The sequence below is a fragment of the Lissotriton vulgaris genome, chromosome 3_1 (genome assembly GCF_964263255.1).
Source record: "Lissotriton vulgaris chromosome 3_1, aLisVul1.2, whole genome shotgun sequence".
Lineage (NCBI taxonomy): Eukaryota > Metazoa > Chordata > Amphibia > Caudata > Salamandridae > Lissotriton > Lissotriton vulgaris.
In genome coordinates, this window is record NC_141689.1 from 1822435991 (window position 1) to 1822508079 (window position 72089).

At 44.8% G+C, this 72089-nt stretch overlaps 1 long non-coding RNA gene across 1 annotated transcript; it reads right to left on the bottom strand.

Annotated features, from left to right (window-relative positions):
• Window positions 1-2056: 2056 nt before the first annotated feature.
• On the bottom strand, window positions 2057-60015 carry LOC147728498 (uncharacterized). Its single transcript, XR_015309562.1, has 3 exons — window positions 59917-60015; window positions 59694-59760; window positions 2057-2786 (listed from the first exon to the last, which is right to left on the bottom strand). It is a non-coding gene; the product is annotated as an uncharacterized LOC147728498 (long non-coding RNA).
• Between the last annotated feature and the right edge of the window lie 12074 nt (window positions 60016-72089).

The following is a 72089-nucleotide window of genomic DNA, read 5'->3' on the forward strand; positions in this document are numbered from 1 at the left end:
AATGAGAATTACCGATTCTGTAAATACCGAATCGGTAATAGGGGGAAGACTTACAAGGGTGGCAGGGTGTCATATTGACACCCTGTTGCACCCCTGAATAGTGCACGGGTGCACATGTGGCACGCATACATGTCCGAAGGGCATGTATGTCTGCCACATGGCACTTTTGGAAAAGCACAAATTTGCTTTTTTAAAGGTTTTCGATATTTACCACCAACTTGTAGTTGGTGGTACCATCCCCTGACGCAGTCTGCGGACATTAGCTAGTACCACTGTATAAGGGGTTGCTGCTGGTGGTAAATCTATGTATGTTTCAAACTCAGGATCATTCATAGATCTTGGCTCTTTCATCACCTTAGGCCCCTCCACTTGATTAGTTATAATCCTGCTCTGAGTAATTGGCTTATAACGTGTCCCCATAACACTATTACTTGTTTCGCGGATGTTCACTAGTAGTATGGACATTTGACTGGATACTGGGATTGGTACTCACACTACAGGCACTCTGGGCATCATTAGAATCAGATAAAATAAGCTCAGACTTATTATGTCATTTAGACAGAACATCTTCCATTGCCCCCAATCTTCCACTCAAATTATTTAAAGTTTCCCTAAGGTAACCATCGAGGACATCCAGTTTATTTTTTAATTTCAATACTTCATTCTGTGTCCGGGAATCAGAACTGGCTAACGCCTTCTCCCACCAGCTTATTTTATTTGTTGCAAGTGTCCTACCCTTGTTTGGGGATCTTTTTTGTCTTACACAAGGAGCTACCATACCCATTGTACTGGTTTCTCTGTCCAGCTTGAATGAAATATCTGGATTTTTTTTCTAGGGCGCTTAGAGGGTGGTTGAGGTTCACTCTCAAGATCACTATTTATAACGTGATCTGAAACATTCACAACCCAACCATTTCTTTCATCTATTCCACTGTGCCTTTCAATCAGTGGATCAGTTGACCCTTTATCGTTATCAGAGAAAATAGGACCACCAGCAATATTATTTCTATCTGGATTCATGGCCTCCTCTACAGTTAAAGTTTGCTTTTCTATCGCACCCATAGCGCCTGTCAAATAATTTAATAGTGACAAGCAAGGTCCTTCCCCTGCTTTACTCTGTTTTTTTTATGTGGTATGGTAGATGATTTTCTCTTCCCCATATTATCTCAGTTTTCTGTTCTTTTGGTGTATGTATGAATATAATTTGATATGATCCTCTTACTTGCAAATGCTATGATCAGTCTCAATCTTAATATCCCACAAAAGTAACCAGCCAATACTTCAGGGATGCCCACGTAGCTGTCAATAAACAATGATCCAGCAATGATCTGTGGTTCCAATAGGTCTGATGCCGGTACGGGCAGTACCCGTGCCCTTTATGTTAATTGAATCAGGAACACAGTACCTTCATATACGCATGTTAGAGCAGACAGCCAAGAGCCGTGGCCCAGCCCTGCCTCTTCCAGTCGATGATAAGCAAGGATGAGCCCGCAAATTGGACCGGGCTTTGCCCGGGCAAAGCCCGCGCGCATCCTGCACTGCGGCAAGCCCTCTCTCCCTCCTGACCCACCACAGCTTCTTTGGGCTTCTTTGGGGCACAAAAGGTAACGGGCTTCCCGTGCTGCAGGAGCCTGCTTTGATCTTTATCCACGCGCCTCCTGGCGCTGCTGTTGACGCTGAGTGTGCGTTCTCTCTAGCTGAGGCGCGATGCACACTGGGGCGGCAAGTCCTCTCCTCCTCCGAACCCACCACCGCTTCTTTGGGCTTCTTTGGGCAGAAGAGGAAACAGAACCACAGCTTTTTTTAGGCACACAAGGTAGCAGGCTACCCGCGCTGTGGGAGCCTGCTTTGATCTTTATCCAAAAGATAATAGGGCAACCCAATATTCCCAAGGAACTGGGTATAGTCAATAACACAATAGAAAATTGTTCCTGAAGGAATCGTTCAACGTTATTTTTGACTTTTAAATTTGTCACAATAATGAACATTAATTTCACAGTACTCAAGAGACTATTTTTAGAGAAATATATATCATGTATTTATTTTCAGTGTAGTTTTTTGCATATGATATATATAATCATATCCTATTTAATTTGCATAAGTATAAATCATATGTCCATCCATGCACGGCAACCTGGATATATACTGCTACTCAGTTTTTTGACATGTGCAGTAAATTCTGACACTTTTGTACAAAATATATGGACAATATTTTACAAATCTGCCATATATACACTATTCAGCATTTCTATATGCAATTCAGATACAATGATTGATGATATTATTTACAAAGAAGTGTCATATCGTCGACATTTCGGTCTCACATAGTGCGATTCATCGAGACCATCATCAGGACAAGCGTTGCACCATGAATAACAACTACTACTTCCAATCGTCTGATCCTTCTGCCTCTTTGAAATGAAAGTCAGATTATGAGGTAATCATTGATTTTGATCAGGATTAAGTCACTTTTCCTCAAACTTCATTCGTCGGAAAAAAGTTTTTTCCAACGAATGAAGTTTGAGGAAAAGTGACTTATTCCTGAACAAAATCGATGAGGGTGAATTAATGCGCTTTCGTGATCTTTATCCATGCGCCTCCTGGCGCTGATGCTGGGTGTGCGCTCTGGCTGAGGCATGATGCACCCTGGGCCGGCAAGTCCTCTCCCCCTCCAGACCCACCACAGCTTCTTTGGGCTTCTTTGGGCACAAGAGGTAACGGAACCACAGCTTCTTTTGGGCACACAAGGTAACGGATATACTCAAACACTGATGTACAGCATCTCCCTGTGTAAATAAACATGTAATTTGATTATATATCTATATCTAGATATGTGCATTTCTTTGTATAAACATGTATAATAATTATGTTTCAAATATATAGATTTTCTTTAGGTCAGCTTAACAAATGTACACATTACTTGTGGTTAAATATATAGACTATTCTGTACTTAACATGCATGTAGGTCACTGCATAGTTTTCATATAAGTTACTTTATTAGATACTTATGATTCTCTGTTTCTCTATTTATTACAAAATGTGAATATTATCATAACTATTCATCTACATTGCTTCACTATTGAAAAAAAATGTTTGAAAAAACCCACAAATTAATTAGCTTAAAGTATAACACTTGAAAGTCTGGGTTTATTAAATACAACTTAAATCTTCAAATATTACCTTCCTTATACATATAGACCTTCTATGCACCTATGTATCTATATATTCATTACTTTACTCCTACTGTAAAAAACAAAAAAACGTTGAGTCTCTCCAATGCTCTACCCTGTACTTCACCCTATACCTTTCTCAATATATCCTCTACCTCCACTCTATGACTCCTCCGACCTCATTCTACTACTACGATCTCCAAAATAACCATTTCTAGACTCTTCCCTCCTCTATCTCTCCTTGGACCACCCCAAACTTCATATTAGTACTATCATCTCCCAAACAACCCTTTCTAAATTCTTCCCTCATTTATCCATCATTAGACTCATCCCAAAACTCAAGTTACTTCTATGATCTCTAATCCATTTCTAGAGACTTTCCCTACTCCATCTCTCCTTTACCCATCTCAAACTTCCTCTTACTACTATGATTTCCCAATAAACTCTTTCGAGACTCTTCCCTCTTCTATCCCTCCATTATCCTCCAACTAACAGACTCACATGTCCACCTCTCATATTTCCCTATACTAATTCACCACTAACCCTTTTTGGGTTCTGGAGCATTGTGCTACTCGCTGAAAAAAGCGTTGACGCCTCATCAGGGGTAGTAAGCCCTATAGAAATACAGTTACAGTTACAATTAATGGAAGCATCCCTACTCTGAAAATTGTTCCAGCTCAACTGGATTGGGGGTATAGTGCCAGCAAAAGCAGGCAGAGAATCAACCAGAATTATATGGAGACCTATCAATACACACGGTGTCCCCACGTGTCACACATTCACCTGGCGAGGAGCCAACATCACACAGTGAATCAAAACCTGGGCTGGAAACACCTGCATAAAGTGAATTTCCAGCTCATGTTTAGAGCTTCTGCACTGCCAGAGCCCATTACAGGGTATGAAAAGACCCCAGGACATTGGCGGCAAACTGAGAACTTTTATATTCTTTTTTTTAGAGGTGTAGAAGTGCCTGACAGTCAGTGCTTGGCACAAACCCTGGCACGGCTTGGCCGCACCCCTCTCACATGGTGATAAATGTTTAGAATTTGGCAGGTCTGTATATCAGTCTTTTCTGGTCTAATTCTGAGATTTATTATAAACTGGCCCTAAATATTTTATTCATATTTTTAGGGAGTCACCAGACAGACCCCTTGTGCCTTTTCACCAACTACTAGATTGAAGCTCTCTAGACTGCAATTAGTCCAGAGAAAGATATTCAGTCCTTTCTTATGGTGTGCCATTTAACATCCAGCAGCCAGTATATTATTGGAAGTTCATTCCATAGGTACTATGCACATCGTGAGCTGGACTATCTCTGGTATCAATCAAACAAATAGAGCAGGGGACAATGCTTGAGAACTTGTTAAGTATCTATAGACACAGTCTGAACATTCGTAACCCCGAGCACAAAGATCATCATAATCAATCAATCAATCAATCACAGCATTTATATAGCGCACTACTCACCCAGAGGGTCTCAAGGCACTAGGGGAGGGGGGTCCGCTACTGCTCGAACAGCCAGGTCTTGAGTTGCTTCCTGAAGGTGAGGTGGTCCTGGGTCAGGCGGAGGTGGGTCGGGAGGGAGTTCCAAGTCTTGGCGGCGAGGTAGGAGAAGGACCGTCCCCCTGTGGTGGCTCTTCGGATGCGGGGGACAGCGGCAAGGGCGTGACCGGTCGATCGAAGCTGGGGTTTGGGAGCGTAGAAGTTGAGGCGGCTGTTGAGGTATCCTGGGCCTAGGTTGTGTAGGGCTTTGTGTGCGTGGGTGAGGAGACGGAAGGTGATTCTCTTGTTGACCGGGAGCCAGTGCAGGTCTCTCAGGTGTCCAGAGATGTGGCTGCAACGGGGGATGTCCAGGATGAGTCGTGCTGAGGCGTTCTGGATCTGCTGGAGTCTCTTCTGGAGTTTGGCAGTGGTTCCGGCATAGAGGGAGTTGCCGTAGTCCAGACGGCTGGAGACGAGGGCCTGGGTGACCGTCTTCCTGGTCTCGGTGGGGATCCACCGGAAGATCTTACTTAGCATGCGCAAGATGTTGAAGCACGAGGAGGAGACGGCGTTGACCGGTCTGGTCATGGAGAGGGAGGAGTCCAGGATGAAGCCCAGGTTGCGTGCGTGGTCTGTTGGTTTGGGTGCGTTGCCTAGGGCGGGGGTCCACCAGAAGTCGTCCCAGGCGGAGGGGGAAGATCCTAGGATGAGGACTTCTGTCTTGTCCGAGTTCAGTTTCAGGCGGCTGTTCTTCATCCATTCGGCCACCTCTTTCATCCCTTCGTGAAGGTTGGCTCTGGCGGTGGCGGGGTTGTTGGTGAGGGAGAGGATCAGCTGGGTGTCGTCGGCGTAGGAGATGATGTTGAGGTTGTGCTGGCGTGCGATGTCTGCGAGGGGGCTCATGTAGACGTTGAAGAGGGTTGGACTGAGCGAGGAGCCTTGAGGAACGCCGCAGATGACTTCGGTGGCTTCTGATCTGAACGGGGGGAGGCGGACTCTCTGTGTCCTTCCGGCGAGGAAGGAGATGATCCACTCCAGTGCCTTCTCCTGGATTCCGACGTTGCTGAGGCGCTGCACTAGTGTACGGTGGCAGACAGTGTCGAAGGACGCGGAGAGGTCTGGGAGGATGAGGGCTGCTGTTTCTCCGTTGTCAAGCAGGGTTCGGATGTCATCGGTGGCTGCGATCAGGGCAGTCTTGTTGCTGTGGTTGGCCCGAAAGCCAGACTGCGAGAAGTCGAGGGATCCGTTCGTCTCGAGGAAGGCGGCCAGCTGCTTGTTGACGGTCTTCTCTATGACTTTTACAGGGAACGGGAGCAGCGAGATGGGGCGGTAAATCTTGAGGTCAGTGGGGTCGGCTGATGGATTCTTTAGTAGAGCGTTGAGTTCCGGGAAGGTGGTGGTGTTGAAGGAGGTGTTGATGATGTCCCGCAGGTGGGGTGCGATGACAGCGTCGGCCTTGTTGAAGACGTGGTGAGGGCAGGGGTCGGTCGGAGATCCAGAGTGGATGGAGTTCATCGTGCGGACGGTGTCTTCAGTGCTGATCGGGGTCCAGGCGCGGAGGGTGGTGGTGGGGGCGGTGGTTCGGTCGTGGCGTGCGTCGGTTGAGTGCTGAAGCTGTTGTGTATGTCCGCGATCTTGTTGTGGAAGTAGGAGGCGAGGGAGTTGCAGAGGTCTTGCGACGGGGTGATGTTGTTGTTTCCGGCGTTGGGGTTGGAGAGCTCTTTAACGATGTTGAAGAGTTCCTTGCTGTTGTGTGCGTTGTTGTCCAGTCGTTCCTTGAATGCAGTTTTCTTGGTGGCGTGGATCAGTTGGTGTTGTTTTCGGGTGGCGAGCTTGAGGGCAGTCATGTTGTCCGGTGTTGGGTCTCTGCGCCAGGCTCTCTCGAGGGCTCGGCAGTTCTTCTTGGAGCTCTTGAGTTCGTCGGTGAACCATGGGGCTTTCTTGCTGCCGGGTCTGCTAGGCGGGGTCCTCAGAGGGGCGAGGTCGTCTGCGCAGTCGCTGATCCACTTCGTGAGGTTGGTGGCCGCTTAGCTGGGGTTCGCTGCGCTGGTGGGTGGGTTCTTGGTCAGGTAGGTCGCGAGCTGGTCGGCTGTGATCTTGTTCCAGCTTCGGCGTGCAACCTGTTGCTGGTGGTGGTGGATCGTGGTCCTTTTGAAGCTGAAGTGGATGCAGCTGTGGTCCGTCCAGTGGATTCCGGTGGCGTGGATGAAGGTGATGTCCTTGCTGGATGAGAAGACGGGGTCGAGTGTGTGTCCGGCGTAGTGGGTGGGGGTGGTCACCAGCTGCTTGAGTCCGAGGTTTGCGAGGTTGTCCAGCAGGGTGGTGGTGTTGCGGTCGTAGTTGTTCTCCAGGTGGAAGTTGAGGTCCCCGAAGGAGGATGTAGTCAGCGGAGGGGAGGGCGTGCGGGCTGACAAAGTCGGCAATGTCCTCGCTTAATTGTGTGCGTGGTCCCGGGGGTCTGTAGATGAGGGTGCCTCTGAGGGTGGTCTTGGGGTTGATGTGGACCTGGAAGTGCAGGTGCTCGGCGGGTGCGAGGGTGTCGTCGGTGTTGGTCGTGATGCGGATGGTGTTCTTGTGGATGATGGCGATGCCTCCTCCAGTCTGGTTGACGCGGTCCCTCCGGATGATCTTGTAGCTGTCTGGGATGGCGATGGCAATGTTGGGCGCTGGAGAGGCGTTCATCCAGGTTTCCGTGAGGAAGGCGACGTCTGGGGTTGTGGTGTCGAGCAGGTTCCAGAGCTCGACAGCGTGTCTGTGGACGGAGCGGGTGTTGAGCAGGATGCACTTCAGGTGGCTGCTGCTGTTGCTCGTCTTGGTCTTGGTCGGTGCAAGAGTAGTGCAGGTCCGGATGCAGGTGAACTTGCAGGAGTGGCAGCAGAAGGGCCCGTGGGTGCGTCTCGGGGTGGCTAGGTAGCAGCCCGGGATTCGGCCGGCGTTGAGAGCGTTGAGTTCAGTGGCGTCGTACGTCCGGCGGGTGGGCTGGGGTCTGCGGGGACCAGGGGTCCTGGCACTGGGCGTGGTCCAGGCACGGACGGGCGCAGACGGGCTTACCTTTGGCGTGCCTTCGGCTGTCAGTCGGCGCGCCCACTGCGCGTCAACGCTGCGCTTGCGCACGGTCGCCATTTATGGCGAAGTGCAGGGAAGGAGGGGCAGCTGGGAGGTGGGAGCGGGGAGGAAGGGGGCGTGTCTACACTCCCGGCGGTGGGAAGCGGCAGCGGGGAGCAGGGCGGGTGGGTGCAGGGGACAGCAGCCCAGGGGGGGGGATACTAGCACAGGGGACAAAGTAAACAGCACGGATACAGTAACAAAAAAGTCACAGAGATACAGTTAAAACGAGCAAAGCTACACAGTCGCACAAAATGCGGCAAAACAACGAGCGGGGGGCGTGGTCTGAGGGCGGGCCCGAGGGCGGGAAGGCTCAGCGAGGCTGAGAGTAGCGGCAGGCGGGGGCACACGCGGCAGCTGGTGGCCGTGCGGCGCGGGGGTGTCCTACTTATTTAAGTATTTTAAAAGTGTAAATAAATGTACATTCATTCGACAGAGAAGGGGATAAGGAGTAGTGCTGCATTCCCACTAGAATGTTTGAAAGCCTGCATTGTAACTAGTAAGAAAACATCCCTGTGTGCATGGACGTCAAGTCACCAATATGCCAGGGGTAGCGGAAGTGACTTCACATGCCCTATGACCTTCACTTTCACTCACACATACACATGCTTAAACATACACCCGCTTACACATACACAAGTATTCACACATACACACACACTGCCTACACATACACACACACGTTCACGCATACTCTTACATCAACACACTCAAAACTAAAAGCACGCATTCAAGATACATACATTTAAAAGCATTTTTTTTACTTACCTCAGCTGCTAGGGAAAGAAATATTCCAGATATTTGTACTCCCTTTTTTAATAACTAATAGCGAATAATGTAATATTATTCACTATTAGTATAATAAAACAATTTGCAAAAGACAAGGAGAGTGAAGCCTCCACCGACGTGCATAAGGACAAGCTGCTTCTGTTCCTGGCACCGACTTTGCCACTGCTGACGCTAGGGGTCGCAAAGGCAGTGCCAGGGGGGGTTTCTACATAAAAAGAAAACGTCTTGTTCATTCATTCAAAAAAAGAAAAAGGATCAAAATCTGATCTAAAACAATAAACATTATTGACTAATAAAGGTGTAGATTGACTTGCAGCTTCTGCTCCGTGCTAAGTAGGTTTCAATTGTTCATCAGTATTGGCATTAGTGGATGTTTTGTTGTATAAGGGCTCAGCCTTACTGATAAGAGCCATACCCATTGTTGTTCTCTCATCAGGGGTCACAAGGGGTAGGCCAGGGGTCGCAGCCGCGACCCCTGGAAACCCCCATCAATCCCTGTGTGGTGGCCCAATACCCCCAGGCATCTCACTCCCAGAGAAGGTTGAAAGGGAGACAGCAGTGCTGTCGAAAACATCGAAATGTTTACTCAAAGAAAACGACGTTTCCTGATAAACTTCAAACTAGATCTAACCTGCAAATAGATTTGGCTGTGATATTTAATTACTTCGGTAATGGAATGTGCCTCAAAATTAAAGGTATGGACTTAGAGAAAAACAAAAGCATTTTAAATGAGAGATGACTGTTTGTTCCCGATTGTGTAAAGTGAAGTCCAACACATTTGAACCCGCACAATTGTTACCTCTGCTCAAGTTAAACTTTGCAAGTCACATGAAAACTAAAGTGTTCCAGGAATTCTAACCTATGAAGAGTCTCTTCGCCACTGCCTGAAGGACACGGTTCTTAAGCTAACAAGCACTTTGAGTTGATATATTATACAGACTTAATGATACCCAGATACTGGCTGTACTCTGCTTTTTGAATAATTATGTTTATTAATTATTTAGACAGGTGTAGCTCTCGGCTAAGAGGCTGCTTTGCTGCGTTGCTGCTTTGAGAAAGACTCACTGATAGAAAATTGATTTTTTTCGTAGTGCAAGCAAGGTTACCATTGGAAAATTAAGCTCTAATTCATCTATTTATGTGTGCTGTTTTGTGCAAGCCGCCACCTCTACAGGAATGAGCGTCCAGTGTGAATAAAGCTCACTATGCATCCAGTCCATCTTGTTAAAATGGTGCAAATTGATTTTGCAGTATTAATTTAAAATGTTATGCAAGGGGTGTGCCTTTCAGAGGGTGCCCAGGAGTGTGTTCTTATCCACGTCAATATCTGTTGCCTTGTCTAGCCCTCTGGGCCAGGTTCACAAAGATATTCTGTGAGTAATTTTCACGTTCTCCTTAGTATAGTGTGGCATACTAATATGTCTCCAGCTCAAATCCTTAGGAAAACTTTAGGTCCTTCGAAATAAATTAAAGTGGTGGGAAATCAACGCTCCTTTTGTCGCGTAGAGTCTTATTTGCAGAGATTGAAGAATGTACGTCCCCAAGGAAAAAGCCCGAAAATTGGGCATTTCTCCCCAAAATGGAAGAAAGGTCTTCACAAATGAGTTGCCTTCAATGCCACCTCCACGAGCAGCTGAGAGAGTGAGAGTGAGAGAAAGAGTGAGAGTGAGAGTTAGAGTGAGTGAGTGAGTGTCTGTGTTTGGTGTTTTATGGACTGGTGAGTCAGTGAAAACATGGGTTGATGATTGAATGGTGGATTTTAAGTAGTGGGCCAATGTGAATTGGAAAGAGACTGTGAGTGCTAATGCATAGCCTGTGGGTGAGTATGAGTAGCAAGACGAGAGAAGGTTGAAATTGAGTGAGTGTGTGGTTGAAAAGGGAGTATTGCAGCAAGTCCATATGACAAAGATCATACATGATTCATGTGAATCTCATACATAGCAGCACTGCCACCCGCAAACACAGAAATGTCACATATGCATAAATTAAACTCTTGACTCCTTTGCAGTGTGCATTCCCCACATTGCCATTCAACATCTCATATCCAGGCCCTTTAGGGGTCCATTCGCGCAAGATAATCCCTGTCACCCTATATCCTGACGCCGATATTGCACATCTGGCCTCCTGCCAGCTAGAACCCATGCCCAGCTCTGTTGGAGCCTCACCCCCATTCCCAGAGCTCTTCTATGCATCTGAAGAAGGTACCAGAACAGAGGTGGTAGCAATGACTCTCTGAACATGTTTCAAAATAGTACTGCCAGCATGATCCTGTGTGCCAGGATTCAATTTGATGCTTTCTCCTTGCCCCCCCCCCCAAAAAAAAAACACATAATTCATTAACTTGTTGAAGAAGAAGATGTTTCTGCACACCTACAGAGACGTTTTGGAAGTCAGCTTCTTGCACACTGGTCACTACTCGTGCCTGCCTCCCTCCCCCACTTATCTGCCAGTGTTTCAAACAGCGCTGCCCCTTCTGCCACGGCCATCCTATCACTGTGCTATTTCTGACCATAGGAGGGTAGCTGTAGATCCTCCATCTCTCTCCCAAGCTTCAGCCCTTGTTTACAATATGCCCAGTACAGAGAGTGAGACCTACTACTCTTTATGAAGATGTTGAGCATCAGTTGTAGAAGCACTACATGATGACCCCCCCCCCCCCCCCGACCACGGAAAACGTGAAACGGAAACAACACTCTGCTTTAAACCAATGCAGTGGTCTTCATGATGTTGTGAATTTAGGCTACTGCAAAAGGGAAATAATCAAAAGCTGTCATCAAATTAAGGATGCATTGTCAAAGCCAATAGGCCTGGCTTTCAAGCAGCAAACAAGAAACACAGATATGCAGAAACGATGTTTCAATATGTTTTGTAAGTTAAGCATAGACCTATTAACTTTGCCAATGCATGCTTTATTGCAGATAGCTCAGCACAATATCTCTCACACACGTCTACATCACACTCTTACACACATAGAGACACACACAACACTGTCAGACAATTCTATGACACAAACAAATATATGACAAAAATATCTGCTGTCTGCTCTTCCCAATGCCACATCTGTGATTCGACGAGTGGGCCCTGTAAGCCAGGCAAAGATCTAACTCCCTCAATCAGTGGCACCTATTTTGAGGGATTGTTATCCTGTCAATGATTTTTAACCACAATGACGGTTAAAATGCATTGATATAACACATTGAAAATGTGTCTTGTGGGTGACATGTCCCTGTTAAAAATAAAACACAAAAGCTCAGGAATCCTGAAGTCCAACTAGCGTTTAATGCAAAATAGCAGGTAGCAAAGCAAAAATCAAAAGACAATTGTCATTTCAACTGACCAAGAGTCTTGCTAGAAAATAGTCAGGTAGAGCTAGGAGCTTAAAAACAAGTAAAACCTGTCGAGGTATGCAATTGCTCTCAACTGAAGTCAATGCAACATGACTACGTGACAGAAACTTGTTATTCCCAACAAAAAACGTATCTAATGTGCAGGTATATTCCATTCAAGGGAATGCAGGGCTGCTTTGAAGGGGAGGTAGCAATCATATACCCAATACTAGCTCCATTCTTTTCACAATATTCTGCTTTCCATGCCAGGTTTTCAAATTATGCTATGTTACAGGAAAATGTGCTATGTGTAATATGGAAATTCTGGGCATGCTAAGCTCATGAAAGGTGTGTGAATAATACAATTCCTTCGAAAGCTTCAAGCAAAATAAAATACAACATTCATTTTTGAATAATCGTACATACATTCATTATTAGATTTATGGTCGTTAGCATTTCGCTTCATAGGTGTATATGAACATGATAGAAACAATTGTACACACCCCTTTAATGCCCCTTCTGACTTCCAATTAGTCACAAATTCTACTTTGTGAGTCAGAAAGACATTCCTGACTCAAAATACACCTTTTTAAGTTGTGAGTTGTGTCATGATCGCAAAGCCTGTGGTTTGTGAACCACAGGCTTTAGACCAAAACAAAACTAGAACTTTTCGTTCACGCCACAAAGATGACTGATTGGCTTTATTTTATTCAAAACAGAAAATTAATTTATGAGGACTGGATAGCTGTAAGAAAGTGAATTATTATTTGGGGTGGGTGGTCACCCAGCTCAAGGAATAACAACTCTAAGTGTAACCGCCTCCTGGTAGTTATGGCACAGAGCAGACAGGCTTAACCTAGGGTAATATGTAAAGTAATTATGCAGTACTAAAACTGTAATAAAGTCAAAACACCAAACAATAAAAACACCTCACTATAATTTAGAATTTGAAAAAAGAATTTAATAAACAAAGTGGCACCAAAATAAGAAATATCCAATAAGGGGAACCAGATAGATGAGTTTTTAAAGTTCTAAGTGAAAATAGCATGCAGTGGATGGGAGCCTAGATGCACTTTGAGACCGGCGCGAAGGCTCCTGAGATCACATACACCAGGCAGGTCATTTTAGTTAAGGATTTTACCTGTGACTTAGGGCCATATGTATGAAGCTAATTAGCATTTGCAAAGGCCGAAATTCTGCGATTTTCGGCCGTTGCGAATGCTAATTACCTAAATGGTATGTATCAAACATTTTTGCATCAAAATAAGGAATCGCAAAATTTGCTATTCCCTATTTGCGATTGCACTTAAGGAATCGCAAATTTTGCGATTCCTTAAATGCAATGTATCAAAGAAAAAATATGGAAAAAATGCCATTAAGGAATCGCAAATTACCTCCAACTTCTAGTTGGTGGTAAGTTGCGAATTCTTTTAATAATGCTTTTTTCCAGAAAACCAAAGGTGCCATATGACGCCCATACATGCCCTTAGGGCATGTATGTGCGCCATATGCCCCGAAATGTCTTTTTCAGGGGTGCAGCAGGGTGTTCTTGAGACACCCCTGCACCCTTGAAAAAATTCCTAATTTGCGATTAGCAAATTGCTAATCGCAAATTGCCCCTTCATTCCTATGGGCCTCCTGCCCAAAAGCGATTTTGTTCATACATACCATTTTGCATTTCCTAAATAGCGATTCCTTAAAATTCGCTATTTAGGAAATGCAAATTGGTTTGATGATACATATGGCCCTTAGTCTGTAAAATAGAAGAAAAAGTTTTCCAGTGAAGCAAGGCAGCAGAATGTATCCGCAAAGTATATGCAAAGTCAGATAGCCATTGGGCAAGGTCCCACTGAAGTCATTGGTTAAGGTAGAAAAAGCTCAAGGTGGGAGAAATTTGAATTTTCAGCCTGCAGAGTTACAATCCTATACATTTCGTGTCTTTGACCAGAAAAGATTTTCTCATTGGGTCTTGGTCTCTGAAATGGAAATCCTTATTTTTAGCGGGTCAAGGCTGCAGTCTTTATCTAACAAGGGCTCTACAAGTTCGGATACCTTCTTGGCGAGTGCCCAATAAAAACATATTTGCTGTTCTGGAGAAGCATCAAGCTGAATGACCTTTTTCATTAGCCCAGGAAAGTGGCACCATTGCCGGATCAGCCCTAGTGGATGGTCATGATCCCCTGGCAGCTGAAAGGCAGAATTTTTGTAAGTCCCAAAACTTTGCAGGAGAAAGTCCCTTTTTCCTGAGCTCTTTACCTAAGACTTCCATACATCAGGATAGACCCTTCATACTTAAGGCCCTGATCCAGCAAGGCCTCAAGCAGGGTCCAGTGATGCCAAGTTGTGACTGGGAAACAGAAAATCCAGGAAAAAGTGGTTGTTCAGCTGTCCCTATACCAGCACAGAAGGTCAGCCGCTCACTATTGAAGTCCACTTCTTTGTCTTGGGTTCAAAAGGGAGCAGATGAAGTTCTTTATGCCTCCTCCTAGGTTAAGACAAGCAGGGTGCATCCCGTCTTCAGCAGGTCCAGAAAGAGTTCTGAGGGGGTTTCTTTGAGGTGTCCCATTTATATGTGATACAATCTAGTGAGTGGGGGTGATTTCTGGCTCCCCCTACCCAGTGGGGTAAACGTTTCCAGGGGTAACAATACCCATGTTTCCAGCAGTTCCTGTTTGACTTAATGCAAACAATGCTCACTGTCAACCTTACTTCTAAAATCAAAGATGGAGAACCCATCCTCCATTGTGCAGAGCCTTTAAGCCCACCAGAGGTTTGGCCAGGGAACTGAGAAGTCCCCTCTCATGTGTCCACTCCAAACAGGTTTTAGGTGCAGCTTCCTTCCCTGGGTTTGGCACCAGTCTGGCTAGCATGGCCTGGGAAATAAAAGCTTGCTTTCCCTTTAGGTTTCACTTGCCATCTCCCTGTAAAAAAGCAGGATGTTCTTGGCCCTTTACAAGTTAATGAAGTTCCTCAATGCCGGCTGTTGGTTGGCTGTGCTGCTGAGATTGTCACTGCTACCGCAATGCACCATAGCAGTGGTTTGCCAGTTCCCATCCAAGAGCCGAACCCCCAACAATTTAGGGCATCCAACTAGGCCAGGAGACTAGCCAAGAGTCAGTGGGGCACAAGGCTATGATGTCAGTTGTGGGGGCTAGGGCTGCAAACCACGGTCAGACTATGGAAAGGAAAACACCTGTGATAAAAAGAGCAGCATATAAGATAATGAACTTTCTGATAAGGAAGATAACCTACCAAGCTGCTACAACTGATAATACTGCTCACTTAGCAGGATCCCAACAGGGAACCTTATATGGACCAGATAGTCAACCTCTGAGCAAGGTAATAAAGGATGGATCTCACAGTCCAAACACACTCATAGTTCAAGCGCAAGTGCACAAAGTCAATTCTTTGTCACTGGTTTCAACATGGAACCTCTCAATGCTTAACAACTGGGATCCACTCAGCTCAAGTCTCACGGAAGACAACAGTAAAAAATATCATTAAGAGCACCCAGTAGCACACTATCAACCATTGATAGAATACCTGGAAATTACATCTGCCTCACAAGGCGGAGAATCAAACTCAGCCGAACAACATCTGTCCTCCACATCAATTGGGAAAGGATTGCATCCGGACATCACTGCAATTAGCCTGAGCTCTTCCTTAACCCAAGGCAGTAGCCCTCTGCCAAATGAAAAAAAACATTCTTACAAGACCGATCCTCTTTTAAGTCCAATCAAGCTGCCACCATTCAAGGTGTAACACAAAACCCCTGAAAACGTAATGAGGTGTCAAGTGCAACTTTCTGAATCCTCTGGATCAGTTTATGGCTCAAAAGCGTCCACCCCTTGAAAGCCTCAATTCTAAAAGATTTAATAGCACAGAAGCTTGAGGTGATTAAGTGAGGGAAGAAAAGGAAGGGAACAGCATAGAAGGAGACCAAGAAACAAAAATACACACAGGCAGAATCTTTATGACCTAGGAGTACTAGTCTTTGTACATGAATGGTAATCTGTTTACCTGTAACAAAAGATAATCTTTAATAATATGAAACCAGGTGAGTAGTATATATTCATTTGTGGCAATACTGCTCCGGTAACATTTTGCTGTGATACTAAAAATAGGAGGAGAGTATTATTACATAGCAATAATTTAATAACAGCTAAATTTGAGCCAACTCACATCATACTTGAAAGATACCCACCAGAACAAGGGAAACAGCTAACTACACAGGGGGAGAATTAACCCGTTGGACCATTGTACACCCCTGTTAAATGGCAAGACAAGAATGCTCGGGAGAATGGTTTTCAAAACCTATGCACTTATTTTCATCATAGCGCACCACCAAGTAATCACTCACTTTGTTTGTGTCCTATCCAACTATTGCATACATAAATACCATAAGAAAATATTTGGGTTGCCACTCTTCGTCACTATCTAGACGACCAGAGTCTCGAATGTGAGCCCACACTGTTAGAAAGTCGCAGTGCAACGCACTATCTTCAGAAAGTAATAAATGAGTCTAGTAAATGGTGTATTTATCTTCGAGGAAGACTGAGAAGACTCTCAGGATTTAAAAACACCCAAAAGCAGGACCCCTGTACTTGGAAGGCTCCAGTAACTTTAATAAGAAGCCCATAGACCAGTGCTTCTCTTTTGATTCTTACCTCAACAGCAGAAAAGCCTGATACCTTCAGAGAACTAATCACAGTATTAACCTCAATCCTCACTCCATACCAACAGAACCAAAATAGTGGACTTCAAAATGTAAAGGGAAAGCTGGTGCAGATACACTTTTACACACATCGCAACAAATGATTCCCCCCTCCTGGAATCCATCACCATCAGCCTCGACAAACAAATCCAGAATAACCTGCACTGTGGTGAAGGCAGAAGAGCCTTTTAAATGTTACAAGCTATAACGTTCTGGCGTCATTGTCGTAGCGCCTGCTTGCAACTGCTCATGGGTGTTGTAGTTTAATCCTCGCAACCCATCGTTGTCGACTCTCTATTACCAGCCTGATTGTTGCTGAAATGCTCCCACCACTCAGCAAGCTGTAATAGATCTGCAGGTATATTTAATGACCATTCCGTTCTGCATACGACTTGTGTGGGGTAGGGGGGCACTATGGTTATGGCAGCATTCATGGCGCTACTGCTTGAGGCGCCAGCCCTGGGTTTAACATGATGGTCACGTTTTGTACCACAGAACAAAGTAATAAAGCCAAAAGCTTTAAGGAAGGGGGAAAATGATTAAAAGCCTGCAAACAATTTGGAGGTGATCCAGGAGATAGAGGCAAAGTCAACAGATCTGGATGCTGTAGTCAACCATGGAAAAACATCATGTTGCAGTAGGCTCAATTTGGGCTGCTCTTTAACTCCATGGCTGCTATGCGTTTTCCCCATCTGTGCTGCAAATTGTTGTTTTACATTGTTTTATGACGAGCTGGGCTCGTCATGAGTGTACGAGGAGGCTACACCATGACGAGCCCAGCTCGTCATGAGTGTGGAAGGGGTTAACCCAGTGGAGAAGTGTGACTCAATGATTAGAGCGGCAGACCCTGATGCAGAGGTCTAGCCCGGGACCAGGGTTCAATTCCCTGCCTCGGTGGGTCTTGGGCTCAAAATTCCACTGACCTGATAATTCTCACCTCAGTGCCTATTCCAATCATGGAGACCCACTCTGCAACTCTGGGCAATAGCTTGCTTAATCTCCACAACGCCCCCCACAACGCTAAGGATGCCTGTTCTCCACCTTGGGGGTGCCCAGGAGTGGACGCCTCACAGGGAAAGCCAGGATGGGGTCCACAGCAGTATTCGTACAAGCGCCTTGAGACCCTTGCGGGTGAGTAGTGCGCTATACAAGTATCAATTTTAACCCTATCCGTGCTGATGACGGAACCGCTCCGTCATCAGCTGCGGTGGCGCTGTGCTGATGACGAAGCGGTTCCGTCATGGTCCTGCCGCCGCACCTGCGCGGCGCTGATTTCGCGCCTGCGAGGCGCGTTCTATTGAGCGGGCGGGGCCATGACGGAACCGCTCTGTCATGAGCACAGCTCAACCGTGGCTGGTGACGGAGGGGTTCCGTCACCAGCACCGCGCGGCCGCCCCGCCCCCTTAGCACCGCAGTGAAGGGGTTAAAACACAATGGAGGCAATATCATTGACAATCCACTAACAATCTGATAAACAGAAAATACAGCTAGACCTCCTCAACACGCTGGCCATCCACATAGCTGGCATAGACAAAAAAATACATTCACTGAATGATCTGATCCTGAGGCCCCAGGGCTTAATTTTATCCAGCAAGTTCCCTGTCAATATTATACTCTACTGGACAGATTACAGCCACTACCAACCATCTTGAATGACATCCTGCAGGAAGAAAGAAACACAATTTTATTTTTTATTTATTTATTTATTTAAACTTATAAGGCGCACAGCTACCCGCAGTGGTTTTCCCGGCGCCAAGGGATAGATTAAAAGAGGGAGAGAACATACCATGAAATTTTGCTGAAAAGAGACACCCTAATTGCTACTAAAAATCGCTAAAATCCAACAGAAGACAGGGAAAATTCTGGGCCATAGAAAACAAACTAACAGAAACATTGCCCACCTCTGCTGTGCAAGTAAACTTAGCTACTTCACCTTCATCTCCTTAAAAATAGCCCGCTACAAACATAGCCGTCAGTAAAAGCACCGTAAGTGTTCTGGCTCCACATGGACAACCTGGAAAAGACAAGGTTGCCAGTAGGGTTCAACCACAAATGCAGCAAGAAACTCTCAAATCTGTAAACACTCATGAGGAAATAAAGAGGGATGGGCCGATCATAAGCAAAAGGGAACAGAAAATACAAGAAAAACACATAATAAACATGAAGGAGCACAGCAACAAAGTATATGCCATCTATTACCCCATAAAAAACAGGCACAGAAAACCATTCAGTGGAAGCAAAGATAGATAAACCAGCAACATCTATTTCAGCTATAGACAAACATCAGGAAAAAGAGCCATTGCCAAATAGAACCCAAATCTCTTACAGAGTGGTGAAAGAACAAAGAACCCCATACAGAGCCATGGTACTGCACAAAAAAACAGTGGATACACGGATATTGGCAGTAGACAAATCAAATGAAAACATAGCTTCAGAGAACACCACTTTAACAACTGTTGACAACCAGGCGCAGATAAATCATTATTCTGCAACGGAAAACCCTCAACTCAGTTTGATGAAAGGAAATGTTCAGTCACAAATTGGACATCAAGCTATATGTAAAGAAGAGGACCTGATACTGCTCCAGACAAAGCCACACATTCAACATACAAAAAAGGACGCTCCCCCCTGGAACAAATTCAGGCACATCCCAGTAGAGAGTTGGGACTGCCCCATGGGCATTTAAAGGGACAACAATTTACAAACCTTACGTTAATTCCCAATTATATATCTAAGGGAGCATTTGATACTTTTAACAGAGGTGCAGTTATGAAATTAATAAAGGAAATAAGCTCATTGGAGCATATCAATTCATCACACCTACTATCAATAGAATGTCAACCCCACCCCTTTCAAAAATAGAGAAGCAACCAAAACTACATGGGCCACAAGTGAAATAGCACGCCAAGTGCTTGACCAGCGGGGGCTCTTTCAACATTGGGAGATAGACTTAAGGAAGATAGAACCACCATAATACTCAGGTCCACTGTTCCCCATAGATAAGTCTGCCAATAACCCAAGCCCACGTAGGCTCCGGACAACAAGCCCAGAAAACAGGCACAGGGCCCTAAGGAGAGCGTTCCAGGAAGAATTTTCAGTTGCAAAAATGAACAATAGTGAAATCAACATCCATTGGCCTTCCACAGTGGAGACAAAGCAGGAATGGTCTTGCCTGCCACACGTTCTAGACCCTAGTTGGCCCTGATGTTAATAAAGTCTGGCAAGAGCACGGTCACAACAATATATGCTCCTGAAATGTTCATGGCTTTGAAAAAATGCCATACGACAGAAACGCAAAGGTCTATCCCCAAAATTTTAATCTCATCTTACTAAAATAAACATGGGACCTAATCCCACACCAGAAGTAGGCTACGTAGAACACCACACCCCGCTGTATGGAACTCAAATGATAGGCATCCAAAGAGGTCCTCTCAACATACATTTCAACAAAATACAATTTGTCATAAGAAAAAATCAACTTAGGAGTCGAATGGTTACAGGTGACCAATTTAGAAACAAAAACCCAAGCAACTCCCTTAAAGGTATTACTCCTTCTAAATGTATACACTCATGAATGCAAAGCTAAGAAAGTAGGAAGGATTGCAATTCTGGTAGAACTAGGAAAATCATTGCAAAATTTACACCAGTACTTGCACTTCGTAGTTTCAGGGGATTTTAACCCCAACCTCACCCAGAAGCAAAAAAACACAAGCAGCCAAGACATCACCGCTAATATACTCCTAAAGCTGAAAACCCAAGGTCTAATGATCTTGTGTGGCACTTCAAAGGAGGATACGATACCCCCTCAGCAATATCCTTTCTCAGCAGTAGGAATTGATCAACCATCCAATACACGTTAATAAATGGAGAAGCATTTACATGGGCCAATTCATTTCAAATAATCCCCTGTTCAGACAGTGACCATTACCCCAAGTCTTCAGATTAGAATGTAGACTCCCTAAATTGAGCACAAAGAACAGTCTATTCTCATTGCCCACAAGTTATAACTTAAAACAACTAAAATGATGTGCCTCGGACACAGAAGAAATAATGGCTGTGGTGTACAACAACGTAGAAAAACAAGAAGAGACAAGCATAAGAGCTGGACATCATGCGAAGGCCTGGGCAAGTTTAATGAGGACCCTACTGTCAAAATTCCCTATCAATTAAGTTCCTCACTATGAAAAATGAAGAAAGCCATGTCACATGGGTACTAGAAAGACAGAGTTGGGGAGTTGCAGGAGTTGAAAAAATACCAGAGAAGTAAGAAGATTTACACTTGACGTAAAAAAAGGAAAACAAACAAAAAAAGCACACTCCAACAGATGAGGTCATTATATCCCAAAGAATGTTGGAAGGCAAAAAAAGGAGTAGGAAGGAGAAATATGGAATAAGCTGCTATTGACCAGCAAACAGCCAAACAGTGAAGAGTTTTGAGGTGTGATAAACAGGCTGGTTATGTGACAAGTTTGGCATCAGACCATGGGGATTTCGGAGGAGGCCTGGGTGTTCCACATCCATGTAATGTACTCCTTACCAGCCAATAGACTAATGAGTGAGAACAGCCCTAATATTCAAAGGTCAGCTACAGCACTGCCTGAGGTTGCCTGGGGGAACCAGGAGGAAACTTAAAGCACAGTAACTCACAGCAATCATGCTGGCAACCTTGAAATACAATGTTCAACCACCTATCAATTAGATAACGAGGAGGCCTTAACTGACATAATGCGCCTAGAGACAATATTGAAGAGACTGAAGACAGAGGAAGCGCAGTTCCCAAATGTACTACCAAATGTGCTACATAAGTATGATGTAAACTTTTGGGCTCATTATTTAAGACCTCTTTTTAATTAAATCTTCCATACAAACATTATACCAACCTCATCGAAAGAGAACATATTGCACCCCATTAACAAGAACATCAGTCATACATCTCCGCTTAACTACCGGCTAATAGCGTTAATCTATGTAGAAGACAAACTATACGATTCTAGCATACTTAAAGATCTCAAAGCCTCGGTTATCAAAAAATCTAATACCAAAAACACAAACAGATTTTAAGGTCAGGCATGGGGACAATTACAAATTATCAGTCCTCGTCATCTTAGTGGAAAAGGCAATACGGCAAAAATCTTGCTTGTTTACGTGCTTCTTTGGTCTCAAATCCATTTTTGATAGAGCCCCTGTTGCCGTCTCCTGGCAAAACTAGCAAAATGGGCCATCCCAGGAAAACTATGAAATTAAATAATAGCATTGTACAGCACAGATGGGCTCAGGCTAAAGATGGAAATGGCAGCAGAGTAACGTCTAAATCTAGACAATGAACGGCTTGAAACAGGGGGTGTGTCCTAGACCCAAGTCTATTAAACTTGCTGATTTAGACAGCTATTTGTCACAAGTGGAAAGTCACTCTCCAGAATTGGCAACAGGCACAATTGTGTGCTTGCAATATGCCAATGACATTGTCATCTTCAGCCAAACTTCCATTCGGCTCCAAAGGTCAGTCGACGCAATAGTAGGATACATAGAGCATCAAGGATTTAGAGGTGAACCTAAGTAAAAGAAAAGTGGGCTGTCTTGTGAACTGAAAACACAAGTCATTCACCTTGTCTATACAGGGCAAACAATTTGATGCCATATCCTCATATAAGTATTTTATTTTATTTTATTTTTAGAGTTTTATAGAGCGCGGACAAGACCCATACGGGTATCAGAGCGCTTTACAGTACATGGGGATAATAATAACATACATACAGTATAGGTCAATGAAGTGTACATAAGACCATAGAGCAAACATAGCACAAGGCAATAGGAAGTGACCTGATGAGTGGAGGTAATACAGTGAAAGGTAAGTAGGTAAAATAAAAGTAACATCATTGAGAACGACAAAAAGCAGAGCAATAAGGTGCCAATTAAGAGCGAGCTTGGTGACATGGTAACGAAAAATAGGTTGATTAGATAGACTAGTATGATACCCTGTACGTATGCTCATGCGGAATCATAGGTCTGTGTTTAAGAAAACGTTGCCATAAGAATGCCTTTTACTTCCTGTTTGAAAGCTGCAGTGGAGGGGTTCAGCCTTGTTTCCGGGGGAAGGGCATTCCATATCCTGGGCGCCATTCCAGAGAAAGAGCGTGTGTATGTTCTTTTTCTTGTTGAATCTTTGTGGTTTCAGTAGGAGGTTTTCCGCACTTCTTGTGGATCTTATCCTGCTGGATATTATAAGTTTCTGTGTGAGATAGCTGGGTGCCTTGTAGTGTATGGCCTTATGAGTCATGCACGCTATTTTCAGGTGAATTCTGGCTTCAAATGGTAGCCAGTTTAGAGATTTAAGGTCAGGGGAACTATCAACATGGAGTGCCTATTGCACTTTAAACAACACCTGGCCTTATTAAAAGCTAAAGCAAGCTCACTAACATTTGCATTTAAGCTGTTGAAAAAGAAGCTCAACTGCCCTTTGCACAAACACCTGTTAACAATAATGGCCACCAAATTCACCCCCACTGTAGCATATGGCTTGTACACCATGCACGAGAATAAATTGGCCTCGTTGAATTCGCTACAAACAAATGCCTAGAAAGTAGTCTTTTGCTTGCCAAAATCAACTTCTCCAGCCCAGATCCGACTCGAATTTTTCTTAAAAAATCAAAAGCTGCAACGAATGAATGCTTTCGCCAAACTATGTTGGACTCTCCATGCCTGGGCAAGCGGCTCTTTGCACAATCTAGGCTGGCTGGAAATCGAGGCACAGATGAGGAAAAAACTACAAACTCTTAGGGAGTCGATTTTGGATCAGCAATAGATGAACTAGGCATCAAAGAAGCATGGGCATGTAGTATGAAAAGAGCAGCCGTCTTTCGAATAACCGATTCCTCAACAAAGTTTCTGTCTCACCTGCGGGGCAAGAATACAATTGCAAAGAAACAACATGCTTGGACAGTAATTGACACATACTGCAGTTTAAAGCCCTATGCGTATTTGACAACTCATGTTCCTTTGGCTTTAAAAGGCTTCATCGTGTCTTATCGCTTCGGGCATTTTAACACTAAAGATCTTACACCAGCGTGGAAGTGTAGCCTGTCACAACCAAGCTGTCATCTATGTGGATACAAATCAGAGACTCTTACCCACATCTTTTGCAACTTCACTGCAGTTATGAGGCAAAGAAGTATGCCACTCAAACCACTTTTCTTGCAATTTCATATTTATAACTGCAGGCAAGCTGTCACCGCCTGGATGAGTGGAGACTCAATACCCCTATTCTGTCAGGAAATATCTGCTCAGTGGTACTTCGGATTAGGGTTGTTCTGCATGTTAGTTTTAGATGAGGCTATTTCAACCATTAATGCACTCGCACTTCATAGTCTTCTTAATATCAACAAGGACATAGTGGGCATCAGCGTCCATCCTTTTGATTGCAAAGGTCAGATAGTGGGCAAAAAGCACTTTAAAGTAAAATGATGACCTTCTTGCACAATGCCACTGGCACTTTAAGACTACGCTGATAGAGAATAATCAGCAAAAAAGAATGATCGAATCAGAGACAGATTAGCAATGCTCTTCCAGCTAAATTGGAAGTTTGCCGCTCTACGAATTCACCGTCCCCAAACCCTCAGTTAATTTGTCCATATTTTATTTAGGTGTAGTAAACAGCATGTTTTATAACAGATTATTATTCATAATGTTTGTATGATATCATGGAACTAACGATCAGCTCCTTGGAGCTTTTATGTAATGGTCTTTATTAATTATACAATAAAATGACTACTAGTGTGCCCCCCCCCACCTGCCCTTTATGAAAGGAGAAGACAAACACCACGCCAGACTTTGCCTATTGTCTCTGCTGTGAGAGTAGTTTTCACACATCAATGTCAGGGAGGTACTGGCAGGCCAGCTGTCCTAGGCTAATGCTAAGAAGCCAACCTTGAGCTCAAACAGGAATAGAATAACATTCTAAAAGTTACTTTTGCGCCATGTTTAATAAAATTTTGACTTTACCAGTAGATAGTTTTTTAAAAGAAATATGAGAAATAGACTTTGAATGGCCATTCTAGCCATTTCCTCTTAGAGTTTGTTTACTGATTAAAGTTTGAAATCTGTACTTTAACATTTTCAAGGATCCAGCTACCGCCCTGCCAGCCAAAGTAGATTTGAGCTTTTTGGGGTTAGTCACTGGAGCAACATGGCAACTGTAGTTTTACACATGTTCCACTTTCAAATATCAGGCATCCTATCTTGTGGTTAACAAGGTTTCCCTATGGGTCACTTATTAATAGCTAAAAACAGGGTTTCCTGTCTGTCAGAAAGGGTTAGTTTGCTGGTTTATCAGCAGGTTTAGGCCGCTGGAGGCAGTGTGCACATGGTAGGCCTGAGCTTATTTTTACAGGCCTATCTGAGGAAAGCGTTATAGGTGCTAGAGTCCACGGTTGCCATTTAACTTCCAGGACAAGGGTGCATGTTCTATACCATAAAATATGGATTTGTAGACAGGTTAAATAGTATGTCAATTAGGGATAATACAATGTATCATGTTTAAAGAGGGAGCACAGGGGCCCATTTTTAGCAGGGAAAGGTGCACAGATTTCTAAGTACAGTAAAACAAATAGGTAAAACAATGGAGGAAAATCATGCTAAACACAGTAATTTCCTTCTGTAACCAACACCAAACCACTCTTATACTGAGCATTAAATATCTCATTCTCCTTTTCCAACTTCTGCTTTGGGACCCATGAAGATGGAGGAAAATGTGATCCCAGCATGCTAGATTGAAGCTTACAACATTATTACCAAACACTGCCATGCCACATGCATAAAGGGAATTCCTCCACTGGGTTACAATGTCATGATATATGTTTCACTTCATGCACCTTTCTACAGCAGTATGGATTCAATGTATTTCTTAAAATATGCACAGCAGCCGGTGCTATGCCACTGCAGAGTCACAACCAATCTGCCTCACTAAACCTTCCTCCTGGTCCTAGGCTGGTTGGTATTTGTCTCTGAAGAGTGCCACAGATGCTGCTTGGGCATTGAGCTTCATCAGTGCTTCTTGACTAATTGCTGCTGCAATCCAACGATGAGCAAGCACTATGGGGTATTGAAGCTACTGGTGAAGTCAATCTTGTATTTGTGCCATCAACCCTAAGGAGCTTGCAGCACAAGAGTGGTGGCTACAGGGGCAGAGATGGAGGAAGAAGGCCATGTCAAAACACCAGAGTTGGATTGGAAAGGTGGGCAGTTGGCATTGGGCGATGAACCAGTGCCTAAGTGCCACCTGTGCCTAAGGGCCACGTGTGTTTTAGGGCCTCTGTCAACCAGCCCACAGTGCCTTACTGTCTTCCCAGGCCTGTCCACTGTAAAGTGGTGCAAGCATTATGAGCAGGCGGGCACTCAGAGGGCAGGGGCCTGCAGCAGTGTTGCAGTGCCCCCTCCCCGCGTGCTGTCAAACTGAGGCAGTGGATGGGAAAGTACAGCAGCCCCCTGCAGGGCTGGTGATATAGATGTTGGGCCATATTCACCTCAGCCACACCCTCCCCAATCCAGGTCGGGCTTGGGGCCAGGTGTTGCTCTTAATGTTAGGCCATTCTCACGTATTCCCCTGGGTGTCCGGCTCAACCCAGAATCATGTTTTCCCTCAACCCATCCCCCATCAAGCCACCACATTCAGGCCATGGTGGGTGGGGAAGAGTGGGTGTATGCAGGGGCCTCGCTGAAGGGGGTCAGTGGTTCTTTGGCCATTGGGTTTTCTTCACCTCAACCATTTTACCTCCCAGGCCAGTAGTAGCTGTGCGTTTTTAGGGACCCCTTCTTTGAGAAACCATTGTCCTGAGACTATGGTGGGTTGGGGAGAGGGTGAGCATAGATGTCATTTAGGGATCACGATGGGAGGGGTTGCAGCCACTGGTTTCCCCCTTGCGACCCTTAGCACTGACTTTGCGACCCCTGGCCTCAGAACTTGCAAAATCAGTGCTAAGAACACAAGGATGGCTTTCCATTCCTTATTTTCTGCTTGTTTCTCAATGTGCTAATAAATAGTATTCTATAGTTCATTATTAGTATAATAAAAAATGGAGCATGCATATGGATTGGGATGTTTCGTGGCAGCTGTAGTAAGTAAAAACGGTTTTAAAAGTATGTTGTGTACATGCTTGCAGGTGAGAGTGTGTTTAATTGATTGATGCTTGTGTATTTGTGTGTCTGTAACAATATGTATGTATGAGAGAAAGTGGGAAAGAGTCAGTGACAGGTAGTGAGTGAGATTGTGTGAGACTGAGGTCCATATTTACTATTTGTTGACACAGGCAACCCTGCACCAAAGTTTCTGTGCTGCCTTGTGTCAAATGGAAAGAGAAAAAGTGTACCATATTTATCTACTATGATATGGTGCATTTTTTCTCCATCCATGTGCTGGCTCACCTTTGGCAGTCATGCGCCAACTAACACACCTTTGTGCCATAGTGTACGAGTGTGTGCATTGTCTGAAGCATAGATTTTGTACTGGAAGGCGTTCCGCCCACTTCAAAAACTATGCTTAAGGCGGTTCCTGCTAGTATGTGTGATGTACAATGCAGCACATATGCAATGTTACAAACATAACAAGAATTGAAAACCTTTCTCCTCGTTACAAATGCTTTGAGTAGGCATCATATTTTGGCACAAATTGTTGTCTACTATTGTTTGTATGGATGATTGCATGGGATTGCCCATGCACCACTCATGAAATGCCTTCTTGATGCAAAATAATGCAAAATAGCACATGGCATGGAAGGGTGTGTAAGAGAGTGTGAGCAAGAATGAATGAGTAAGAGTGAGTGTAAATGAGTGAATGTGTGCAGATGTAATGTGATGCTTGCGAGTTTGTCGTTTGCCTTGGCAGAATGAAGGTAATTATTGTCTGATATACATAGGGCAAAACATTGGTGCTGGCATACTTGCAGAAATTCTTAGTATGACAGACACCTTTGACACAATACTGGCCCTGGAACAATCTGGTTAATTCTCGGTATGAATAATGCCAATGGCAAAATACTGGTTCTGGTATACAAGAGGTAATCCATATCATACAGGCAGCCATGAAAAAATACTGCTATACTTGAGGAAAATCTTGGCATGTGCACACTAATGGCAGCATGCTGGCACTAGCACAATAGGGGAAATTCTTGGCACCAAGGTAGACAACCTGATATTTGGGAGGGTGGGAACCATGACAAAATGCTGTACTTGACACACTGAGGTAATTTTTGACATAAGGTACACTTCTGATATACAGACAAAATTAATTGCAAATCTTTGACACATGCATATTTTAATATTTATGGAAAATGGGGGCACCCATAATTTTTTTTTTTATAAAATGTGCTCAGCTCATTGGGAACGTCAGGGTTTATTGGCTTGACACACTGTGAAAGGATTTGAACATTTAATGAGTGCCCTTTCCTATCAATTTACAAAAGGGGGTGGTGATGAACAGAGTGTCTGAATTGAGCAGACCACTCTTACCCAGTCCAAAGATCAGGGCTTGATCCATCACCGTTATTTATCTCACTGCCCCATCCCAGCTCAGAACCTGGCTATATGCAAATCAGTCTGTCCCTGGCCCAGTGCATCATGGGAACAGGGCAGACTAAACTACCAAGCCAATTCTTTACCAGAAAGGAGACAAGCTACCGGGGACCGGTTTCTGGCATTTCAGCCTCTTCGGCCCGGCTTGCTTGAATCCTGATGGAGCAGTGAGAAAGGGACTCATGTCTGAGTATACCCTGCCACACCTATAGTGGCCAAAATCGATTTACAAAAGGGGGTGGTGATGAACAGAGTGTCTGAATTGAGCAGACCACTCTTACCCAGTCCAAAGATCAGGGCTTGATCCATCACCGTTATTTATCTCACTGCCCCATCCCAGCTCAGAACCTGGCTATATGCAAATCAGTCTGTCCCTGGCCCAGTGCATCATGGGAACAGGGCAGACTAAACTACCAAGCCAATTCTTTACCAGAAAGGAGACAAGCTACCGGGGACCGGTTTCTGGCATTTCAGCCTCTTCGGCCCGGCTTGCTTGAATCCTGATGGAGCAGTGAGAAAGGGACTCATGTCTGAGTATACCCTGCCACACCTATAGTGGCCAAAATCGATTTACAAAAGGGGGTGGTGATGAACAGAGTGTCTGAATTGAGCAGACCACTCTTACCCAGTCCAAAGATCAGGGCTTGATCCATCACCGTTATTTATCTCACTGCCCCATCCCAGCTCAGAACCTGGCTATATGCAAATCAGTCTGTCCCTGGCCCAGTGCATCATGGGAACAGGGCAGACTAAACTACCAAGCCAATTCTTTACCAGAAAGGAGACAAGCTACCGGGGACCGGTTTCTGGCATTTCAGCCTCTTCGGCCCGGCTTGCTTGAATCCTGATGGAGCAGTGAGAAAGGGACTCATGTCTGAGTATACCCTGCCACACCTATAGTGGCCAAAATCGATTTACAAAAGGGGGTGGTGATGAACAGAGTGTCTGAATTGAGCAGACCACTCTTACCCAGTCCAAAGATCAGGGCTTGATCCATCACCGTTATTTATCTCACTGCCCCATCCCAGCTCAGAACCTGGCTATATGCAAATCAGTCTGTCCCTGGCCCAGTGCATCATGGGAACAGGGCAGACTAAACTACCAAGCCAATTCTTTACCAGAAAGGAGACAAGCTACCGGGGACCGGTTTCTGGCATTTCAGCCTCTTCGGCCCGGCTTGCTTGAATCCTGATGGAGCAGTGAGAAAGGGACTCATGTCTGAGTATACCCTGCCACACCTATAGTGGCCAAAATCGATTTACAAAAGGGGGTGGTGATGAACAGAGTGTCTGAATTGAGCAGACCACTCTTACCCAGTCCAAAGATCAGGGCTTGATCCATCACCGTTATTTATCTCACTGCCCCATCCCAGCTCAGAACCTGGCTATATGCAAATCAGTCTGTCCCTGGCCCAGTGCATCATGGGAACAGGGCAGACTAAACTACCAAGCCAATTCTTTACCAGAAAGGAGACAAGCTACCGGGGACCGGTTTCTGGCATTTCAGCCTCTTCGGCCCGGCTTGCTTGAATCCTGATGGAGCAGTGAGAAAGGGACTCATGTCTGAGTATACCCTGCCACACCTATAGTGGCCAAAATCGATTTACAAAAGGGGGTGGTGATGAACAGAGTGTCTGAATTGAGCAGACCACTCTTACCCAGTCCAAAGATCAGGGCTTGATCCATCACCGTTATTTATCTCACTGCCCCATCCCAGCTCAGAACCTGGCTATATGCAAATCAGTCTGTCCCTGGCCCAGTGCATCATGGGAACAGGGCAGACTAAACTACCAAGCCAATTCTTTACCAGAAAGGAGACAAGCTACCGGGGACCGGTTTCTGGCATTTCAGCCTCTTCGGCCCGGCTTGCTTGAATCCTGATGGAGCAGTGAGAAAGGGACTCATGTCTGAGTATACCCTGCCACACCTATAGTGGCCAAAATCGATTTACAAAAGGGGGTGGTGATGAACAGAGTGTCTGAATTGAGCAGACCACTCTTACCCAGTCCAAAGATCAGGGCTTGATCCATCACCGTTATTTATCTCACTGCCCCATCCCAGCTCAGAACCTGGCTATATGCAAATCAGTCTGTCCCTGGCCCAGTGCATCATGGGAACAGGGCAGACTAAACTACCAAGCCAATTCTTTACCAGAAAGGAGACAAGCTACCGGGGACCGGTTTCTGGCATTTCAGCCTCTTCGGCCCGGCTTGCTTGAATCCTGATGGAGCAGTGAGAAAGGGACTCATGTCTGAGTATACCCTGCCACACCTATAGTGGCCAAAATCGATTTACAAAAGGGGGTGGTGATGAACAGAGTGTCTGAATTGAGCAGACCACTCTTACCCAGTCCAAAGATCAGGGCTTGATCCATCACCGTTATTTATCTCACTGCCCCATCCCAGCTCAGAACCTGGCTATATGCAAATCAGTCTGTCCCTGGCCCAGTGCATCATGGGAACAGGGCAGACTAAACTACCAAGCCAATTTTTTACCAGAAAGGAGACAAGCTACCGGGGACCGGTTTCTGGCATTTCAGCCTCTTCGGCCCGGCTTGCTTGAATCCTGATGGAGCAGTGAGAAAGGGACTCATGTCTGAGTATACCCTGCCACACCTATAGTGGCCAAAATCGATTTCCCAGTTTAAGAATTGGCTTGGTAGTTTGGTTTGCCCTGTTCCCATCATGCACTGGGACAGGAACAGACTAATTTGCATGTAGCCAGGTTCTGAGCTGGGATGGTGCAGTGAGCTAAAAAACGGTGATGGATCAAGCCCTGATCTTTGGACTGGGTTAGAGTGGTCTGCTTAATTCAGACACTCTGTTCATCACCACCCCCTTTTCTTAATCATTTTGTCCACCATAAGCGTGGAAGGGTATACTCAGATATGAGTCCCTTGCTCATTGCACCATCAGGATTCAAGCAAGCCGGGCCGAAGACGGCTGAAATGCCAGAAACCGGTCCCCGGAAGCTTGTTACCTTCCCAGTATAAGAACTGGCTTGGTAGTTTGGTCTGCCCTGTTCCCATGATGCACTGGGCCAGGGACAGACTAATTTGCATGTAGCCAGGTTCTGAGCTGGGATGGTGCAGTGAGCTAAAAAACGGTGATGGATCAAGCCCTGATCTGTTGACTGGGTATGAGTGTTCTGTTTAATTCAGATACTCTGTCCATCACCACCCCCTTTTCTGAATCGTTTTGTCCACCATAAGCGTGGAAGGGTATACTCAGATGTGAGTCCCTTGCTCATTGCACCATCAGGATTCAAGCAAGCCGGGCCGAAGACGGCTGTAATGCCAGAAACCGGTCCCCGGAAGCTTGTTACCTTCCCAGTATAAGAACTGGCTTGGTAGTTTGGTCTGCCCTGTTCCCATGATGCACTGGGCCAGGGACAGACTAATTTGCATGTAGCCAGGTTCTGAGCTGGGATGGTGCAGTGAGCTAAAAAACGGTGATGGATCAAGCCCTGATCTGTTGACTGGGTATGAGTGTTCTGTTTAATTCAGATACTCTGTCCATCACCACCCCCTTTTCTGAATCGTTTTGTCCACCATAAGCGTGGAAGGGTATACTCAGATGTGAGTCCCTTGCTCATTGCACCATCAGGATTCAAGCAAGCCGGGCCGAAGACGGCTGTAATGCCAGAAACCGGTCCCCGGAAGCTTGTTACCTTCCCAGTATAAGAACTGGCTTGGTAGTTTGGTCTGCCCTGTTCCCATGATGCACTGGGCCAGGGACAGACTAATTTGCATGTAGCCAGGTTCTGAGCTGGGATGGTGCAGTGAGCTAAAAAACGGTGATGGATCAAGCCCTGATCTGTTGACTGGGTATGAGTGTTCTGTTTAATTCAGATACTCTGTCCATCACCACCCCCTTTTCTGAATCGTTTTGTCCACCATAAGCGTGGAAGGGTATACTCAGATGTGAGTCCCTTGCTCATTGCACCATCAGGATTCAAGCAAGCCGGGCCGAAGACGGCTGTAATGCCAGAAACCGGTCCCCGGAAGCTTGTTACCTTCCCAGTATAAGAACTGGCTTGGTAGTTTGGTCTGCCCTGTTCCCATGATGCACTGGGCCAGGGACAGACTAATTTGCATGTAGCCAGGTTCTGAGCTGGGATGGTGCAGTGAGCTAAAAAACGGTGATGGATCAAGCCCTGATCTGTTGACTGGGTATGAGTGTTCTGTTTAATTCAGATACTCTGTCCATCACCACCCCCTTTTCTGAATCTTTCCTATCAATGGCATTTTAGCAAATTTAAGTGAAAATTGTGCATTAAATGTAAAACGTCAACCCATTCTTTTGAATTGTTTTTCAGGAGGAGAAGCCCCCCTAGAAGAGGTCTGGCTTACACGCTTTGCTCACTCACTACTATTCAGGGAAAGTATTGTACCTCGGAAAGTCAAACATCAAGTCAGCCCCATAATATAGTTGGTATTTAAAATTAAAAAAGTAAAATGCTGCGGGAGCCCTACCTTGTTAGTAGCAGTAGGAGCGCACATCGTCACTTTACCCGCACATCGCCACTTTACTCTAGAGACCGGTAGGTCCACTGGAGATTACACCTCCCAGCATCCTAAGCACCAGGAGACGCCAACGCAGTTTATCTGCACCAGGTGGTGCATAAAGGCGGCAGCACGCTCCCGTAGCGCGGGACATGCACAGGCATGCCCGGGCCAAGGGTGGGCCGTCTGTGCCCGTCTGCGACTGGACGTGGATGGGCTGGGCCAGGTCACTTGGCTGGCTTTTAGATTTGTTTTAATCTGCCCAGTTTTGACTGTGATACCTTTTGTAAAGGTAAGGAGATGGGGAAATGCAAAAGCACTATGCCTACTGCTAAGGAACGTCCGCTAACCTCAACAATCACTAGTTTTTTGACGACTGCTATGGGGGCCATTACTAATGAAATTGAGTCTGTTGAGAATAGATTGGGGGCTAAGCAACGAGCACTACATACTGGTAAACTAGTGGAGGTAGAGCCTGATCAGGTGCCGGGGGCACAGGTGATGGTGATCCCCCGAAGAACACTCATTTAGCAACAGCATTTAGTGGCCCAGAATTACCAGGAAAATTAAGTAACATTACTGTCACTCAGCAAGGAGGGCATTTAGACAATGTTTGTTCGCCACTGTTAAAAAAAATCCAAGGCATGCACAAGGACCAAGAGAGATGCCTAAGCTTTGACAACTCAGAAAAAAACTCTGGCACCGTCCACAAAGAGGATAGCAAGAGCTTTAGAACCAGAGCCCGTTGCAGGGCCTAAAGACAACGAACCATTAGGGGGCCCATCATTGCTTATACCTCTCATTATTTCACTGGAGGTAGTTATGAAGTCGCTCTTGGAACCATTTTTAGGGGTGTTGAACAGCATTGATGTATCACAAAAAATATGAATCGGCTCAAGTCTTTACAAATTGACCCCTGGTCCGACTACTGTACCTCCTGTAGCCTCTTCCTCCCTGGTACCACCCATAAAAGACTGTTTTGTTGACACTATTGACTCCTTGACACGCTCGGCTAAGCCGCAGAAAAATGAAGCACCCACGTTGACTGGTGATCAGTTAGAGACAACATCTGAGCAAAAGGAGAATGGCTGGTTTAATCTGGTAGACAGACAACGAAATAATCGTTTAACTAGTTCTATGAAAAATCAGGAGAGAACTCTCCATCTTCCACCCTAAGTTACACCTTGTGTAAGTGTCCTTAAGAATGTGCCACTCCTGACACCCAAAAAGGAAGAAGATTGGAACAAAATAAGGAATAAAACTGTACATTGGCTGGCGAAAGCGGCGGATTGGTCAAAATCTGATGAATTGTACCATAATGTAAATAATGTTGAACGGGTTTCATGGGTTGGTACACAGACTAAAACAGAGGCAGGTGACTGCATTGTTGTAAATTTTATGAATAGGTCACTGGTTCATTGTGTCATGGACAGGCTCCTTTGGTGCAATAATACGAGCGGTCTCATTTACAAAGTTCCATTGGGGCACTTTTATAAGCCACAGGCATATTGGGGAAATGGACTTGTATCTATGGCTGATCAAACAATGCATGAATTCATAATTCCAACCTTCAATAGGTTTACACCCCTAGATCATGTGGACTGACTAAATCTTACAGCCACTGGTGCTGTTAGACAAAATAAGCTCTACCTAAAATATACATTGCCTGTTGTCCATGCGTGTGGTACTGACAATTTATCACCTCCTGTCAGGCTCCAAGTAGCTAACCCTAATTTTCCGGTCTTAACGGAGTCATTGCCATCTCCCTCTAATGTTAAGCTATTGCCTAACGCTAAGTCACTAGAAGGGTTTGTTCAACCTGTGAAATTTTCTGACATGGTTAGGTTGCCTCAGGATGGTTGTGAGGCAATTATCCTTTGTATAAAGGGAGCGCCCTGTAGTTAGAACACTACAAATGTCTATGGTAGTCTCTTATGGAACATCGCAGACTTATCAAGCAAACTAAAATCTGAACAATGGGTTGTTTTTATTAAAAAATATAGAATTAAATGCTTGCAAGAAACTTGGACAAGGGAACCTGCTTATATTGACCGCTATGTTTCTATTCATACACCAGCCAACATAGCCCTGGGTGGCAATGCTAAGGGAGGATTACTCACCCTGGTTTCCACGACATTGACTGGTAGTATAGGTAGGACTCAGCTTCATTCACCACACTGTCAGATTATTGATATTCTTATTAGGAAAAATGTGACTCTGATCCTTGTTAATTTTTATCATAATAACTTTGATACTAAAAATACTGACATTGCTCAAGATCTGGAAAACATACTGTGTAAACATATTCAGGAGGTTGATATGAATTTTGTAGTTCTTTGGGGGGGTGATTTTAATTGTAATGTATGCCCCCTATCAAAACAGTCTGCATGTTATTTAGTGCAAGGGGGCTTGGAGGTGGCTGTCATTTCTATCCCCACCCTTGTGGGAATGTTTTTAATTCTTTACTGTCAATATTCACCCTTTCACTCACTATTGACCTTATTAAAACTTATGGTACTGAATTAGTCTCGTATGTGGAAAGAGGCAAAGGTTCATTAATTGATTTTATTGCTTTTTCTGATTATTTTAACCTGCAAACCGTGATTTTTTTATACATAAAGTCTGTTTTAGTGACCATTACCCTTTATCACTGGAGCTAGAGATTCAAACACACGATCAAATTATACCTGTTAAATCATGTCCAATAACCTATGTCAAAAACAAGGGCTTACTGCGTAAGTGGTCTAACATAAATCCGCTCTTGTTTTACATCAGATGAAAATATCTAATTTGGGACAAGTACTAGACTGTCTGGAAGATAGTATAAATCCCTCAGACATGTTAACATCTTTCGAAGCAGTAGTTGAGACTGTTAACATCTTATTAACTAAAAATCATAACACAAGAACCCTATACAAACAAAAGTGGTTTCATAGTGATTGTACACATTCTCATAATAAACTGATTGAGACATTAAAGGCAAGACCTCAAGATAATTCAATGGTAAGACAGTCACATATTGACTATAAACAGGACTTAGAGAGACGCAAGTTAGAAATTAGACAAGAAACTTGAGGACAACTTTAGGTAGCGTCCCAGAGTAAAGACTCCAGATTATTCTGGAAAACTGTCAACCAGGATTACTTTAACAGCTCTGGTAATGGTAATATTGATGCCACAATAATGCCTGAAACCTGGGTGGAACACTTCACTGATTTATATAAAGATGACAGTGAGTCTCATCTTAGTCCCAAATTTAATTATGGGGCATCAATCCTGGCATATCCAGCATTAGATGAGGTAGAAAGGGCCCTAAAACAGACTGTGTAAAATAAGGCCTCTGGCCCTGATGGTGTCCCTGCTGACCTGTTTTTAGCCAGCCTTCCTCTGTGAACAAACATTTTAAGTTGTTTTGCATGCCAGGGCCCCCTGGACTCTTGGAGAACTGTGACAATGGTCCCTATTTCCAAAAAAGGAAATAGGTCGGACCCTAAATTTTATAGGCCGATATCGCTAATCGATCGTACCTGTAAGTTAATGGGTAGGGTAATATTAGAGCGTTTGGAAGCCAGGGTAATATTCATTATGGCTTCAGGAGAGGCCTGGGTACGGTTGAACAATGCCTCAACCTGCACCTGTTCATAGGTAAATATACTTTAGCCAAACCTGGATCTCTTTACCTTGGGTTCATGGACTTGACGTCTGGGAAAATATCTTAATTATGGGCATTGATCCATCTATGTGCATTTTCTAGCAGATATGCACCAAGAGGTGACGGGAGAGTCTGACATGGAGTAGGAGGTGAACTCACGGCCCGATAAAAATGAACCGAGGGGTTTGTCAAGGTTGCATTCTCAAATCTTTTCTATTTTGCCTGTTTATAAATGATCTAGAAAGCCATATTAAACAGGGGAATGTGGACGCTCCCTAGATAGCTCACAGGTTGTTACCCACATTGTTATATGCAGATGACTGTGTTTTAATGTCTCGGACTGGGGTGGGGCTGCAGAGACTTTTAACTAGGTTTAATGATTTTATGCAGTTGTGGCCTGTGGAGAGAGTTCTGTGGTAAATAAAAAGCTAGTTATTTACGCCGTGTCGGAATTTCTATAATTACCCAAGAAAATGGTAATGCATAAAATGAGGAGCAGAGTCCGTGGTCTTCGAGTTGAAAGGGTTTTATTCCAGAACTCGAGTTAAGGGAGAGCTCCTTCACCAAGCGGGTTCAGGAGTAGCCTGCTTTACTTGAAACATAACAGCACTTATATACAGTGTGAATACAATCAAAAGAAGGAGTTTCCCTTAGACTTGATTCAATCATTTCATGAAGTAACCATACAGCAAACATAGCATACTTGTTCTCGTTTGAAGAATAACCTGAATAGCATATAAACAAACATATTGCATCGGGGCGATTGTGGTGGCAGGTTACAGAGTTGCTGGTATCTGAGGACAGAGAATCGAGGCATTGTTACAGGGTCATTTCGGTCAGAAAGGTAAAGAGGACGAGGCATTGCGCGTTCTTTACTTCGTACACAAGGGTGGTGATGTCTCACAATGGTATGTGTGTGCAGCGGAGAAGAAGGAGAATGGGCTGTAGTAAACTATTCTTCTTCGTGGCTGTCTCGTGTGCTTGATTGTGTCTCCCCTTGGTTGTTTAACCCAACCCGTGGCTGTCCTCGCAAACTAGGAAATCATTGACGAGCGAGAGCCGCTCGTTCTGTGACAGAGTTTAGGGAAGGGGGGGTTTTCGAGTCACCCATCCGACTGACTCCGTTCTTGTCTAAGGGAAAATATCGAACGGGATGGAAACCCGTAGGTTACATGGTAGCTGGACATCATTCTTGGCATGTGTCAGCGTTATGAGAAAGAGAGCAGACAAGAGGGGGTGCAACAGGGTTTGTGCTTGAAAATAGGAGAATCTGCTTGCCTGGTCGACGTTAGAATGGATAGGGTGCATGATGGAACACCAGAGGAAAAAAGGAGCTTTTTAGTCAAATTCCACATTCCCTTCTTGTCCCATAGAAACCCTATTACAGAAATTCTTAATCAATTTCTATGTTCATCAGGTCGTATACTTGTTCCTGCAACATAATTATTTCATTTTTCTTTCCTCTGTTTCGTGGACGAGGAGTACAGGAAGTGGCACACAGTCCACAAAGGGCGGGGCCACACTGGACACAGAGGCAACAGGTGAAGATAGTGGCCAAAACGAGGCCCAGGACTGTTAGTGCCTTCCACCCCCAGGTGGACAGGAGGTCCCAAAACCAGCCGGTCAGGGACCATGTGCCGGTGTCCATATCCAATTTGTCGGATAGAACATGGAGGCGGGAGATAGCAGAATAAACTGGTGGGGTGTTGTCGGGAATAAATACACAACAACTGGACCCTATTACCTTACACACACCACCACGGTCGGCTAACAGGACATCTAAAACTATACGGTGCTGCAGGGTCATGAGTCTGTCTGCAGCGACCTCAGCTGTAATGTTATTTAAGGCGCCAGTTGTTTCATCTATGGCGGCCTGAACTACACGGGTTAGTTGCCGGATGTGGCGACTATTTGCCATAGGTCCCCAGAAAGGGAGAAAACCTTTAAAGAAGTCTCCTACTTCTTGTCCTGTAGTATCTTCTGCATCTATGACCCCCCTTCGTTGTCTTCTAACTTGGGTCAGAGGGTCAATCAGGTGGTAATTGGCAGGGGCTGTGTAAGTTGGTGGTAATAAGAATGCGATGTAGCACTTTCCAGACCAGCCTTGGGGCAGCCAGGTGCGTGCATGGGGTCCACAAATAAAATAGGTGTTTGGGGCAGTTACTATGGTCGGAAAATCGGGAGCGGGCAGTGTGTATGTCCTGTCACACTCGCTGTTCCCCATTACCTCTCCTTTTCCTTTCCCCCTTATGCAAAACCGGCCGTTTTACGGTACTACCCAACCTCCTTGATCTGTCCGTCTTTGATCGACGGAAAACATTTCCCTGAAGGAAGCAATGTCATGGAACTGAGAGTAACTGATATTTTCGTGATCTTCGGCCCTGCCCCAGGTAACAGTTAGATCCACCATTTTAGAAACAGCCTTTACTATTTTGGTTTTTACCTTGTTCCAATTACTTTCGTTTTTCAATTTGGTCGGGGGAATGTTTCTGACTGAGGCAGAGAATATCATGGCTAAGGCATAGGCGGATCCTGAATAACCAAACGGGAGGGAGAAAAAGGGCATTCCCTTATGCACGGAATGTGGCATCAAGCCACAAACCCAACAGTTTGTCTTGTTGACTATGAGCTGGTGTTTGTGGAGGGTGGAAATGAATGTATTATTTATAAATTCCTTTCTTCTGTCCTCGAGGTGTGGGGGAAGATCAACATAGGAATGCATGGTGGTATTCTCTACAAGTGTGGAAGAATGTGGAGGGAAAACTGTACATAAGATCCATCCTAGACAGGCTGCTACACAGCAAACAAGCAACATTGTAAATAGAAAGATCGAGAACCTGCTATGCAGTAATTCTACATAATTAGTCTTTTTCCATTGACGCACCACGCCGTTTCTCCTCATCATGTCTATGGATTTAATATCAAGATGTCTCTGGACACGAGATCAAAACGTCTCCCAGCAGCCGCTTCACCAAGAGCTTGTTCCTGGGCTTAATTAGCCACCGGCGCGTTATGATCAGGTGCAATGTCTTTAGTCTGTTTTTGGTGGGATCGCAGCCGCGATCGGTATTCCTGTTGAGGAGTGAGTTCTGGAATTGGTGAAAGTATATCCGGGGCGTTGGTAGTTGTTGGACAAGGCACACTGTCTGTGGGTGTAGGTCCAAAAAATTTCCGACAGTGGCTAGCGTGGAGCCATCCTTTGTGTCCTTCCACTTTGACGGCGGTCCTCGTTGTCAAGAGGACCAGTTTAGGAGCTGTCCATCTCTTCTCCAGGGGGCTGGTACGGTCGAAATTGCAGATCAGGATCCAGTCCCCGGGCCTGATCGCGTGTTCTCCAGGCATGGTGAGGTCTGGAAATGCTGCTGTGACCTGTGAATGACAAGATTGGAGTGCAGACATCAAGGAAGCCAGGTAATCTGTCAACATATTAGAATCAATGTCAGTCAGTTTTCTAGGAGAAGGGACACCCCAGATGTTAGGAGGTCTCCCGAATGTTATTTCGAAAGGGGACAGTCCCGTCCGGGAATGTGCCACCATTCGCAAATAAAAGAGAGCGACCGGGAGGGCAGTGACCCAGTCTATCCCTTTTTCTGCACATATTTTGGCTAGTTTTGTCTTCAAGGTCTGGTTGTGCCGTTCAACTAGGCCTGCTGCTTGAGGGTGTCGGACACAATGGAATCTCCAGGAATATCCCAATAAAAGAGAAACAGCCTCCATCAGTTTGGAGGAGAAAGGCTGTCCATTGTCCGAATAAATGAACCTTGGTAACCCGTATCTGGGAAAAAATTCTCTCACTAATTGTTTAGCTGTTGTCTGGGCACCATAGTCTGGGACGGGATAGGCTTCAGTCCATCGTGTCAGTGTACACACTACCACTAGCACATATTTGTACCCACTACATCTTTCCATCTGGATATAATCCATTTGGAGGACTTCGAAGGGATGATCAGGAGGCTGGAATCCACCTTGTTCTACTGACACACCTTTACCAGGATTAAATTGGCAACATATCATGCAAGTTTTTACTTTTTGTTTGGCTGCAGCTCTCAGATGTTTGTTAAACCAGATATTCCGTAAACTATCCAGCATACCTTTCTCGCCTAGGTGGGCGGGGCTATGGGCCGTATCAATTATGACTTGTACCATAGAATCAGGGAGAAACCACATGGTCCGGTCTTTAGTCATCCAACCTTGATCTGTCTGGACCCCTCCTTGTTCAGCCCATTTCTTTATCTCATCTGCGGTGGCATGTGTCTGAATGTCTAGCACATCTTTCGAGGGATCCCTCACTACCATAGTGACAGTCTGTGTGGGTAACTGAGAGTCTGATGTGTTCACTGGACTCTGGCTGTCTGTTTAGCAGTTCGGTCCGCTAAGTCATTTCCTTTGGATATGGTGTCTGTAGCTTTGGTATGTGCTTTGCATTTCAGAATAGCTATGGCTGTAGGTAGGTGTATGGCATCAAGTAGGGCTTGAATCAGGGGACCATGTTGTATTTTGGCCCCATGTGAGGTAAGGAAACCTCTTTCCTGCCATAACACTCCAAAATTGTGAACTACACCGAATGCATTTTGGGAATCGGTATAGATGTTCACTTTCAATTGTTTTGGCCATATGCAGGCCTGTGTCAGAGCGATGAGCTCCGCTGCTTGAGCTGACAGAATGTCAATTCTTTGGGTCTTTATAACTTTACAGTCCGTTGTTACTGCACAGGCTGCTACTAACTCTCCAGAACTTGTTCTCATGCATGATCCATCCACATAGAGTGTTACATCAGGATCTGGGAGTGCAACATCTGTTAGGTCTTGTCTTGGTTTTGTCACTACGTCGATCATTTCCACACAGTTATGTTGTGTCGTGTCATCTGGGCTTGAGGGCAAAAGGGTAGCAGGATTCAATACATTGCATCGTCTGATCTCTATGTGTGGCTGAAAGAGCGTTAGTTCGTATCCTGTCAGTCTTGCTACAGTCAGGTGTTGGGTCTGTGTTCTGTTCAGAAGGACTTCCACAGCACGTGGTACTTGTACTATCAGGGGATGTCCTAACACTATTGAGTCAATTTGTCTTATGGCCAGGGCTGTAGCCGCAACGGATTTCAGACATGCAGGCAAAGCTTGTGCTAGGGGGTCCAATGTGCTAGAAAAATAAGCACAGGGTCTGTTTCTTCCTGCTTGGTCTTGTGTGAGGACGGATAGTGCTGTTCCGTCACGTTCTGTCACGAACAGGGTAAAAGGCTTGCTATAGTTCGGGGTGGCCACAGAGCTAGTTTTAGAGCTTCAAATGCTTGGGAGTGTTCTGATGTCCAAGGGAGAGTTGTATGAGTGGCTGCTTCCACTGTGGTTAACTGTATAAGTGGCTTGACTATGTGGGCATACTGAGGGATCTATTGTCTGCAATATGAAGTGAGACCAATGAATACACGAACTTCTTTCTGTGACTTTGGCTGTGAAATTGTCTAAATCAGTTGGATTCGTTCTTGTGTTAGTTGCCTACCCTCTTTCGACAGCAAATGTCCTAAGTAAGCTACTTGCTGTGCGCAGAACTGTAATTTTGAGGGAGACACCTTGTGACCTTTGTCCGTCAGGAAATGTAGGACTGTGAGAGATGCTTTTTCACATTCTGGTTCTGTCCTTGCAGTGACGAGGATGTCATCTACATACTGTATCAACGCTGTGTTGGCAGGCATATTGATACTGTCAAGTTGTCTTTTTAGTGCTTGGCTGTAGATGCTTGGACTTTCTGTAAAACCTTGGGGAGCTCTAGTGAACCTGAAGCTTCGTCCTTTTAAACTGAATCCGAACAGATACTGACTGTCGGGATGTATAGGAATGCTGAAAAACGCATTCTTCAAGTCGATGACTGTGAAAAATGCAGCTTCGGGATCTATGGCAGTCAATAGTGAAGAAATATCTGGGACCACCGGATATTGTGGGATTACACATTTGTTCAGTTCTCGGAGATCAACCACCAGTCGGTAGACCGGGGGTGCCTGAGGATCAGTCCCTTTGAGGACCGGAAGAACTGGAGAATTGCAAACATTCGAATCAGTCTCGATCACCACACCATGCTCTATGAGTTCTTGGATTATTTTTAGTAAGGCTTGTTCAGCCTCGGGTGGAATCTTGTATTGTCGTATACGGGGTAAGACTACACCTTCCTTGAGCGTGACTTGATGTGGGGTGATGTCCATGTAGCCGACATCAGTCGAGCTTTTCGCCCATAAATGTGGTGGAATGTCTTTTAGTCTGGGGTTGAATTCTTTGACTGTGTAATGTCCTTTGAAGTCTCGTAGGAACAATTTTACACCTTCCGGTGAACAGCATATTACTGCTCCTAGTTCTTTGAGTGTCTTGATACCTAGTAAATTCTCTGGGCACGTTTCTGTAAGGACCAAATCAGTAGTACGTGTCAGAGGACCCACTCCTAAAGAGACTTGTTCAGATACTTTGTTTATGATTGGTTTTCCTGAAAAGCCCAGAGATATATTATGTGAGCCAGAGAGAGGAATCTCTGGGACTTCCTTATGACTTATGGTAGTCCTACTCGCCCCCGTGTCTATGAGGAATTTTCTGTCTTGTCCCAGTAGGTGAGCTTGTACATATGGGCCTTTCTGATCAACTGGAACTGGAATGAGGGGCAAGTCACTTTCTCTCTCAAGGCTGTCTCATGCACACGGTTCAAACTCGAGGTAATCTAATTGGGCGTACTGGTACATCTGTGTGGTAGCAGTAGCGGGTTTCTGAACCTGTGGCGGCGTAGTGGTCTGGGGCTGCTGAGTGGTACCTGGTCTAGGAGTGTGTGGGCGTTCCTTTGTCCTTCCTTTCACTATGTTATGTTTCAGAACTGGACATTCTTTCACAAAATGGCCCTGCTGTTTGCAGTAGTTGCAAGTACCTTTATTGGTCCCTACATTACCTTTGGGGCCCATATTTACTGGTGCCGTCTGTGCAACTAGTACCTTCATTTTTGCGTCTTTTACTCTTTTCTTTTCCTGTTCCTGTTCTTCCCTTATTCTATTGTGGTGGTACTGTAACATCTGCAACATTTGTGAAGGACTATCGGCTTGCCAGGTACTCTCAACTTTCAACACTCTATTCCTGATGGAAGGTAAGGCGTTGTCCACCAATTTGGACACAAAAAGATGAGGGTATGCCTCACTGCTATGTGCGAGTCCACTATTTATAGAAAAACATTTCTCTAATCTGGTGTAATAATCACCCGTATCCTCGTCTGGCTTTTGTTTACAGGCAGAAATGGCACCCCAATCTTCCTTTTTAGTTGTCAGTAACAGAGGCAAGACCTGTATGAGGAGACTGGGCAGTTCTCTTACGCGCGCACCTAAACCTTCACCTGGTTTTCTGTCTGTCTCTTCTTGTTCTAGGGCAGCCCATGTGATCTTTTTACCACCCACCTCCCAATCCTTTTCCTTTAATTTGTCGAATATGCCTGTCGGTAGAATTACTTTAAGGAGTATTATTATATCTGGATATGTAAAACTACCCATTTGGAGGATGTCTTTCAGTTCCATATGAAATCCTCAGGGATCTTTTTCGTGAGAGGGCACCATCTTTTTCATTTCCATTATATCTAACTTGTTAGGGGAGTATAAACATGTACTCGTTGCAGTGTACCATCTGGCTGGGGTATGGGGTGAACTTCTCGTAGAGGATATTGGCCTATACCGTAATGTTCATGATCTGATGAAGCTAAAGTAAGTTGCAGGAAACGGAGGCGCAGGTCCAGAATGGTGTTGATCAATTCCGGTCCCCGGGACCTCCATTTGTCTGACACTACTTCCTGTAACAATTTGTATAGCTTTTCTGGTCGGTGGGAGTTATTCTCATACAAGGTAGCCAGGTGTTTGACCATATAAATTCCTGCTAGTCGTTGTTCTGCTCGGGGAAGAGCCAAAAACATCTGCGCTACTATATCTGGGCCATATACTCGGTGCTGTGATATCCAACAGGTGGCAGACCGGGCCAATTCTTTTTCTTGCTCTGTAAGGGGAGGCTCATTGTCCATCCATTCACCTAGGGCTCTTTCGGTGGACTGAAAAAGATCTTCTGAAGAAGGATCTAATCTTTTAATTTTCTGCAACATTCGTGGAGTTTGCCACTTGGAACCAGGACAATGTCGCGCTACACCCAGGAAATTCATTTTATCTAGTGTCGGACTATCATCTTCCTCTGAGTCGTCCTCCTGTGTGACTTTCTCAGAGTGAATAGTGACAATTTTCTTAACCAGTCTTTTAGTTATTTTGAATGAATGAATGAATGAAAAATGATTTCTAACGCGCAACTAAGCCCAGGTGGGCGTCAAGGCGCCTTGATCTGATGTCCCAGATCGTGTGCTCCTTGGTGTATCTGATCGCTAAGATCTATTAACTCGGAGTCTACGCTTCCATTACCCGGGTCTAGTTCCCGGATCAGACAATTTATGATGAACCGCAGGAGCAGTCCTCTGATGGGAACTTTTCTGTTCTTCAATACCTGGACCAGAGTATCCGGACCTTCACCTGTCCAGATGAATTTGTAAACTCTATCCAAATGCTTTGTTATATCAGGGACCTTTTGGAGTTGATCCACGGCTAGTCTTAATCTCTCTGATATCGTGGCCATTGGGCCACTACCGGGTTCGGGGTCGTAAGAACACTCAAAAGGCGGGACATCGTCTTTATCCTCAGCCCCGTTCCCGGACACTCCTAAATCAGAGGTAGAACCACCGGCTACTAGTCCAGGAGCACGTGCAGGCGGGCGTGTTTTAGGCATGTTTACATAAGCGGGGGGTGGTTCGGACAGATAGGCAGGGAGGAAATTTTCGGGAGCAGTGGGAATCACTTTCACCGGGGGCTTGGGATGTTCTTTTACAATTTCTTCAGACAAAACGGGATAAATACCAGTAACAAGGGCATTTCTCTCTCTCTCCACCTGTTCAGCTAAAACTGTCTCACCTTCTACCTGTAATTGCTTTTCTTTAGCCTGTTCCGACATTCTCTTACTTTTCTCGACTTTCCCTTGTTCTTTCTGGGCCCTCCTATGCGCTTCCTTACGCCATAACTCAATGGCTTCTGTCTGTGAGGGCCTCACCTTTCTTTTCAATAACTCTTCCTCCACTCTCATAATGCATTCTACATCCCATGTACCTGTGGCAGGCCACCTATACGCCATCTCTAGTTTCTCGGTATAGTCTACCCAAAGGTCTAAAAACAATATGGCACTCAACCCATGCTTGTTGTACATAAAATATCCAGGAGTGTCCCTAGGCGGGACTTTAACTGGTTTTTCTAACAGATTCTTTTTGGTGCCAATTGCACGTAATTTGGAAAACAGAGGCATTCTTAAACTCAACAAATTACGAAAAAAGAGACTTGGAATATACAAAAACAAAACGAACACTTTATACACTAGAATATAGTGCAACCATACCGGTTTCACGAATGAAACACGTCTTTACCGTTTTCCAAAAATGGAACCCGTCTTTATACTATCTCAGTGGTACTCACCAAGAAGCAAAACTTGAGGACCTGGTCATCGGACTCTTGACGCTTGCGCAGGAATTCAGGGCTCCAAAGACCTCGGACTCGGCACTCTCACTGGTCAAGCTCTGGGTTGGGATGCTCCGCTATCTTCTTCACCGCCTCGTGTGGATGATCAGTCGCATTCTGCCTCCTCCTCGTCTCGAGGGAGTTGGCGGGAACACCCCGCTGTTGTGCACTTGAAGTCCGTCGAAAGTATGGAAGGGACAAGGACCCGACTTACATCGCCGGCGCGTAGGGAAGAGGGAGCGTCCCTGTTCAGGCGCCAATTAATGTGGTAAATAAAAAGCTAGTTATTTACGCCGTGTCAGAATTTCTATAATTACTCAAGAAAATGGTAATGCATAAAATGAGGAGCAGAGTCCGTGGTCTTCGAGTTGAAAGGGTTTTATTCCAGAACTCGAGTTAAGGGAGAGCTCCTTCACCAAGCGGGTTCAGGAGTAGTCTGCTTTACATGAAACATAACAGCACTTATATACAGTGTGAATACAATCAAAAGAAGGAGTTTCCCTTAGACTCGATTCAATCATTTCATGAAGTAACCATACAGCAAACATAGCATACTTGTTCTCGTTTGAAGAATAACGTGAATAGCATATAAACAAACATATTGCATCTTTGCGATTGTGGTGGCAAGTTACAGAGTTGCTGGTATCTGAGGACAGAGAATGGAGGCATTGTTACAGGGTCATTTCGGTCGGAAAGGTAAAGAGGACGAGGCATTGCGCATTCTTTACTTCGTACACAAGGGTGGTGATGTCTCACAATGGTATGTGTGTGCAGCGGGGAAGAAGGAGAATGGGCTGTAGTAAACTATTCTTCTTCGTGGCTGTCTCGTGTGCTTGATTGTGTCTCCCCTTGGTTGTTTAACCCAACCCGTGGCTGTCCTCGCAAACTAGGAAATCATTGACGAGCGAGAGCCGCTCATTCGGTGACAGAGTTTAGGGAAGGGGGGGTTTTCGAGTCACCCATCTGACTGACTCTGTTCTTGTCTAAGGGAAAATATTGAACGGACGGAAACCCGTAGGTTACATGGTAGCTGGACATCATTCTTGGCATGTGTCAGCGTTACGAGAAAGAGAGCAGGCAAGAGGGGGTGCAACAGGGTTTGTGCTTGAAAATAGGAGAATCTGCTTGCCTGGTCGACGTTAGGATGGATAGGGTGCATGATGGGACACCAGAGGAAAAAAGGAGCTTTTTAGTCAAATTCCACAGTTCCATGGGGCGGAAAGGCGGGGAGGGGCAGGGTGGGGGGTAGTAAACACCAGAATATGGATGATTGGAGGTAAGTAAATAATTAAATAAATTAAAAGAATTTTGTTCTGCGCCCTACATCGCAAAATGCGATACAGCGCGCTACGAAATTAGTTTTATTCATTTGTTTACTTACCTCCAATTATCCATATTCCGGTGTTTACTACCACCCACCCTGCCCCTCCCCGCCCCGCCTTTCTGCCACACGGACATCTCTCCAGGGGCTCCAACTGATTTTAGGAATGACCTCGGCCTGAAGACAAATGTAGGGAAAATTGTTATATGTGTCTACTTTTTCATACTTGGGAATTCTTTTTGATCAAAAAAGTATATGGCAACAAATAGTAGACCCAAGGATTAGCGGTTTTAATCAAAATCCGGAGGCAATTTTTAGATTTACTCAAAAGTTAGGCTCAAAACCGATTAATGCTATTATTAATATTTATTGAATCCGTACATGCCCTGCCACTTTGTATGGTGCTGGAGTCTGGGTTTCTGTGATATAGTGGGACTACAAAGAGTAGAGAACATGTTTATGAATGTCTGTTGTCACTCCCCAAAAGTACTGCACCACTATCTGTCACAGAGAACTTGGCCTGATTCCCTTGTCTTTTTGAATAAAATTTGCCCTGATATTATTGGGGCATAACATCTGGGCTAAGGAAGAAAAAGCCCTAAATCGGGCTATCATCCTTGATTGTTTGAAAATGGTGTTTATGGAAAAAATACTCTGGCTTAGTCACGAAAAAGACCAGCTAGAAAGTATGGGGATGACTGGTTGTTTTCACAATCCAGGGAGCAGTGCCAAGATACCAAAGGTGAAGCTGAGAAGAGATTTTGTCACATATTCCTATGCAATCAGAGGAATTTTGGAGACGACAGAAAAGAGGGTTTTATAGCACTCATTATTAGTGTGTACTCCAGGTATTGAGCCCTATCTTTCTTTCTATTTTACACGCTCTAAACTGTTTTATCTCATACGGTTCAGGTTTGGCATTTCACACTTTTTGGTTTCATACCCACGCAATGTACACTGTGCGGCCAAACTGGACCCATGTCCATGTGATTCAGACACAGTTTGTACCCTACATTTAATGTTTTTTTTGTAAACTATACATCAATCCAAGGCGTTCATTTTAATACCATTTTTAAACATAAGGAAGTGACGGGCTGCATTATATCACCTGCAGCTTTTAAAAGATGAATTACCTGTTTAATGATTTATAGGTACATCACCTCGGCTGTACAGCTACGGGACATTGTTGGAAAATGATTTTATGATCTCATTTATATTTGTGTTTTGGGTTTTAAAATGTTTTCTTTGAGGAATTACCTGCTCATGATTATGGTATTGATATTTATGACCACTGAAAGTGATGGTGTCATGGGCTCATTATTATATGTCTGTATTTTTAACTGCAATTTTGTCTGAAATGTCTTGTTTTGTGATGCACTCTTTTATGGCTGGTATGCAGGCGAATAAAGACTTTTGACTGACTGCTGTGTTATGCTTTTATACTAATCATTCCATTATTATGGAACTTCAATCATGTCAATTGTTGTAATTTTAGGGTCATGTGACATCGCTTCCTGAAGAACATCAAGGTCATATGTGTTTTCACTTCCTGTGATATCATTATGGTCAACGGGTATGTGATGTCAACTGCGCTACCCCTGACATTCTGGTAATATTGCAGTGGTGGCTGGTACCCTAAACATTTGGTAGGGCAACCACTCGAATGAATCAATGAATTTAAAATGTATATTGCGCTCGAATGCCCAAGGGCGTCTAGGCGCAACAGTGGAGAATATGTCAGAGATAAAGGATGATTAAGCATTACAGTGAGAAAAGCCAAGTTTTCAAAGCCTTTCTGAACAGTGGTAGTGTTGGGCAGTTTTTTATGGGTAGAGGAAGTGAATTCCACAGTTTGACGGTGTTGAGAAGAAAACTACTATCTCCCCAGCAAACTCTCCTGAATTTAGGCATCTGCAGAAGTTTACTCTGAGCTGAACGCAATGTTCTGCCTTGGACATACCACAGCAAGTGCTGTTTCAGATATTCGGGTCCTGTGCCCTGTAGCGCCTTGAACGCTAAACACAAGGCTTTAAATTCCGATCTCTTCTTCATTTGTAACCAATAAAGTTGTCTTAATCCTTGGTATACCGACTGGAATTTATGAATATTCAGCAGCATACGGGCAGCGGAATTTTGAACCCGCTGCAGTTTAAGTAGGTGCTGTTTCTGGAGGTCAAGGTAAAGGGCATTTCCATAGTCCAGTCTGGCCAATACCAAAGTTGTCACCAGTGCTTTTACTGCGGCTGGTGGGCTATAAGGTTTCACCTTCCGAATTAATTTTAAAGTCAGCTGTACCTGGGAAGCAACTTTATTAGTTTGATGTTGGAAGGTGAGCCTATCATCAAAAATGACACCCAAATTCTTAGCTTTATGCATCGAGATGGGAAGTGTTCCCATGGTTCGTGGCCAACAGCTCTGGGACCAGAAGGAGGTGTCTGAGCCCAACAGAAGAACCTCTGTTTTACTACTATTAAGCTTTAGGCAGTTCGCACCCATCCAGTGATCCACGCGGGCTATGCACTGATTAAAGAGGGCCGCCGTTTCTTCCAGATTGCCTGAGATGGATACTACAATCTGGGTATCATCGACGTAGGACACCAGTGAGGAACCGAACTGCCTGATGACACCAGCTAGGGGGGTGGCGTACAGACTAAACAAAGTAGGTCTCAGAGATGAGCCCTGCGGCACCCCACAAAGAAGTACGAATTGTTTTGAGCTAGAGTCTCTAATATGTACACATTGTATCCTTTTGTTGAGATAGGATTTAATCAGACTTAAAGCTAGGTTTGAAACTCACAAATTCTGGAGCCTATGAATAAGTATGGTATGGTTCAAGGTGTCAAAGGCCGCTGAGTGATCCAAAAGGATCAGGGCAGTCTTGCACCGGAATCCATCGTGGAGTGAAGCTCCTCTGCTGCCATAACCAATGCCGTCTGCGTTCCATGTCCCTGTCGGAAGCCGTATTGTGAGGAGTCCAGCAGGTTTTCCGAGGACACGAAGGCCATGAGTTGGACATTTATAATTTTTTCCAGAACCTTAGATGGAAACAGGATCCTTGCTATAGGCCAGTAGTTATTGCAATCATCGGAGTCCAAGCTAGGCTTCTTTAGCAGAGGGAGAATAGAGACCTTTTTCCCGGCCTCTGGAAAGACTTCGGACATAAGGATCTCCTTATAAAGCAGGGTCAATCAATCAATCAATCACGGCATTTGTAAAGCGCGCTACTCACCTGGGAGGGTCTCAAGGCGCTGGGGGAGAGGGGTAAGTTACTGCTCGAACAGCCAGGTCTTGAGCTGCTTCCTGAAGGAGAGATGGTCTTGGGTTCGCCGAAGGTGGATGGGGAGGGAGTTCCAAGTCTTGGCTGCCTGGTAGGAGAAGGATCTTCCCCCGGCGGTGGCTCTGCGGATGCGTGGTACGGTGGCGAGGGCATGGCCGGTCGATCGTAGCTGGCGGGTGGGCGTGTAGAAGGTCATGCGGTCGTTGAGGTACTTGGGGCCCAGGTTGTGGAGAAGCTTGTGTGCGTGGGTGAGGAGTCTGAACGTGATTCTCTTGCTGAGGGGGAGCCAGTGCAGGTCTCTCAGGTGTCCGGTGATGTGGCTGTGTCGGGGGATGTCCAGGATGAGTCGTGCGGCGGCGTTCTGGATGCGTTGGAGTCTTTTTTGAAGTTTGGCTGTGGTTCCGGCATAGAGGGTGTTCTCGTAGTCCAGTCGGCTGGTGACGAGTGCCTGGGTGACGGTCTTCCTGGTTTCAGTGGGGATCCATCTGAAGATCTTGCGGAGCATGCGCAGGGTGTTGAAGCATGAAGATGAGACGGCGTTGACTTGTCTGGTCATCGACACGGAGGAGTCCAGGATGAAGCCAGGTTGCGTGCGTGGTCCGTTGGTTTGGGAGCGGTGCCCAGGGCCGGGGGCCACCAGGAGTCGTCCCAGGCGGAGGGTGATGATCCCAGGATGAGGACTTCCGTCTTGTCTGAGTTCAGTTTAAGGCGGCTGTTCCTCATCCAGTCGGCGACGTCTTTCATCCCTTCGTGTAGGTTGGCTCTGGTGGTGGTGGGATCGTTGGTGAGGGAGAGGATCAGCTGGGTGTCGTCAGCGTAGGAGATGATGTTGAGGTTGTGTTGGCGTGCGATGGCTGCGAGGGGGCTCATGTAGACATTGAAGAGGGTTGGACTGAGTGACGATCCTTGTGGTACGCTGCAGATGACTTCGGTGGCCTCGGATCTGAACGGAGGGAGGCGGACTCTCTGGGTTCTTCCGGCGAGGAACGAGATGATCCACTCCAGTGCTTTCTCTCGGATTCCGATGTTGCTAATGCGCTTCACTAGGGTGTGGTGGCAGACAGTGTCAAACACCGCAGAGAGGTCCAGGAGGATGAGGGCCACTGTTTCCCCATTGTCGATCAGGGTTCTGATGTCGTCGGTGGCTACGATTAGGGGGGTCTCGGTGCTGTGGTTGGCCCGGAACCCAGACTGCGAGGGGTCGAGGGATCCGTTCGTCTCGAGGAAGGCGGCAAGCTGTCTGTTGATGGTCTTCTCGATGACTTTGGCCGGAAAAGGAAGGAGCGAGATGGGACGATAATTCTTGAGGTCGGTGGGGTCCGCCGTTGGTTTCTTCAAGAGGGCGGTCAGCTCGGCATGCTTCCAGCTCTCCGGGAAGGTGGCGGTGTGGAAGGAGGAGTTGATGATGTCTCGGAGATGGGGTGCGATGATGGCGTCGGCTTTGTTGCAGACGTGGTGTGGGCATGGGTCGGTTGGTGATCCGGAGTGGATGGAGTTCATTGTGCGGGTGGTGTCTTCGGTGCTGATCGGGGTCCAGTTGCAGAGGGTGGTGGTGGCGGGCGTTGGTTCGGTGGTAGGGTGCGTGGTCTGTGCGTCGAAGCTGTTGTGTATGTCGGCGATCTTGCAGTGGAAGAACGAGGCGAGCGAGTTGCAGAGGTCTTGGAAAGGAGTGATGTTGTTGTTTCCGGCGCTGGGGTTGGAGAACTCTTTGACGATGCTGAAGAATTTCTTGCTGTCGTGGGCGTTGTTGTCCAGTCGTACTTTGAGTGCCGTCTTCTTGGTGGCACAGATCAGCTGATGGTGTTTGCGGGTGGCGTGCTTGAGGGTGGTCCTGTTGTCTGTGGTCTGGTCGAGCCACCCGGCTTTCTCGAGGGTGCGGCAGTTCTTCTTGGATTCCTTGAGTTCGTCGGTGAACCAGGGGGTTTTCTTGCTGCCGGGTCTGCTGGGAGGGTTCTTTAGTGGTGCGAGGTCATCGGCGCAGGCGGTCAGCCACTTGGTGAGGTTGCTGGCTGCTTCGTTGGGGTCCGTTGTTCTGGTGGGAGTGTTCTGGCTGAGGGAGGCGGTGAGCTGCTCGGCGGTGATCTTGCTCCAGCTTCGGCGGGGAACCTGTTGCGGGAGGTGGTGGGTCGTAGTTCTTCTGAAGCTGAAGTGGACGCAGCTGTGGTCGGTCCAGTGGAGTCCGGTGGCGTGGGTGAAGGAGATGTGCTTGCTGGATGAGAAGATGGGGTCAACGTGTGGCCGGCGAAGTGGGTGGGGGTGTTCACCAGTTGCTTGGGTCCGAGGTTGGCGAGGTTGTCCAGCAGGGCGGTGGTGTTTCTGTCGTTGTTGTTCTCCAGGTGGAAGTTGAGGTCCCCTAGGAGGATGTAGTCGGCGGAGGGAAGGGCGTGCGGGCTGATGAAGTCTGCAATGTCTTCGCTGAATTGTGTGCGTGGTCACGGTGGTCGGTAGATGAGGGTGCCTCGGAGGGTGGTCTTGGGGTCAGTGTGTATCTGGAAGTGCAGGTGTTCGGCGGCGGTGAAGGTTTTGTCGGAGTTAGTCGAGATGCGGATGGTGTTCTTGTGTACAATGGCGATGCCTCCTCCCGTCTGGTTGACGCGGTCTTTCCGGGTGATCTTGTATCTGTCCGGGATGGCTGTGGCGATGTTGGGCGCTGAAGAGGCGTTTATCCAGGTTTCGGTGAGGAATGTGACGTCCGGTGCAGTCGCGTCGAGCAGGTCCCAGAGTTCCACGGGGTGCCTGTAAACGGAGCAGGTGTTGAGCAGGATGCACTTCAGGTGGTTGCTGCTGGTGCTCGACTTGGCAGGGGTGGTGCAGGTCCGGTAGCAGGTGAATCGGCAGGCTTAACAGGCGAAGGGTCCGTGGGTGCGTCTCGGGGTTGCTCGGTAGCAGGCAGGGTTCCGGCCGGCATTGAGTGCGTTTAGAGTGGCGGCGTCGTAGGTCTGTCGGGTAGTCTTGCATCGGCGGCGGGGGCCATGGTTTCTGGCACTGGGCGCGGTCCAGGCGCGGACGGGCGCAGACGGGCTTGCCTTTGGCGCACAATCGGCGCACCCGCTGCGTGTGGACGCTGCGCACACGCGCGGACTCTGCCATAAATGGAGAGTGGGGGGGGGCGGAGTGAGGGAGAAGCAGCTGGGAGGCGGGAGCAGGGCAGCAAATGGGGATCGGGGCAGAGGAAGGGGGCGGGGCCACAGGGGAGCAGCGGCGTGGGTCTGGAAGGCGGGAAAGAGCGCGGAGGAGGCGGCAAGGGGGAAGGCCTGAGGGCGGCAGCAAGCAGGAGCAGTGGTGGAGGCCAGCACACGGTGGCCGTGCGGTAGGTGAAGCGACCTGGTGAGTCGCTCGCTAATCTCATCGACTACCAGATTAAATATTTTCGGGGGCCAGGTGTCTGATGGAGCCCCTGCCTTCACTAATCTGACAATCTGCAACACCTGGTCCACATTAGGAGGTGTGAAAGCCTTCAGACCATCGCCCGGCTGACAGAGAAGTGAAGAGGGATAATTTACTTTGATTCTCAGTATCATTTTCTGTAAAGGATTCGGAGATAGAAAGCACCTTGTTACTAAAAGAATCAGCCAGATGATTACAGAAAGCAACACTGCTATTCAGTACTGATGGAGTGGGAAGTGTCACTTATTCCTTTAGAGTAGGAAAGAGTATTTTGCTTAAATTGCCTGCCTGCTTGATTTTTTCTGAGAAATAAATATGTTTTTTCTCAAAGATCATCTTTTTGTATTTGCTCAGTGATTGTGAATATGCAGTTTTCTCAGCTTCCATATAAGTTTTTCTCCAACGCCTCTCTGAACGTCTGCAGAGTTGCTTCTGGGTGCGTAGTTCATCACAGAACCAGGGTTCTGATTTCTTTAACCGTTTACTAGTAAAAGTTTTTTCAGGGGCTAGGATATTTACTGCAATTTCTAACCAATTAGTAAAGCTATAGGTGGCTGTGTTAACTTCAGACATAGGAATCGGTTTGGAGGCAGCTAAAGTTGACTGCCGCTGCAGTTGACAGATTTCCTTCCAATTCCTCCCTTTCAACGTCTTAAGGGCAGAATGAGAACGAGTAAGATGATGGGAGGAAGTAAGTACAATTCGAATGGCCATGTGATCAGACCAAGGGATTGGCAAGATCTCCTGCACTTTCAGTTGTGGATTTGATGTAAATATCCCATCTAGAGTGTGCCCGGCCTCGTGCGTCGGATGTTTGACTAATTGTTTCATCGAGACACTGGACATCAATTCTAGAAGCGATGTTGTATATTGGTTAAATTGTATTTTCTAGGTGATAATTAAAATCACCTAAGATAGAAAAATCTTGAAAGTCAACACTAGAGTCGATAATATGACCTATAGTCTCTACAAACTTGTTTTTTGCCCCTGGAGGTCTATACAGCAATGTACCGTTGAATATATGGGGCCTCATTTATGAAAAGTGACGCATCGCTGCGTGAAAACAGCGATGCGTCACTTTTCACTGCGCACTCCTTGCGACACCAATGATGCGTCATATTTAATGTATGACGCATCATGTCGCAAGGACTTACAGATACGTCAGTATTTCTGACGCATCTGTAAGCGCAAAAGTGACGCATTGCTGGAGTGTGTCACAAAAGTGACGCATCTCCAGCAATGCGTCCTTTCACATGGGGAGAGCCCCATGTTAAAGGGCTTGCGTCAGTCTTACGCCTGCTGTGAGGCAGGCACAAGATTTTGACGAAACCGCATCCTAAAAGTGACGCAGTGAAATCTCATAGATTTCACTGCGTCACTATTACGAGGCTTTTTGCGGGGGAACGCCCCCTCTGCATATATTATACCTGACGCAGGTATAATGTGGCGCAGGGGTTTAAAAAGTGACGCATCTACCTAGATGCGTCACTTTTTAAATATGGCGCAACAAGGCGCATGTTTCACGCCACAGATGCGTCACAAAAAGTGACGCATCCGCAGCGCAAAACTGACGCAAGGCCTCATAAATGAGGCCCATAGTTTTCACTCATTGTGATATTAAATGAGAGCAGATCACAGTCGGGTCACTTCCTTAAAGTGGAGCTTTTTACCAGCAGATTATCCTTTAAAATGATCTCTAGTCCCCCTCCCCGTTTATCCTGTCTATCATTCCTGATTAAAAAATAGCCTTGGGGAATGGCTAAGGAGAGCTCCAGATCAGATGTACTATCAACCCATGTCTCTGTGACAAATGCCATATCTATATTATGGGCTGCCAGCAGCTCTGCAAATTCGGTATTATGTTTAATTAAAGAGCGCGCGTTCAGGAGCAGTGCTTGGAGGGATTTTAGTAAAGCGGTTTGCGGATATAAATCCTGTTGTGTACTTAAACTGCACTTTATTTCAGTAAAAAGAAACTCCATGTCACATGAAGGACATTTCTTAAGTTCTTTCAGAGGATCAAGTTGCGAACAGGAGTCTTTCAGCTGGCCATTAAGACTCAATAAAGTGTCTCTTGTATACTTTAGGTTAGGTCCCAATAAATGCGGAAAATTAGCAAAATATTTAGGGTACCATCTGTGTGTGGCTGTCAGTCATGGCTCATTATAAACAGTGTTTATAACGAACAACGACTGACAGCTCCTGAAGTTCGCGGCGAGGCTAAAAATTTGCTAAAATGAAAAATATAAATGCACATACATCTGCTGGCTTGTCTCCTCCAGTCCTTGTGAGTAACTCGGTGCTCTGACTGCAGCAGTGGAATTCTCCACACAAATCCTGATGTTGCTTTAGTGATGCGGATGAGCAGCATGAAAGCAGCACCAGGATTGGGTGGAGCAGGTTGCCTCAACGCTCTTCGAGGCAATAGGGGCCTGTTTCTGCTCTCCACAGATTTAAACTGCGCAAGTCAAACTGGCCGTTGCAAGACTCCGGCCGAAATGACCTGTGCAGTGTAAACAGGTGGAGTGAGCATCATTCCCCTGGTGCCAGTCAGCAGCAGTGGCTCCGGCCTCCAAACAGAGCTCGGTTGGGGAAAGGGAAAAATAAAATGGTAATAAATGTATTTTATTACCATTTTATTTTTCTCCTTTGTGTCAGCACTGGCAGCAGTGGGGTTGGGAGGGGCCACGCTGGTTGACGTCCAGGCTGTTGCATAAGAGAAGGGCCCTCGTTGGGGGCCAGGTGTTATCACCTCTGCCTCAGTGCCTTTTTTGACCTTGAGGGAGGGGGTTTGCATAGGCCTCTCTGTGAGGCCACCTTTTCCAGAGAAAAAAACGTGAGAGGATGTGGTGTTAAAAATGGGCTGCCCCGTCTCCCAAGGCTTACAATAAAACACATAAATTTGAACTTGTGTAATGTAACTGGTACTCATGTAACTCGTTCCAATGCCTTCGAGTCGAGTTCACGCTATTTTTTAACATTGATTTTCTGCTTTTGTTATGTTTAGTATCGGTCACGACTGCAGCTTTAGAACACATTTTAAAGTGATTTCTCCTACCGTTTATTGTTTAAAGTATATACTGATAGAAAGGAAAAATACCGGCTTTGGTGATTTTCTTCATTTGCATACCGACCAGGACATTAAAATAGCCGCCATGCCGGTAAAAAAAAATGGCCAGGTGGCACCACAGCCAGTTAAGCCATTGTGCCCCTTGGACCGTTTTATTGCGCCTCGCCCACCCTGGCAAAATGCAGTGCTTCTTTTACCAATGTTGCTGTCTCTATACGATTTGAAATGCTTAATTTACCAAATATTTCTCTAAAAAGGAGTGCAATAAGACTCACCAAATGGTGATCCATGAAAGGGACCTTCCGGGAATGTGGGCCACTTTTTTGCGAGTATCCGGGACTAACTGTGATCTTAATCCAACCAAGCAAAACATATAAGAGGGACGTGCCAGGATAAAGGCAATTCATAAAGATCGCAGCCACGTCACGTTCCCACGGCGGAAGAGCACCGGCTAAATACCTCACTGTTGGCGGTGATGTTTACCTGGCGCAAATAAATACCACCCAAGATGGGCCAACTCGAAGTACGGCCAAAGTGAATGCCTCGGAGTCTGCCGTCCTTTAGTGGCCCGTGTACGGGTGGTCTCCTACTCTCTGTTGTAAAGCACATACTCGTGAAAACCTCATCAGCTATTTTATTTTTACAGTAAACATAAACCACCTACCCTCATATTACGTGATCAAACTAGACAGTAATTATCATTTAAAGCCCTTGTTTGCTCTGTTACATCTCCTCATTATTCAGAGTGCTATATCACTGCAATTATTAATATATTAAGCAATTCTAATTAAGTCTTTTTAATGAATTATGTATACTAATATCATTTATTGCCAGAGTATTTAATGACATCTAATTGCACTGTTTAAATACCCTTTGGTCAAATGACAAGCTCTGGTCTGTAGCGTGTGCGTGCTGTTCATTAATACAAATGTTGAACTAATTTACTGTCTTAATTTGAGAAACTGCAGGACTGCATGAAGCAAAGCCTGATTGCATTGTCTTATAATTGGGTGACGAGATACACGCATGGCTACGAAGTTACTTTTGTTTGAAAGTGTATTCTTTCTTCTCTTGTGGGCCCAGGCAAAATATATTGCGATAGAGTTTGAACTTTTCTGAATATGAGCATTTATTAGCGCCTATTGTACCTAAATTGCATTGACATTTAGGGGCAGGGGAGACCAGAAAGAACTTTCTAGCACTTGGAGAAAGTTTGCACTTTGACATTCATTCCCCTTCTGGAGGGCTGAAACAAGCACTGAGGCTTCCCCAGGAGAGGTGCTCTATAGGGGCAAGAAAGTCAGGTTCATCCCACTTGGAGAATTCTGCTATGCTGAATATTGCTTAACTGGACACTATTGGAAACATACAGCCTTGAGGTGCTACTGTATTTTGAGATCTGAAAAAGCGACTAAGAGTGTCATTTAGGCCCTGACATTAGTGTGGGGAAGGTCATCTTCTTGCCACCCCAGGCAGACTGCACTGCTTCATGCAGGTTGCCATCTCAAAGTGGGAATTTGTTTTGGAAAAACAAAAAAGCTAAATGGCCCCCACACCCTGGAAGTTTTCCCTCAATCAGTCAATTAATCAATCAATCAGGGACTTATAAAGTGGGGCTACTCACCTGTGAGGGTTTCAAGGCTCAGGGGGAAGTTGATCCCTCTAGGGGTAGGATCATTCGATCATTGGAAAAGCCAGGTATTGAGGTCTTTCTTAAATTTGGAAAACTCCAAGGGGAGGGACAACACAAAAGAAATTTTTAAGAACCCTCACTCACCAACCTAGTGGTGACATGCTTCATCACTGGGTTCCCACTGGAAAGACCTAATGTCTTTCCAGTGTGCTTCAACGCCTGTGTTACAGCGGAGCTGGTTTAGTGTGTGTTGAGGGTGTTTTAGTGAAGCCAAATTAAGCTAAGTGAGTGCAAAGAAATAGAAAAAATTAATTAAAAAGTGCAAGCACGTGACTTTCAAATATTTTATTACTTGTCCGGTCTGCACTGGTTAAAAACAAGGGTGAATGGACCATAGGTGTGGCCTTAATTATGGTAGACCCCTAGTCCATATAGGTGAATTTGGTCGACATGTTTCTGCTTTTATCGAGCCCGAGTCGCTCAGCTTTCTTCAGGACCTTAATAGTGTGATCCTCCGGTGGTGTACACGCCCTAAGGTGCACCCTGCCGTGAGGACAAAGTGTAAAAATTTTTGGAAATAATCTGTTCTTCCAAAAAAGTATATTTATACTCGTGGCTATAAAGCCGCATATAACTCACGTAGCAATTTTGATGGAGTCATGTACCTGTGGGGAAGGAAAATTTCAGTAATTAGATAGAGATATATCCCCAAATAGATACGATATTATAAATGGAAAAAACTGTTGTGTCCCATCACCCTAAGCAATAGAAACACCCTTCCAGTGGACTTCTCATGGTGAGGGTTATATAGCTTAAGTAGCATTATACTAGTAGGTAAAGGGTATCATTCCAAGCTCTACCAACATGCAAGCGTTACTGTGTTCCAAGTTTTATGTGACAACATTTTTGCAATTCTGAAATTGCATAGAAGGGACTGAGTGTGGGGTGTCTTCATGGCTCATGAGACGACAACAAAGCCCAACAATTCACTATTTGACAGTGAATTAAATAGAAGTACAAATGTCAGCAATTCAACAAACTACACTAATCACATCTTACGCTAAAAAACGGAGTAATCATGCATTCCGTGGTTTAAATGGTTGCAAACCATATTGACAATAGAACAAAGTGGGACAAAGGGTCTCGCTTTAAACTCACAGGAGGTGTGTCGATATCGAACCTCATGGGCACATAGCGCGGTGTGAGGTAATCTTCACGCTGCAATCTGTGCAGACGGAAAGAAAAACAGACCAGAATGTATTGGTTGTCTGCCCCCTGAAAAGCGTGTAGGAATATAAAACGCATAGAAACCAAAAAACGTAGGGACAAGGGAACGTTTTCTGAGAACGAGCGTCCAGCCAGGAAATGCTTGGTTACTTACTTTACTGCAGGCGGCTCCCCTCTATGCACCTAATCAGGCACCACCGCGGCCCGGACTGAACGCCGAGATGTCGGTGTTAATGTTATTAGTGCTTCCTGGTTGTACCATGTGACTACAGAGGTCACGTGGTATCTCGAGCCTGGGTGCTGGATTCTTAAAGGAGACATGTATAATTACAAGTATGAGCTGTCTCAGATGTGTTCAGAAAATTAATTCGGGGGCATTTAAGAATGGGAAAATAGAACATAAACCGAGTCAGTATCAAAATCTCGGATTTCATTATCTTTCACATGCAGTAAAGTTTGGCCTGGGACAGCTGATTCCAGCGTTATATATTCCTATTTACGAGGGGCAGAATGCGCTATCAGAGGGTGGAGACCCAGTGCCAACTTTCAGAAGATGTCGAATGTAGCGTGACCATTCTCTCAGACCAAACATTTACACCCATAATGAGTTGATATTATGTAGTTTTGGTCAATTGTTTTAAATCCAAACTGATCTAGCCTTTTGAGCACAGTGTGTGCTCCATAGTCACTATTACTAAATTGGGATGTGTTAAAATACATTAGGATGCAGATATAATAGGCTATGTTCTGAGTGTATTTTCACAGAGCCCAGGGATCTCTATGTATTTTCCCGGATCCTTAATAAACTGTATAGCTGTATTAAGACTTCTAAGTCCTTCTACGTACAGATTTTATTATTGTTCTGCATAGGAATCACGAAGTTGAATTCTAAAACCCATGTTACTTGTTGGTGTTACTTGAGGGGCTCATACAGTAGTCTTTTGGTAGGGGTCTCATCGTCGTAAGACCAGGCCCCAGGGGATGCCATTTAGATTTTTTAGTGCTAATTGTAGGAAGTAATTTATTATTAAGTAATTATTAATTGATTGTTAATTATAATTAATTTGTTAATTGGTAATTAATTATGTAAATTGTGTCATCTTGTAGTAACGGGTTGTGGGGTTTACAGGGGTAAAGGGTGGGAAGTAATTTATTTTTAATTAATTATTCATTATTTGTTAATTAATGCTAATTATTGTATTACAATTTAAATATGGCAATTGTGTAAATAATTTTAGATGTGAGTTGTGGGATTTATAGTGGTAAAGGGTGGAAAGTAATTTATGTTTAATTAATTAATAATTAGTTGATCTTTAATATAATTAATCAATTGATAATTAATTAGGCTAACTGCTTTGTGCGTGATTTTTTGGTTTTATAGCGGTAATGCTTGGGGAGAAAATCATTTTTTATCTATTTTGATTTGTTTTTTAATTAATAATATTTCTTCAATTGATAGTTAATTATGGTAATTATGGAGGTACATTTTTTAAAAATGTAGATGTGTGTTGTGTGAATTGTGCGGTGTTATAGGGTAGGAAATAAAAAAGATTAAATGCATGTAATATTTTTTTTTTTTGTTTATAAATAATTTCTAATAAAAATAGTTATTTGTTAATTATTTTAAAATGTATTTAATATAATATTTCAAGGTAATTGTCATATCTATTTAACATTATAATATGTTTCTATGTTTTAGATTTTTTAAATATATATTTTTTGTTTATGATATTTTGTTTGTTTTTAATTTTGAACTGACTCCTCTATCCAACACGTTCCCTATTGTTGCACTAACTGGAGTGGGAATAGTATTTTTTACCCCTCCGCTATCCAACACTTTACCTACTGTTGCACTAACTGAAGTGGGAGTAGTATTTTCTACCCCTCTATCCAACAGTTACCCTACTGTTGCACTCACTGGAGTGGAAATAGTAATATTTACCCCTCCGCTATCCAACACTTTCCCTACTATTGCACTCATTGGATTGGGAATAGTCATTTTTATTCCTCCGCTTATCAACATTTTCCCTATTATTGCACTCACTGGAGAGGGAATAATAATTTTTACCCCTCTGCTATCCAACACTTTACCTACGGTTGCACACTCACTGAAGTGGAAAATGTAAGTTTAAAGACTTTTAAATAGTTGAATGTTTAATTTAGAATATAATGTTTTTTTATGAGATTTTATGTTATTGGTGTATGTATTTATATATATATGTATATATATATATATATATGGAATACCGAAACACATAGGTCATCTCGCTTTCCCTGTAATAGAGGAGTGGAAAAGAATAAAATAATTTTTGTTGAAAAGACTATGTGAGTGCGTCCCGTTTTTACTTCCAACTGGGAGAATTATGGTGAGATAATTAAGCGACGTGGTTCTCCCGCAGGGAGCCGCACCCGTATTGAGCGCTGCAAGTCCCGGTTCAAAGGAACCGGCGTGGTGGAATATATACATATTGTAGCTCTGTTGCCCCAATTTTAAGAGAAAAAAAGCACTCACGAGAGATGTTCCTTCGGCATCTGTTTATTCTGAACCAAACAAAACGCGTTTCAGCAACCTGCCTTCCTCGGTTGTTTGTCGACACACCGGGAGGCCGCCATACTTTTTAATACTGCGGGTATGTGTCACAATAGAAAAGGTACTACTCTATAAAGGGTATTTATCCTCAAACAGAAAAATGTTGTTTGTGAGGAAAAATCTAGTAAACTCTAATAACATTGAATTGTGTTCAGCAAATCGCAATAGTCGTTTGTTCAAAAAATATTGTACGGCCCTTATGCCATCATCATGATTAATACAAGTATAAATACTCGTAATGTCCAGCACCATCAATTGATATGATGGATCCCAAGATAAGTCTGAGATTTTATTCAAAAAGTCTTTACTATCCCTCACATATGATTTTAATTCCACCACAAGTGGGAAAAGAAAATGGTCTATGAACATTGACATGAGGCATCATCGAATTTAATGTGGTTGAAAAAGTGTGCCGGACATCAATTGTGTTAAATTTGCATGTTTTAAGATGGTGCCCACTCCGGAAATATCGAGCAAGTCCCTTTTCTATTGTGACACATAGCGGCAGTATTGAAAAGTATGGCAGCCTACCGGTGTGTTGACAAACACCGAGGAAGGTAGGTCGCCGAAACGCGTTTGTTTGGTTCGGAATAAACAGATGCAGAAGAAACGTCTCTTGTGAGTGCTTTTATTTCTCTTAAAATTGGGGAAACGGAGCTACAATATATATATATTCCACCACGCCGGTGCTACATAGCGAAAGCCATCAAAACAGGAGTTGATAATCGAGGTAGTTACGTGCATGCCAATATGATGGAGGAGGATCCAGCAACCCACTGGGGTTTTAATATCGGACTAATATGCTGATATTCACGGCACTTCACTGGAAGAATAATTGTGCTGCACTACAGATACCAGGTGGCCTTGCTCTACGGCCACGCCTATCAGGGCGGTATCTAGTGAAATACAGGTGCAGCTTCCTGCCGTATACATCAGCACCTACCAAGCCTGTGATGAAGGGCGGGGGCCAGAAACTCGTCGGCTGTAACAAACTGCTGTGTTTACCTTACTGAATTTGGCTGCAACCTCGATTAAATTTGAAAGGCTGTACCTACCTGAGTGGGCTTCTTCGTTTTTGGCAAAACTTTGTTGACTGCATTTTAACGGCTCGCCTAGCTGGGAGGAAGCCCCGCTGCTGTTAAGCGGATCTGAGCAGACGCTACATTGCGAAAACCATCAGAACAGGAGCTGATAATCGAGGTAGTTCCCTGCATGCGAATATGATGGAGGAGCATCCAGCAACCCACTGGGGTTTTAATATCGGACTAATATGCTGATTTTCACGGCACTTCACTGGAAGAATAATTGTGCTGCACTACAGATATTAGGTGGCCTTGCTCTACGGCCACGCCTATCAGGGCGGTATCTAGTGAAATACAGGTGCAGCTTCCTGCCGTATACGTCAGCACCTACCAAGCCTGTGATGAAGGGCGGGGGCCCGAAATGCGTCGGCTGTAACAAACTGCTGTGTTTACCTTGCTGAATTTGGCTGCAACCTCGATTAAATTCGAAAAGCTGTACCTACCTGAGTGGGCTTCTTCCTTTTTGGCAAAACTTTGTTGACTGGATTTTAACGGCTCGCCTAGCCGGGAGGAAGCCCCGCTGCTGTTAAGCGGATCTGAGCAGATGCTACATAGCGAAAGCCATCAGAACAGGAGCTGATAATCGAGGTAGTTACGTGCATGCCAATATGATGGAGGAGGATCCAGCAACCCACTGGGGTTTTAATATCGGACTAATATGCTGATTTTCACGGCACTTCACTGGAAGAATAATTGTGCTGCACTACAGATACCAGGTGGCCTTGCTCTACGGCCACGCCTATCAGGGCGGTATCTAGTGAAATAAAGGTGCAGCTTCCTGCCATATACATCAGCACCTACCAAGCCTGTGATGAAGGGCGGGGGCCCAAAACGCGTCGGCTGTAACACACTGCTGTGTTTACCTTGTTGAATTTGGCTGCAACCTCGATTAAATTTGAAAAGCTGTACCTACCTGAGTGGGCTTCTTCGTTTTTGGCAAAACTTTGTTGACTGAATATATATATATATTAATACATTTTCAGATGTACAATTATAAAATAAATAAAATTAATAGTTTATTTATTGTTTAAAAGTAAATTAAAAGTAACTATATATATATTACATTTTATAAACGCATGTTTACATTTTTTCCATTACATTTATTTGTTATATTTGTTACATTGTATATTAAATTAAATTAAATTTTTTACGTTAATTTTATTATTTAATATTCTTTTTTATACATGTTTTATACAACCGTATTTTTTACATCAATATTTTTTACCCGATATTTTTGAACTTACCATTATGAATATAGGATGTCGATATTTTTGACATCAATATTTATAACTCGATATTTGTGTATGGGGATATTTTGGGGGTCGATATTCTATTAGTGAACCGTTTCTGGGTGAACCAGGCGTTGAGTGCATTGCCGTAGTTGAGTCTGCTGGTGATAAGTGCGTGGGTGACCGTCTTTCTGGATTCTATTGGGATCCACCTGATTATCTTTTGAAGCAGGTGGAGCATGTGGAAATAGGATGAGGAGACTGCATTGATTTGGCGCTTCATTGTGAGCGATGATTCCAGTATGATGCTGCGGTTATGTGCATGGTCTGTCGGGGTGGGAGGGGATTCCAGATGATGGACAGAATGCAGAGCAAATAAAATATTCACCCCAAGTTAATACATCTGGGTTAAATCCAATGTTATTTTGCTCACCATGCCACCCAAGTTAAGACCCAGCCATATGCAAATCAGTCTTGACCCTGGGCCTCATGGGAACAGTCCAGACCATGCCTCCCAAGTTAAGACCCAGCCATATGCAAATCAGTCTTGACCCTGGGCCTCATGGGAACAGTCCAGCCCGAAATGCCAAGCCAGGTCCTCCCGTTGGTTCTGGCGGTTGTGGGTTTGTTGGTGAGGGAGAGGATCAGCTGGATGTCATCAGCTTAGGAGAGAATGTTCATTCCATGGCTTCTGATGATGACTGCGAGTAGGGCCATGTAGACATTGAAGAGGGTGGGGCTCAGTGATGAGCCCTGTGGCACTCCCCAGCTGAGCTCTTTGGGTTCTGAGAGGAATGGTGGTAGATTTACTCACTGGGTTTGGCCAGTGAGGGAGGAGTGAATCCAGTCCAGTGACTTGTCGTGGATGCCGGTGTCGTGGAGTCTTGTGCTTAGGGTGTGGTGGGAGACGGTGTTGAAGGCAGCAGAGAAGTCCAGTAGAATGAGGGCTGTGGTCTTGCCCGGTCGAGGAGGGAGCAGATGTCATCGGAGGCTGCGAGGAGTGTTGTCTTTGTGCTGTGGTTGCTTCGGAATCCGGATTAGGAGGTGTCCAGGATGTTGTTTACTTCTAAGAATGCAGAGAGTTGGGCGTTGATGGCCTTCTCGATGACCTTGGTTGGGTAGGGGAGGAGAGAGATAGGTGAGAAGTTCTGGAGGTCATTCGGTCTGAGGATGGTTTCTTCAGCAGGGGGTTAATCCCAGGATGTGGAGATTATTTTTTATTATGTTTGTGACCCTCAAGGTGACTGAAAAAAAGGATATCAGACTGTCCACGCTACATAGGGTGGAGGGTCTGATACCCTTACTCTGATGGATTCAACTCGGCCAGGCATTAGAGTAAGTCTTGTGACAGCAGAGCCAGTGGGAGCACCGCTATTGGAGAGCTAATGATCTGCCAGACTCATAATTGAGTGCGAGGACTAAGGGTTTTGTCAACAGAGTACACTGTCAGGTTTAGGATGGAGTACCCTGCCTGCCAAGCTTTAAATCAGGCCCTAAGTCTGAAGATAAAAACTTGGAACAGGGTGATGGGACAAATCTACTGAAGTGACGAAGAGACCTCAGTAGCTACAAAATCCTGCTTTGCCCCGCTCACAGCTTTGGTACCAACATGAACAGCTTAACTCGGAGATTGGTGATGATATATCCAACCTATATGGACTCTCCCTGGCTCCAGCCTATGACCATTCCAACTGAAAGAATTTTACATTCAATAAGTAGACTCAGAGCTTATTTAGAGTTTGGTGGGCTGTAGTGGGTTGTGCTCAGTTGTCAGACGGATGCACTCCACTGACTGCCCTGGTGAACAATAGCCTGCCACATTTAGAGTTCTCTATAGGCAGGCGCAGCTATATGTGCCTTCAGTGTAGCCACTGCCACTGTGGCCCATCTAAAGGCACTGAATCTCTGATGTGTGGTCACTATATTCAGTGCACCTGCAGAGCCGATGATTTTGGTTTTCAAACCCATGTTACCAAAGTGGGGTTCCTTCCAACATGTGGAGCTAATTTATTTGCTTACCTGTTCCACAATGCCAGGTTTTTCCTAGTGACCCCAGCAGGAACTAATTCCGTCAGAGTGTTTGCCTTGAGTAAGCACTTCGACTGGCAGCCCAATGTCAGTAGGTCAAACGTTTGCTCTTTCAGAGCCAATGGAGATTCTACACGAGGCTTTTCAAACAAGTAGCTCGTGAGCTACTGGTAGCTCTCCAGCTTCTTACTAGTAGCTCTCCTGTATGCAGCCTACTAAATTAGAAGCATATGCTTTGCCAAATTATTATGATATGGATATCAAAATTTAAAATGCTGCATTTTATAAGTAAATATTTGTATTTTCAGAAGTAATAAGCTGATGTTTGGAGAAAAATTGTTAAATTTCAAAAACATATTTGAAGTATAGTGTTTGAGTGATAAATTGTGCAGCATTGAAGAGACTTATTACTAATATTACCTTGGTGCCTGAAGCATTGCAAATATGGCTGTCATAGATTAGTCATGTAGAGGCATTCCAAATTGATAAAGCTTGTTTAAAATGTGTATTTACATTACTGCAGGTGACCCTACCTAATACACTAAGGTGGTCACTGCTGGCAATCTTACCTGGGTTGACCCCTAATGTAATCTTGTCCAATGTGTTCTCTATTACAACAGAAATATTAGTAGTAGCTCAGGATGATTTCCATTGAACACAGGCAGCTTTTATCACAGAAAATGTTGGAGGCCCCTGCTCAATATGCAGAAACATGGTAGTTACACTGATTTTTATTTGAGTGGGGCAACGGTGAGTTTGAGGGACAGGGTACTACACCACATTACTGGTAACATATCCTGTACACCATCAAATTCTAAATAAGCCTCTACATCTGAAGATAAAAACTGTGACCAGGTTGAATCACTTTCATTAATGAGGTTTTTGTGCAGGGCAGCGTCGCAAGGAATCTTGCTGCGCTACCCTGCGTCAAAAGAAAAGTGCAGAATGCGCAGTATCTATGAGATATGGTGCACTCCTGTCCTTTCCCCCTGCACAGGCGCACAATGGGCTGCCATGCGCCAACACAGGCACCCTTGCGCCATCGTGCAAGGGTGTCTGCATTATTGGGGTGATTGTTTTGGGACACCTTCCTATACAAAAAGAATCACAAGAGGTGTTTTACTCTTTTTATGAGGGCTGCAGAATTCAGCCCACATAGAAAGAGGAAAAACAAGGAGAAATAAGGATATTTCTCCACTTTGCTCCACCCTAATGCCACCCTTGGGGTGACGTTAGAATCTGACACATTACTAGGTTTATGATTTCTCGTAAATCTGGGAATGCTTCACATTCCATGGGTGTCACTTTGGAACACCCACTGCAACACCCATGGAATGCCCCTTTCACTCAGTGTACGTGTGAAAGGGGCACATGTTTACAAGGCCATAAAAAGCCACATAGAATGGCTTTGCCTGGCCTAGTAAATATGCTGTTGAACATTGCGATATTGGAGCATCCAAAAGGTGCCACTCCAGTGGCGCAAAAGTGGCGCTAAGGGCCTCGTAATTGAGGCCATGACACTTTACACTTCTGCTTTACTATTTCCAGGTGGGATTTACCTTAAAACCTATCTCTGGTCACCGATATCCGATTCTGGACATGTTGGTGTTTCTTTTCTTAATACATTTCTATTTCTAAATATGTTTTGGGAAACTTACTGCAATGTTTCGTGACTTTAAACATGTTGTCTACTCTGAGGGACTTACCGGCTGCTTGTGTTGCAGCTACCATAAATTGACCAGTTTCAGAGCCTTGTTTTGAGATCTGACCAGGGCCGGTTTATTGAGTTAGTAAGGGTTCCCACTTCTCAAATTAATATTCCACTTTAGGACAAGAAGCAGCATTCCTTCGCAAGGAAGAAGGTAGAAGAGAAGGATATCAGCTGCTTTTCGTAATTTGAAAGTTCGGATCGAGATATTGTCACAATTAATCCACGTGCCTCATCATAGCTGTGAATATCCTACTTGCATATCAGTATTAAAAAGTGTATAAACACACATTATCCAGCTGTGGTGTTTTTCATTCCCGTGTTTGTACAACATATAAAGCCATACGTCTCATTACTGCGTGATTTTATGTACGCCTTTCTAGTCAATGTGCAATGCAACATTATAGCATCATGTCAAAATCCCAGATTTGGAGATTTGCACTCGAAATCTCCTTCTGATGGAAAAGGTCCATTTTACATCGGCTTATGTTTGTGATCTAACTAATTATAGTGACTATTTCCATACGTACCTTAGACGCCGTTTTATTGCTCTTCTTGATTAACTCCATGTGCTTCCAGGTTCAAACAAAAACTACCGTATGACTAGGACGTTTGGGCACAAAGAAACCAATTCAGATCAATATTGCCAAGCCGCAAATACATGATTCTTTAGCTAAGCCCCATATAGAGGGAGGGAGCCCCATGAGGTTCCAATAGCCAAGCTGCTCAGGATTTCCACTGAAAGTGATATGTTCAATGTCACATTAATCGCTGACAAATGATTTCCTTTCACTAAATGGGACAATATGCTGTTGAGGCCTCTTATGTTTAGGGTGCAATAACTCAATAATGCATTCACTAACAGTAAAGGCGGAAAAAATGAAAGCTGCAAAAAATGAGCCCACGCAATGTACTTTAAGAAAAGCACCGAGGCAATATTATTCTTCCTAACATTATGGAGTTGCTTTCTTGGCACCATCAAAAAGGGCTATATTGCAGGGATCACGCGTAATGTGGAAACATGTTATTGAAATGAGAGCAAAGTCACATACCCTTCCTTTTTCATACCAATTCATGAAACAAAATACATATTTTTGATGATATGGAATTGAAAACCAAATATTCTTGCCATGTTTGTTTCCGTAATGGAATACAAATATATATATATATATATATATATATATATATATATATATATATATATATATATATATATATATATATATATATATATATATATATATATATATATATATATATATATATACATATATATATGTGTGTATGTATATATATATATATGTGTGTGTGTGTGTATATATATATATATATATATATATATATATATATATATATATATATATATATATATATATATATATATATATATATATATATATATATATATATATATATATATATATATATATATATATATATATATATATATATATATTTTTGCAAACAAAATGCACAGCACTCTGGAGTGAGAGTTATTTAGCTTGCTTTATTCATACGGATCCCAACCAACGCGTTTCAGCCTCCTCGGCTTTGCTCACGGTTAGTGAGTTTTCTCTTTCTACACTATTTAAGCCCAGTTGGCCATTATGTGGCATTCTGGGCATTGTAGTGATTTATTATTTCATTGCCATTTTGCCATTGCTGTGTTATGGCAATTTTAAGGTTTTATCTACTAAGATATGACTTAATGACAATGCTAATTTTATGAAAATGTGTAAAATGCAAATAGAATTACAAGGCACATCAAATTGCATGTTAATGTCCTCCACGAACAGACAGTGAATGTAAATGTATTCTTTTCTTATTTTTAGTAAACATGAAATGATTATTGAAATAATAAATCATAACAATGCCCAGAATGCCACATAATGGCCAACTGGGCTTAAATAGTGTAGAAAGAGAGAACTCACTAACTGTGAGCAAAGCCGAGGAGGCTGAAAAGCGTTGGTTTGGATCCGTACGAATAAAGCAAGCTAAATAACTCTCACTCCGGAGTGCTGTGCATTTTGTTTGCAAAATTGAATTTCGAAGCCAGGATCCGGCTTCTACGCCAATCACCCACTGCCAGAGCGCGCTGTTGAAAGGATCACATTGCAGACATATATATATATATACATATAGCCTTTGGCGGTGCGTGCAGGGGGGTTGGCTGCAGGGCCTGAGACCAACCCCCACGTGCAGGCAACCCCACACTGCGCAGGGCCTTCAGTCATGGCTGGTGGGGGGTTGGTCGCAGCCCCATCCAGCTCCCCGCATGCAACGGTCACTTGCATCCCTTTAGCCTGAGGGAGCAGCTACTATTGCTGGGCAAGAGCAATATTTTGATATGTTTCCCTGTCCGCATCAGTGCAGGCAGGGAAACAGATCAAAGGTCTATTACCAGCATGCTGGAGCATTTTCAAAGATCCAGCCTGTTGGGAGCAGGCTTTGTGTCTGCTTCCACTTGTTGGACGATGCGAAAAAATGCTCCTGCTATGCGAGAGCCAGCACAGGTTTTTCTGCCCATGCCGGTGGGGGCTGCGTAACTTCTATGTTACGGTGTAGGCTCCCCAGGACATAGATAGTGAGCCGGCCCCAGTGGATGGATTCCCCGTGGCCTCCCTCCCTTTTAATTAGATTTGCGGCCCTGGGGGGCGGGGTCCCTGGGCCTTTGAAGGTTTGGGTGTGGTGAAGCACTGATCCCCCGGCCGTATAGAAATCATGGGTCCTGCGGGATGGGGCTATGGGAGCGCAAGAAGCTTGGGGATGGGGTCCATTAGCACCACCCTCCCCCCAAAAAATAAAGCTGAATCGTATCCAAGGTCTTGGCCCACCCCAAGTGGTTTTTCATAAACAAGTCACGGATTTGCAGAAAACTTTCTGGGCCCTAAACAGGTTCCCTCTGGGACCCCACCACCAAGCCTGGGGGGTCAGGGTATCCCTACCCTGCCCCCTTATCACGTTTTAAAAACGTGTTTAGACCTCTGGATGGTTGCCACTGGGTAGTTATAGTTAGGATCCTGTTGCCATAAGAAATGCATTTTTTATGTTGCTAATCATTTTGGCACTGTGGGCGAATCTCCAGGAAACTTTCTAAAAAAGGTGCTACTTTTTGACTAGTTTGTGTATGGAAGTTTTTGGCATGATCTGGTAAGTGAGTAAAAGCGGGGTCCCAAACCACGTTTTCCACATTCACTTTACCATAAAAACGTTGGTACCAGCTACAGCCCAATACGCTGAAGAGATTTGCCCCATATTTGACGAAAATTTGGTGATTTGGTGCAAATATGGTCAGTAGTTTTTGAGCAATTAATGCTAAAAAAAATATGTATATCTAGGGATATGGAGTATCCGTGTAGCTGACAGATCTCCTGCTGAGATCTGATTTGCTGCCACAACGTCAACAGGGAAGTGGTGGCAGCCATCCTAGGACTTGGAACTCAGTCTTGAGTCTTAAAAAATGCAAGAAACAAGACATAACAGGCAGGGTAGGAATACCCTGACCACACCTGGGTGGTGAACTTCACTCAGTTCGTGGAGTTTGCGGAGTGTTCTGCTCTCGGCGGAGCTCGCAGAGTGCAGAAAACTCCGCTTCACGATGTGACGCAGAGTTTTTCCCCGCTCGCGATCGCAAACGGTAAGTTCGCGATCGCGAACGGTAAGTTTGTGAGCGCAAGCTGCTGCTCGGGT